At 33.0% G+C, this 72,089-nt stretch overlaps 2 protein-coding genes, 2 long non-coding RNA genes and 1 other non-coding gene across 5 annotated transcripts; 2 read left to right on the top strand and 3 right to left on the bottom strand.

The window, feature by feature from the left end:
• The first annotated feature begins 41,688 nt into the window (after positions 1-41,688).
• On the top strand, positions 41,689-42,733 carry LOC128295611 (uncharacterized). The gene is made up of 2 exons (XR_008286154.1): positions 41,689-42,230; positions 42,558-42,733. It is a non-coding gene; the product is annotated as an uncharacterized LOC128295611 (long non-coding RNA).
• Positions 42,734-44,293: 1,560 nt separating this feature from the next.
• On the bottom strand, positions 44,294-46,228 carry LOC108459022 (uncharacterized). Its single transcript, XR_008286002.1, has 3 exons — positions 45,594-46,228; positions 45,151-45,511; positions 44,294-44,682 (listed from the first exon to the last, which is right to left on the bottom strand). It is a non-coding gene; the product is annotated as an uncharacterized LOC108459022 (long non-coding RNA).
• Positions 46,229-49,175: 2,947 nt separating this feature from the next.
• Positions 49,176-49,725, bottom strand: LOC128279286 (uncharacterized). The gene is made up of 2 exons (XM_053031199.1): positions 49,316-49,725; positions 49,176-49,207 (listed from the first exon to the last, which is right to left on the bottom strand). Exons 1-2 carry the CDS (start codon positions 49,642-49,644, stop codon positions 49,189-49,191), a joined length of 348 nt encoding a protein of 115 aa, XP_052887159.1. The 5' UTR covers positions 49,645-49,725; the 3' UTR covers positions 49,176-49,188.
• Positions 49,726-52,247: 2,522 nt separating this feature from the next.
• Positions 52,248-58,350, top strand: LOC128295426 (ATP-dependent rRNA helicase rrp3-like). Its single transcript, XM_053030996.1, has 7 exons — positions 52,248-52,643; positions 52,936-53,046; positions 54,313-54,411; positions 55,615-55,689; positions 56,064-56,153; positions 56,258-56,326; positions 58,291-58,350. Exons 1-7 carry the CDS (start codon positions 52,248-52,250, stop codon positions 58,348-58,350), a joined length of 900 nt encoding a protein of 299 aa, XP_052886956.1.
• A 10,298-nt stretch (positions 58,351-68,648) lies between these two features.
• LOC128295658 (small nucleolar RNA R71) lies at positions 68,649-68,754 on the bottom strand. Its single transcript, XR_008286218.1, has one exon. It is a non-coding gene; the product is annotated as a small nucleolar RNA R71 (small nucleolar RNA).
• Positions 68,755-72,089: the final 3,335 nt, after the last annotated feature.

Here is a 72,089-nt window from a genome sequence, read left to right as displayed (position 1 = left end):
TTTTTTAATATGAAACATCATTCAGTGTGCAATGTTATTGAAAGATGTTTTGGGTTATTAAAACTTAGATGGGGAATACTTAGGAGTCCATCATTCTATCCTATAAGGGTGCACAATAGAATCATTATTGCATATCATTTGCTCCATAATTTTATTTGAACCTATATGAGTCTTGATCCTATTAAAGCGGAGTTGTGAGAAGGATTGCCTAGTAATGTGATAGATGGCAATGAATCGAATATCGTATATATTCATCCATCGGATACATTGGTTACTTAGAGGATGAAACTAGTCAATCAAATGTTCTATGAGTCGCAAGAATCTAGAAATTAGTTAGGTTTATTAAAACATAATAGAAGGTTAATTTGTTTATGTTATTTCATGTATCTAGTTTACTGTGACACCCCTAATTTGACCCTAGTCGGAAAGTGGTTTCGGGACCACAAAATCGAGTCATAAAAATAATTAATTGTTATATTCTATGCTTATTATTTGTGAATAAGTATGTGTAAAAATTTCATGTTTTAATTTTGTCATTTGGATGTGAAATTAGCTAAAAAGGACATATTTGAGAAACTTTAAAAATATGATAGGCAAATGTCCAAGTGATTAAAATGTTAAATTACTAAAGTTGTGGACTTGCATGTCAAATGGCCCACTTTTAACATTAGTGGATGGTAATGATGTTATGATTTTGGCATTATGTGTATATTATATTTAGTAAATAATATTTAATAGTTTATAATTTGAAAACATGAATTAAATAAAAAAGAATGGTGATAAAAACAAAGAAACTTTTCTCTTTGTTTTCTCTTATTGCCGTAACTAAGCAAGAAAGAAAGGAAAGAACACCAAAGGCACTGGTCACTTGGTGTTGGGAATTAAGGTGAGATTTCATGTATTTTATTTTTAATTTTTTGCAAAATGTTTTTTAGTTTTGAAGCTGACAACATGACCCATATGTTAATTTTTGTGAATTTATTTCATAAAGCATTCGGTCATGGCTTCAAGGATTAGATTGTGGATGTTTTGATGATAAGTGTTTATGGATGAGGATAGCTAATTAAATTTGCTATGAGGGGCAAGTTTGAGTAAAATTTCATTTGGTTATTAAAGTGTAAAGTAAGGTTGTGCCAAGTTCTTGGAAATTATATTTTAAATGTTAGATTGTAATTATACGGATGCCGAATGAGGAATTGAATGGGGAGTTGAACTAAATTATTGTTTATTAAAATATTGATGCATTCAGCCGTGAATTTGCAATATGTTATAAATTGAGTGTTAATTGCCTTGATGAATAAAAAGGTGGTTAAATGAGTGCATGTGGTTTTAGGAATTTTGTTAAGTGAGGTTATAGGTGATTAAAATGAGCAAATTGTATGCAGCAATTAAAGTGAAGTATGAAACTTGTGCTTAATTGTGGAATGCTATAATTAAATTGCTAATATATGTTTATATACTTGCCGAATTTGAATTAAGGTGAAAGACAAGGTAAAGAATGAGTTTGAGTTGAAAATTTATAATTGTAATTAAATTGATAGCATATATTTATATATTAGCCGAATATGTGCTAAAATGAGAAATGAAATGAAGGATTAAGTTTGAATATTTATTTTAGTGGTCTCAAGTATTGAAGCAAGCCCATGGCAGAATCTAGTTAATGGAAAAAGATGACATTCGGCCAAGGAAGTTTTGTGATAGTATTTTTTTGGCTAAGGATGCTCTGTATGTTATGCATGATGTGTTTAATGTCTTGATGAACAAGTAGTCATTAAATGAGGCTAAGCTTGTGAAATTATGAGTTTGGATGTATATATATATATGCATTCGGCAATGTGTAAAATATTGATTGTTTTAAATGGTTTGTAGTTAAGTGGAAATGGAAGCTTGATAATAAAATAAAAAAAATTCTGTTAAGGATGAGTAAGAGGTATGTGCATTCGGCCATTAAACATGTGCTTAATTGTTGATGAATGGTTGTAAAGAAAATACATATAGGTCAAACATAGCCTTGGATAAGAAGATTTTTATGTATTGAATTTGTAACATGGTTATGCCGATTGTGAACATGTGATAAAGAATTATTCAAATGGTTGTTTAAATAATATTCGGTTTATTAGTATATGTATAATTAGTTAAAGTGTAAACTTTGCATGTGTATTAAAGGTTTTTATGTGATATTCGGCCTTGGGAAATCTAAGCTTAAAAAGGTTTGAATGTTAATTGGGTTGTCTCTTTAATGGCCGAATGTGCTAAAAGCTAATGCATGATTTAGTTTAATCGATGTAATGATACAAATTATGATATTTACTTGTGGTTTTGAAGTATAGAAAATTTGTTAAGTTGATTAAGTGGTTGCCGAATGTGAAATTTAGGTAAGGAAATGTGTACAAATAATATTTGTATGGATAATTGGTTTAAAGGGGTTGGCATTATACATTGTTGATATGGTGTTATTAATGTAAAGCACTTTAGTATAGACGTATATACATATGGTCACTTAGAACGTATTGAGATGGCCGAATAAGGCTAACGATGAGTATGCTTTGATTTTCTATAATACTTAGTAATTTGTTTAAGGTGATTAAAGATGTGTACGATTATTTTATATTGAGCTAAAAGTAGTTATATGGCCTATTAAATTTCTTTTGGTATTCAGCCATAAGCAAGCACAATGGGATTTTAATAAGTTAAATTTGTTTTAGATTAAGCTCAAGAGCTTAAAGAGCCTAATTCGGATAGGGGAAAAGCTAAACTAACCAAATAGCCGATCCGTAGTCGTTCGACGACATTCGAGGTAAGTCTCTAAGTAATTAAACCTATTTTGAGTTTTGATTAATGGATACTATTATAGAAATGGCTAAATTGAAAAATATGATGTGGCCATGATATGTTCTAAGGCCGAATGGAAAATTTTACGTATTTGAATCAATTTACTAATGTGATTTTGTACCTAAGACGAAATAAAATGACAAGGCGTAATATCTAGCTTAAGATCGAATGGCCAATGTGATGAATGTGAAAGTGTGTATATGTGATAAGGCCGAATGGCCAATGTGATGAATGTGAAAGTGCATACATGTGATAAGGCCGAATGGTTAATGTGATATATGTGTAAGTGAATATGTGATAAGGCCGAATGACCAATTGTGAAAAGTGTGCAATATTAGATATTTAATGAGGCCAAAGTTAGTAAAAATATAAATATATATTAAATGAATTGTGCTGAGATTGTATCCGAGTTAGAGACCCGTTGGCTTCATGCTGGGATTGTATCCGGGTTTAAAGTCCCGCAGGCTTAATGCTGGTGAATTAAGTAAGATTATGATCTTGAATGTTCGCAGTGAGCTACCATCAAGTAAGTACTATACATTTAAGATGTTCAGATACATATTACCTACTCATTTGTAAGTTTACCTCAAAGTGAATCACTAGCATTCAAGAAAAACATATATGTGATTGATTATTTTATTGCGAAAATAAGGATGACCTAATCAGTCTTGGTATGCTTGTATAATGTAGTATATACTAAGCTTTCATGTATGTACTCGTGTACATTCGGCCAACGATTCGGTGAATTATTAGTATTAAAGAACGATACATATGTGGGAATGATTATTATATCTTTGAATAAGGGAATAATCTATTTGGTCAATGGTTGTTAGTATGACAAAGTATTTGATTTAAATTTATCATATGAGCTTTAAGTAAAGAAAAGTATGTGCTGAGATTTATATATGTAATTGTGCATATTCGGCCAAAAAGGCCTTATAAATTGAGAATAAATTGTATTCGGCTAGATGTACAAATGCAAGGGAAGGATTGTATTTTGTCAACCTAAGTATATGTGATAAGGTTTATGTTTGGTTCTTTGCGTACCCATACTGTAATTCAATACATGCCACGTTGAAATACTCGAAAGTTTTGATGCGATTATGAAATAAGGAATTAAGTTTTATATATATATATATATTCATGTATGTGCATGAAACGAGTACGTTTGAGCAAGTGATTATGATTATTGAAAGAGTATATGTTATGCTAAATGAGTAGTGACTCTATGAATCTATTCATGATAGATTATGATATTACTATGTGCTTCTAAATATGGAAACTAAACGTGGTAAAAGTATTATGTTTTGGTTTGATTGATTGAATTAGAAGTAGATATGAGGTTTCTAGATGCGAAAGACTATGTGAATCAAATTTGGAAGAAATAGATAAACTATATATGCGTGCATGAGGTTTGAACTATTTGGCGAATGGTGAGATCTCTTGATATTGTTAAACGGGTTTCGCAAGGTCTAAGACGATGAGGCTTAGTAATGAAACGACGATTAAAGATGTTCAAGACATTAAGTTGGCGGTATGTATCGGTACTGTATGTGATTTTCAATTCGGATTAGATCAAAAGTATACAAAGCGATGCATATGTGAATAAGTGTATGAATGCAAATGTGACCACAGTCTATGTGACTATGATACATTTGGCCAATGTGTTATGCCATAAGAATGTATTCGATTAAACTATAATAGAGGCATTTAGATTGGAGTGTAATTATGAGCTAAGTGTGCCTTGTGAGCATACGAATATTTGACCATTTTGGTCATTATCATGAAATAATTTGTGGTAACTAAATGATGTGGTTATTGAAATTATTGTTCGTTACGAAGCTCTAGATTGACTTCATTGATTAGAAAAATCGAGTGATAAATGATAATTGAATTTGATTCTGCAAAATTATCGTTTTACTTAAGACTTTCTAAGCTTATGTAAGCTTACTCCGTTTGTCTTTTGTCTTTGTTTTATAGATTGTGGACTCTGATTACCAGCTCGGGGATCGTCAGCACTTCATCACACTATCTACTATTATGGAAACCTTGTGATTTGGATTTAGCTTATGGCATGTATAGGATATATTATACTAGAATGATATCATAACTATTGTTTATAAGCCATGCGAATATGGCATCCTTTGGAAGTCTACTTTTATAAGTTATAAGTTTGATCTTTGTTTGTGTTTAGAAATTTAATTAAATGAACAATCTTTATTCACGAAAAAGAAAAAAATGTTAAAAATTTTACTGTTTTGATCTGCTTCCAAATTTTCTGGTAACGCCTCGTCCTATTCCGGTGACGGTTACGAGATAGGGGTGTTACATTTACGAAATTTTGATGTTGTTTGAATTGTCTTTATGAACTGTACTGGACTTATTGAATTACAACTTTAATTTATTTTCTTTTGATTCGTCATGTGTTATAATTTTATAAAATGTCAACCTTCTTATTCATAATATTGAACCTAATTCTAATTTCTGTGTTTTTTTTTTAAGATAGCTATGTTAGACTTTTTACAATCAAGTGCATGTTCCCAAAATTTTGAGGAACCAAAAGGAAATAGGTTCCAAAAGAAGATGCTGCATTGGTTGCCTATATGCTTGACTTATATAATGTTGGAACCTATAACGCATATACGAGATTCAAGGCTGGTTATTTTAATGAGTTGGAACAAATGTTAGAAAAAATTTTACCTCATGCTATGTTGAAGGCTAAACCTAATCTTGAATCAATGATTAGGACATTGAAAAGAGATTGGACAATCGTTTACGACATGCTTAGTGGAAAAGACAATAGCGGCTTTGGTTGGGACGAGCATAGGCAGATGGTTGTTGCTGAAGATGCTATGCAAAACTCATATATAAGTGTAAGAATTATTTTCTATTTTTTATTATTTTGTTTTGATCAAACTTATATATAATGTGGATTCTTTCTTTTTTTTTATAGTTATAAAGCAGCTGTCAATTCAGACATCATAGTTTCCCTTATTATGACCAACTTACTTCCATATGTGCGAAAGATCAAGCCATTAGGAAAGATGCTCAAGTAACTGTAGATATTGTTGAAGAAATAGATGATAATGATGTAGCTACTGCAAATAATCTTGAAGAAGGAAACAATTACCATGGATGCGAAGATAAGGTTTCCTTGAATGAAATGGATGTCTCAACTCTACAACTGCAACCATCAAAGCCAAACCAAGATGGTTTCACATCTTCAAAGAAGAAGAAAAAAATATTTCTAATGGAAGTGAAGAAATTTCTACTTCAATTACTGATGCTGCCATATTTTTGGGGGAAAACATATGGACTGTTGGCCTTGAATTAAGTAGGAGCATTGCCACTGAGAAAGTGATTTAAGAAAGTGCTCAAAAATTATATCCGGCCTTATTTGAAGTAGAATGACCAACTGAGGATAAGCGCTATCGTGCGTTAAGCGAAATCCCAGACCATCCAACGCAGATGCTAATTTTCTTTAGTCTACCTTCTTCTGTGTGATGGGAATGGGTGAAAAGATTTCTTTCTGACTATTAAAAATCATGGTTGTATTTGTGATATTTTGGTAACTTTTTGTATATGTAATATTTGGATGGTAAGATGCCATTAGTAGAATGCCACAGACTGTTATAACTTTTTGATGTTGTAAATTTTAACATATAGATTATGGCATATAAGTTAATGATATCATGTAACTTGTTGTTAATGTTTGAACATTATGTTTGGATGTAAAATATAATTCTCAAGCTATTTATTACTTCTAATCTTTTGTTTTTAGTTTAGAAGATAATTAAATAATTTGCTTCACAAATCATATTTTTGCACATTAAATATGTATTACAGCTTTAAAAATAATAAAGTGGGTTATATATTATTTTTCTAATATTATATATTATGATTTTATTAATTCATATTTTAATAATTATATTTAATAATAATTATGTTAAAATATGATTAAATTATTTATTATTTATTATTAAATTATATTTAATAATAAGCTTATTAAAATTTAATAATAATCATAATCTACCTAAAAATTTCGCTAAGGGTACTTTGGTCATTAAAACAATTTTCTTTATGTTATTACAACATCTATTCTATTCAACCAAACAGCTGAATTATTGATTACAGTTTTATTCCATTATAGCCAACCAAACGTTGTGTAAATAAATAATGTAACAACCCGTTTCTGCCCGGGCCCATAATTAAATAAAACCAGAAACAAAAAATAAATAAACAAAGGAATGTTTATTACAGTCCATTTACAATATATGGCCCACTAACCCGTAGGCCCAAAATCGATACCTAAAACTACCCAGCAGAATTGCTACACCTGCACCTAAAGCATACAAGGCCCAAGAGGCCCAAATTGTTAATGGAAGCGAGAAGGCCTAGGGTTTCGAAACCCTAGGCGCGCAAGCGTACACGCCTCTCCACTTTCCCCGTAACTCTGGCCCCGAGTCACGTCGTTTCATCTCGCGTTGATCCAACTACCCTCCATCAGTGCCGCAAGCCAGTGCGCAGTCAGTGCCTGGTCCATCATCACTATCGTCAAGCCTCCATCACCGCCGGATTTTTTGGCGTTACCTGCAAAAGAAGGAAAGAAACAGCAGCAAACAAACAAAACAAATATGGAAAGAAATAAGAGATTTCTTCCCAAAATGTAATAGAAACAGTGGCTATAAAAGCCTCCTTTGTAACCTGTAAGAGGGACGGTTTTTTTTTTTTGAATACACAAAAAGATTCAATAAAGAAAAAGAGTATTATATACACAAAGTAATCAGCAGTCGTCAGAGAATATAAAGGTGAATACTTTATCTATCTTTTAATATATACTGGTAGTAAAAAAAAAGGGAGACGAACCTTTTCTAATCTGCGTAGGAACGGAAAATTTTCCAGTTTCCGACCGCCACATGTGGCAGCGTTTGAGGTGACGCGTGGGCTCGTGAACGCCTGAGAACGGAGGCTCGACGGAGCTCCGATGCCGGTCCCAGATCCTCTTTCAGAGGATTTCTTTCCTTTTTTTTAGAACCGGATTAAAATGATTTTAAAACTAAAATCGTGGCTTATATAGCCTACAAAAAGCGGTGTCGCTTTTGCTTAATTCAATAAGCATTAAACGGCACCATTTTGGTAAAGGATCCGCGTGTTGACCCGATTATCCGGGGAGGATCCGCGTGTTTTTGGAAAATGGGCAAATTGCCCAATTAATCCTCCCGTGTTTTTAAATTTTTTAATTTCATTTTATTTTTATTTTAATTTGACCCTAATATTTTATATTTGTTTCAATTTAATCCTCATAGTGACTTTAAAATTGTATTTGGAGAAACGGTGTCGTTTTGGGATTAGGGCAAAATTGCCCAGTAAGTCCCTCGGCTTTAGTCCGTGTTCCAATTTATCCCAGTTTTCTTTATTTATTTGTAATTAACCCTAAATTCCTTAATTAAATTTAATTTTAATCTTTATATACCTTTAATTTAATTTATTTAAAGTACTTTATATATATATTGTAATAGCCTAAATTTTCAGTGGTGTAAAACAGGTGATTCGAGATCTCTAAATCCGAAAAATGAGTAGAAAAATATTAATAATTTAGTGAATATAAGTTAAATGTGAAGTTAGGAAAATTTTTGAAATAGCGAATAGTGTACTAGAAATAAATATTAAAAAAAATTAAAATAAAAAATGAGATATCGAGAGTTTGAAATTTTTAAAACGAGCCATAAATATTTTTATAAATATTTATGGAGTGTTAATAAGTTAGTATTAAAGTTTCGTCAAGAAATTTTAAAGTTTCGATGGTTAATTGAATAAAAAGGACTAAATTGTAACAAATGTAAAATTATGAAGAATGATTAAATAGCTTAAATGATAAAAGAAAGAGAGTTTAAAAGGCAAATAGACCCAAGGTCTATTTGGGCTGGACGGCAAGGGGTTTGAAATCAGTAGGAAAATTGATGAATTAAGGGAAAAATTGGAATATTGCAAAATTAACTAAATAAAGCTAGGACTAAATAGGAAATATCTAGATTTCTCTTCATTTCTCTTCAATTCCAGCAGCTAAAAATGCCATAGGAGGGTTCTCTAAGTTGTTATTTCATAATTTTTGCACCAAGTGAGTTAATCCTTGCCTTTTTCTTGTAATTTTTGTGTTTCTAAGACTTTTACAACTAGGTCCTACTATTAAATTCTTTAGTTTTTGATTTCATGGATGAAATTGAAAGTCACCATGGTTGAGTGCTGTAAGTTTATGATGAAATAGAATGAAATTAAAGCATTAATTTGTTTATGAGATGATTCTATTAGGTAATTTCAATAGAAATTGATTTTTAGGACCTAATTGTGAAAATGTTTGGAATTAAAGTATATTTCTGAAATTTTGATCCCTAAGGGTTGTAAACTAGTTAAAGGTGATAGAATAAAGTGTTAATTGAGAAAAATCAGCTCAATTGAGAGGCTAATTGAGTAGGGACGAAATTGTTATTTATTAAAAGCTTAGGGGAAAATGGTAATAAATAGCTTGCACTAAAATAGTTTGGACAGCAGCAGTAGACTAATTTTGAAAAATCACCATAAATTTTAAGAATCGAATTAGAAGATAAAAAAAATATGAAATTAAATCTTATTGAGTCTAGTTTCTCATAGAAGAAACGGTGTAAGCAAAGGATTTGTAAATCATGAGATATAATGAATTTTGTGAGACAAGGTCAGAATGAATTCGAGTTCTCCTGTTCTAACTTTGAAAAATCATAAAAATTTGAATAAAAATAATTAGGGGGTTAAATTTATATGTCCAGAATCCTGAATGAGTCTATTTTCAAAAGAAACAAATGGAAATATTATCCTAATTCTGTATGAAGAGATAATTAATTTTTAGTGAAGAAGGGTTAGAACTGTCAGACAGTAGAATAGGGGTGACTTTAAAGAATAAACTGTAATTATTGGCTAAACCAAAAATTCTGAAAAATTTTATGATAAGAAGATATGTGAGTCTAGTTTCAGTGAAAATTAGCGTATCCTGATTTGGAGTTCTGTAGCTCAAGATAAAAATAATTTAGTGACTATGACATGGATGGATAGCATTGAATATACATAGGTAAATAGTAAAATTGCAGATAATGTTACTTGTAAGCTGGTTATAAACATTAAGAATGTGAAATAGAATGAATGTGAAGTCAATACTGATAAGTGAAAATTTTATATTATAGATCAAATTTGATATTATAGATCAAGAAATTGAGGATAAACGAGGAAAAGAGAAAATTCTGGAATAGTTCAAGAAATCTCTACAACTACTGCAAATTGTTCCGGGTAAGTTCGTACGGTTAAATTATTAAATTTCAATGTTATTTTATGAATGGTGATTAATATTTATGTATGTTAATTTTTGAAAATAATTAAATCATGTACAAAAGTTACGAAATTGAACTGAGTATTTTGAGGAACGAACGCAGAAATGAGTACGATCGTTCGGTGAAAGAGATGAATTGATGTAGAATTACCCAAGTAAACCGAGATTCAGATTTGTTGCGAACTCGTGTTTGCTTTTTGTTTAGCTCTTACGAGCCTGTTAACTCATATGAGTTTCGTTAACCCTTTTGGGGTTTTAGTTCACTCGATGAGCTTGATTAGCCTTCTAAGCCCGCTAGCACTTATGTGCTTCAGTTAGCCTTCGGGTTTCAGATCACGATGTACTCAAATCCGTAAGTCGTTCCTTAAATTGACAAGTCAGTAAGTCGTAATTGTAACGTGTGGAAAAAGAAATGTAAATAATGTTATCATTATTTTTGAGCTCAATTAAGTAAATTATTTTTAAAATGAGATTATAATTTACAGGATGAAAGTAACTTACTTGAAATGTCCATATGATTTGAATTTTTGAAACTAATATTGGTAAGGTTTATGGTTTAAGCCGACGAACTTACTAAGCTATAGTTAGCTTACCTGTAATGTTTATTGCTCTTTTTAGATTAACGAGAGGGTCAGAGGATCGGATCATCATGCTCAAGTCACACTATCTCGATTTTCCGGTAGATTTTGTTATAAATACTTTAAATGGTTTATATGGCATGTATAGGAACTGATGTGACTATGTTTTGTATCAACTCATGAATATATTAGTTAAGTTAATATAAGTTGATATATGATATGAATGGAAATTAATTAATTAAATACTACTTGAAAGTATGAATGGATATAATGTTAGATAAAATAAGGATTAGTGATATTGTTATAAGACGAATATGATTTGGATGAAGATTATATTTGTTGAGTTGTTGTTGTGTTGAGTTAGTTGCAAATTTGAAATTGCAAGGAAGGTTAGATGTTTCTAAAGGGGTTATATTGAATTTTTTTTAAAAAAATAATTATTATTAAATTATGAAAAATTTTCGAGTACTTGAATAAGTCCTATTCATTTATAATACGTCATTTAGGCCTTGAGGGTTTATAAAAGAGACTTAATTATTTAATTTTAATATATTTGTTGTTTATTCATGAAATTATTTGTAAATTAACCAATATGTTCGGTAACGCCTCGTAATCCTATTCCGGCGACGGCTTGGGATTAGGGGGTGTTACATATATATTTAACAAACATTAGTTATGTATATAATAATTATATTATTCTATTTCTATTATTTGTAACATTATATATATAAATTTTATTATATGTTATATATTTTATTATATTACTTATTTTTTTATATGTAAAATATTTGTTACATTATTATTATTATACATATTTCATATTATATTTCATTATATTTATTTAAGTTTTTCATTACATATATATTAACTATATTATTATCATGCATTATTAAATATTGTATTTTAATTATATATGTATATATTTTTATATTTTAAATACGTATTAAATCTTTTATATATTGTTATATTTTATTAAATGCTAATTTCATAATGTTATTAAGTGTTTGATAGATTTATGTTACTACATTATTATTATTTTTTATATTATTATCACATTTGATTTGTATATGTATTTATATGTCAAATTGTATATCATGCATTGTTTTTTATTAATTATTACTTTGTATGTTCAGTATATTTTGCTTATCCATCTTCAATATATGCTATGTATATCTTAATATGTATGTTGTTATGTAACTAAGATTTGCTATATTTATGTATGTATCTAGTATAGGACCTTTATATTATTGCTATCATATTATTTAAATGCATGTTTTAGCTACCTATTATTGTAATATGCTATCTTACATGTTATAATGTATATATATGATTCTTCATGTGTTAATTAAAAACGAGATTCAAAAGTTTTCAAAAAATAAAAGGCAATGCTTGGTATTTGAAAACTTCGAGAAAGGTAGTGCCCTAACTTACTGGGTTGCGACTTTTCTCGTTGAGTTCGAATAGTCAAGCACCCTTCTAAGTTTTTAAGGCTTTCAAAATACGAGCAACTGTCTTGGAATTTCAAAGCGTTGTGTCCTAACTTACTGGATATGGCGTTTTGTCGTTTTGAGATAAGGATTTTAAAAAAGGGCTAGCTTAGCTTCGAATGTCTTAAAAATATTGCTTCCTAACTTATTGGATGTAATATTTTGATTCATTTGATACAAGTGAACCCTAATTTTCAAAATTAAAATATTCTAAAGAGGATTGCATCTTAAAACTTTCAAATTTCCGATATTAAAGACACTTGATAATAAATTAGGTACCAATTTTTGGGCGTTACGAGGGTGCTAACCCTTCCTCGTATGTAACCGACTTCCGAATCCGTTTTCTCGACTTTCGTAGACCAAAATTAATGTTTTAAAAACAAAACATTTTATAAGGTGATCCAATCACACCTAAAATGATTGGTGGCGCCATTTTCGTTTTTATAAAGTCAATTTCCATTTTCCAAAACCCGGTTTTAAAAATGGTTTCGACAGCTTGGTGACTCCGCTGGGGACTAATAAGAGAGTCAAGCCGTGTAATTGATTATCTCTTGTCTTAATGTCGGAAATTAAAAATTTTAAAATTTAATCCTCTTTGCATTACATGTGCTTGTATTATTGCATATGTTATATATTCTGATACGCATTGCATTTGCATGACCGTTGTGGTCACACCCTTAAGTGGGAGTGAGAAACTACGCCTTCGTGAGGTTTTCGCCTCCGTGCAGGATAGTGGATCAATTCCGAGATACATCCGTATCTATGGTTTCGTGAGATTTTCATCTCGTGTAGCCATAGGGAAATGTGTTCCCCTGAACTGAACTCGATTCAAATGAGCCTATAATGGGTGAGGATCGAGGAATCTGCTGGTTTGGGTACCTTAAACTTTAGAACTAAAACCTCATATAGAAAAACCGTAAGAGCTCAACTTAGTTAGAATTATACTTTAGATATTACCCTCATATATCATTCTTGAGTTTATTAATATTATGTGATACTGACTGTTTCCTTTTTTCATTGCATGTCATTTCGCATTTAAAAGGTATCGATTCACGGTCAGTTTCTAAGTTAGAAAGTTTTATTATGGAGAATGAACTTCTTGATAGAGTGGAGGGCAACGCTAACGTCCATAGATGGTCTGAGCAAACTCAGCTAGGAAAAGGGGATAGCATAATTGTGGGATATATGTCGGAGCTGTCAGACTACACTCGCATTAGTGTCACATAAAATAATTTGCAGGGGCTTAAGGCGATTTGGGATCAGTGGGGCAATGAAACCAAGCAATCATTCTACTGTAAGTACGGAGATTTTCCCTATTTGTTTGATATTCAGGTTGATGAGAACTTGTTTCGAGCTCTCGCTCAGTTTTGGAACCCAGCATACAGTTGTTTTACCTTTGGGGAGGTAGATTTAGTGCCTACTGTAGAGGAGTACACAGCGTTACTTCGGTGTCCTAGATTTCAGTGTGATAGGATTTATTTTCGAGCTGCTTGTGTCTCAACCTTTGGTAAAAAGCTGATGACCATTACGGGGATGAGCGAGCAGTGGATCATGGCTAGAATTAAGGAAAAGGGTGAGAGTAAGTGCATTCTGTAGAGAGCTTTGAAAGATCTGATCCAGACACATCCAGACGAGGCGAAGAGGATAGACATTTTTGCCTTAAGCTTATACGGATTGATGGTTTTCCCCATGGCCTTGGGATATGTGGACGAGGCAACCACGGATCTCTTCCATCGACTTAGCAAACGGGTCACTCCTGTTCCTACGATTTTGGTGGAGACATTCAGGTCCTTGAATGCATGTAGGAGGGCCAGTGAAGGTAGGTTTGTTGGTTGTGCTCAGTTACTTTTTGCTTGGTTCTACAGTAACTTCCGATTGATAAATAGGTTGGTTTGTCGGGTCTTCTTCGAGGATTACTCTCCGTTGAAGGACATATCAGCTTCAACTAGGAAAGTTGATGTTCCTGAAAAAAATTGGATAGCGCTACTTCAGAATCTGCAGTCAAAGGACATAGAGTGGAGGGCTCAATGGATGATTCCTGGTGAGATTCTTTACCGATGCGGCAGTTTTGATTGGGTCCTTCTATTGGGAATTTGGGGTGCCATTGGTTATGCCCCTTTGGTTGTACTGAGGCAACATGGATTGAGACAGTTCGTACAGACAACTTACGGTTTGGTTCAGAGTGAGTTCATGTATAGAGGAGCTGACTACAAGAGGAAGGTCAGTGAGATCTCTAGTGCTTAGAACAAGACTTGTCGATTAAAGGGGGTAGTTATTAGCCTTGCTACGACTTTGGAGTACGTCGAGTGGAGAGGTAGAAGAATTAATGATAACATCCCTAAGCCAAGTATGGAAGGAGCTCGACCGATAGAGGAATATTTGCAAGTGACGCCCCCGGAGTTAGAAATTATGAAGCAAGAGTTCGTGAGAAAGAACTTGGAGTTCGAGAAGAGGATAGAAAAGCTCGAAAAAAAAAAGATGTATCTGAGCCTAGACATCGACGTTCAAAAGATGGAGGTTGAGAAAGAGAGGAAAGAAAAAAGGAAGATCGAGGAGGACCGAGACGATTTAAAAGAGTACTATAAAAGGGCACAAATAACTTTGAAGAGAACATGACTAGGAAAGTTTTCAGATCAGGGGCAGAAAGAGATCCAAGAAGAAAAAGCTAAATCCGAATATTGGGAGAAGAAGTACCAAGAGATGCAATCGCTAAATTTGACCTTAGAAAAAGAAAATCAAGGTTTAAAGACTTAAGTAACTGAGCTCGGGCGATCCCTTCATCTACATCGAAGTCGTGATTCTATGGTTGAGGTAAAGAAATTAAAAGACAAAGTTGAGGAGTTGGAATCAGCATTGTAGGATAGTAAGCTCCTAATCAAGCAGCTTGGGGTACGAGAAGATCATTTGAAGGGAGAGCTTCATCAGTCTAGAGGACAGATCAGAGAAAGGGATCACGTTATTGGAGAAGCCGTAGCCTAGATTCGAGAGGTCGCTGAACACGTGCAAGACTTGGCAGTACGAGCTCATGTATTGAGTTTGATGTATGAGTCATCGTCGAATATAGGACGAGAGTTAGCCCTTTTATTAGATAGAGTTAAAACTTTGGGCATTAGGGCGAAAGCGTATTTGTAAATCCTCTTATATGTAAGATATTCTTTTTCTAAATAAAGTTTTCTAAATAAGGTTGAATCAGAATTGATGTCCTTTTGGCATTCATGCATTTACATCCCATCGCATTTCATCGCATCATTTGCATTCAAAGTTATAGAAAGACCCTAATTAGTTAAAATTACAACAGAAGTAGAAAAAAAAATCTGAAAACCACGCATTAGTACGGAACTCGTACAAAATCTAGGAATATGGATCAAAGGTTTGAACAGCTACAAAAGGACATGCAGGACCAATTGCAAGAGCAATTGGCCAAGATGCAAAGCGACATGAGGGAGCAAATGCTAGAGGCTCAGAGGAATATGATGACTGAGATGGCTTAGTTGGTGAGGGCCACTAATAAGGGAAAAGCCTCTATGACAATCACTGGTGAGGAGGAAGAGGATCATTCTCCAGGTTTTACTCCACCCCACGGGCCTACACAAACCGAGGCACTTCTTAGGAGGCCGTCTGTCACTATAAAGCCTCAACATGGACCGGTTGATGCTGGGATCCACATGAATAACCCAACTGATTCGGGATTCAATTTGGGTGACAACCCTACCAATCCTCTCATTCCTGACTTGGACGTGGCTGAAAAGGAGGATTTGAGAGCCGAAGCTACAAAACAGTTGGAGGAACGTTGTAGATGGTTAGAGGAGAAATTTAAGGCTCTAGAGAGTGCTGATGGGCATCATGGAGTTGATGCCAAAGACTTGAGTTTGGTACCAGACCTGGTGCTTCCCTATAAATTCAAAATGCCGGAGTTTGAAAAGTACAACGGGACTACTTACCCAGAGGCCCACATTACGATGTTCTGTAGGAGGATGACCGGATATGTGAACAATGATCAACTATTAATTTATTGTTTCCAAGATAGCTTAGTGGGAGCAGCAGCCAGATGGTACAATCAGTTGAGCCGGGCCAGAATAAATTCATGGAGGGATCTTGCACAAGCCTTCATGCAACAGTACAATCATGTGACTGACATGACGCCGGATAGGATCACGCTGCAAAACATGGAGAAAAACCCTAATGAGAATTTTAGGCAATATGCTTAAAGATGGAGAGAGGTTGCTATGCAAGTTTAACCACCATTGTTGGAGAAGGAGATCACCATGTTGTTCATCAACACTCTGAAGGCTTCATTCATTATCACATGATTGGAAGCACTACCAAAAGTTTTGCGGACATAGTCATGGCGGGAGAGATGATCGAAAATGCCATAAGAGGTGGAAAAATTGAGGGGGAAACTGCCAAAAGATTGGCCCCAAGGAGAAAAGATAATGAGGTGAACAATACAAGTTGCTTCAACTCGAAGGCAGTCACAGTTGGTCAACCTAAAGTAGCTGCGGTTGGGCAATAGGGTTCTCAAAGACAGGAATCGGGCACAAGGCACGAGAGGATGCAATTCACACCTATTCCTGTGACGTATCGTGAGCTTTATCAAAGCTTATACGATGCACATGCTATTGCTCCTTTCCACTTGAAACCATTACAGCCTCCATATCCTAAATGGTATGATGCAAACGCCAGATACGAGTACCACGCTGGAATATCGGGGCACTCAATTGAAAATTATACCGGATTCAAGAAGGCCGTGGAGAGGTTGATCAAGTTGGGGGTTGTGAAATTTGATAGTACCCCAAACACTGAAAACCCTTTGCCAAATCATGACAATCAAGGAGTGAATGCCATTGGCGAAGCTAGTGAAAGAAGGATGAAGGAAAATGTTGCGATGTGAGGATGCCTATGAAGGTGATTTGGGAGGAGATGATAAAGAGAGGGATGATAACTTCTAGGAGAGAAAGAGAAAAAGCGATGAACTACTGTGAGTTCCATGGAGAAGAGGGTCTCAAAATTGTGAAGAATTCAGAGCCTTGGTGCAATGCTTTATAGATAATAAAGAGCTACAAATTTTTGAAAGTAGCTCTTATAAAATAGAAATAAGTGTGCTGGAAGATAAACAAAAAGAAACTAGCCGGCCAAGGATTATTATCTCTCTGCCAGGGAATAACGAAGTGAGGACACCAGCAGTGCCAAAGGTCATTATCCATAAGCCTACTCCTTTCCCTTACAAGGATAGCAAGAGAGTACCATGAGGTTATGACTGTAGTGTGATAGTGTTGGAGGAAGAAAATATAGCCAGCGCATCCAAAGACATGCAAGTTGAAGGTTCCCACACAAGGAGTGGGAAGCATTATGATACAGGGGGCGTCAGAGAGGGGCCTACAAAAGCAAAAGGTGTTAGTTCGGAGAAGGAGAAAGGGGCTGAAATGCCTGTCAAGGAGCTAGTAATGGAAGAGGAAGCTAAGGAATTTCTAAAGTTTCTTAAGCATAGCGAGTATAGCGTGGTCGAGCAGTTGTGTAAGCAACCGGCTCGCATATCAGTACTGGCTCTACTTTTGAGTTCTGAGGCGCATAGGGAGGCATTGATGAAGGTGCTTAATGAAACATATGTCACCCATGACATATCCGTTAATAAGCTGGACCGATTGGTGAACAACATTAGCGCAGATAATTTCATCTACTTTAATGATGATGAAATCCCACCATGGGGTAGAGGGTCAACTAAGGCCTTGCACATTACCATTCGATGCAAAAGGTACACACTCCCAAGCGTGCTCGTTGATAATGGATCGGCTTTGAATGTTCTACCGTCGTCTACATTAAACAGATTACCCATTGATGATTCTCACATGAAGACATGTCAAAATATGGTAAGAGCCTTCGACAGTACAGAAAGGAAGGTGATGGAAAGAACTGACATTCCCTTGGAAATTGGGCCGAACATGTATGAAGTAGACTTCTTGGTAATGGATATCAAGCTTTCCTACAATTACTTATTAGGTAGGCCATGGATACACTCAGCGGGAGCGGTGCCCTCGTCGTTGCACCAGAAATTAAAATTAGTGACCGATAGACGGTTAATAACCATCAATGCAGAAGAGGACATTATAGCCGCAGTCCCTAGCAAGGCCCCTTACGTCGAGACGAACGAAGAGTCTATTGAGTGCTCCTTCCGCTCTTTAGAATTTGTGAATGCGACTTTCATTTCGGAGAGGAGCGAGCTACCGGTGCCAAGAATAGTAAGAGATACGAGGATGGCTCTACAAATGATGGCGGGAAAGGGAGCCTTACCAGGAAAAGGATTAGGGAAATACCTACAATGAGGGACTCAAATCCTAGAACTTAAAGAGAAGAGAGATTGCTTTGGTCTAGGTTTCAAACCAGATTATAAGTAAAGGAGGAAGGAAATTGAGAAGCGCCAAGAGGGAAGAAAGGCACGCATTAATAAAAGAGAAGTAGAGTGGGAGCCGATGACATTCCCTCCAATATCCCAAACCTTCATATCGAGAGGGTTACTCATAGAAAGAAGTCATCAAGTTAATGCTATACAAGATGAAGAATCAAAGCAAAGAAACCTTGAGGGCATTCGCCCTTACGAATCGCGAAGCTCTCTGAACAATTGGACTGCGGAGGAACTTCCTGTAGTCTTTAGGAAATTTTCAGAGTAATTATCGAAACATTCTTATTACTTTAGAGCCTAGGAGTAATAGAATTACATTTGTGAAATAGGCTTATGATCATCTATTATCTTTTTAATAAAACACAACTTTTATCAATTTAACGAGTATTGTTTCATTTTTATCAACCAATATTTCGTTAAAATTTTGACAATTCTTAATCTTTCATTCATAGTACATAAATAATCATTCTTAAATTCATTCATTCTTTGTATATTCTTTTATACCTCACAGGTCCCTAGATATCAATGACATGAGCATTGATATTACAAATCCTGATTTCTCTCGTAAGTAAAACGTGTGTTTAAAGGAGCCTCAGGATTTTGAAGATGTCCAGGATAGTGATGTGTCTCCAGATCTATTGAGAATGGTAAAACAGGAGGAGAAACAAATTATGCCCCATGAGAAAGAGGCAATAGAGAATGTAGCATTTGAGGAAGGTAAATTGGTGAAAATTGGGACACTTATTACCAAGGACACAAGGCAATGACTGATTGAGTTGTTACGTGAATTCAAGGATATCTTTGCATGGTCCTATCAGGATATGCCAGGGTTGAGTACAGATATTGTAGTGCATCGTCTTCCAATAAAACAGGATTGCAAGCTAGTCCAACAAAAGTTGAGAAGAATGAGGCCAAATATTGTACTGAAAATAAAGGACGAGGTTAAGAAGCAGTTCAATGCAGGATTCTTACAAGAGGTCAAGTACTCTGAATGGGTAGCTAATATTGTACCAGTCCCTAAGAAGGATGGGAAGGTACGAATGTGCGTTGATTACAGAGATCTGAACAAAGCTAGCCCGAAAGATAATTTTCCTTTGCCACAAATCGACACTTTGGTGGACAACACCGCAGGATATTCGTTGTTCTCTTTCATGGATGGTTTCTCGGGGTACAACCAGATAAAGATGCATCCTGAGGACATGGATAAAACTACTTTCATAACTTTGTGGGGCACCTTCTGCTACAAAGTAATGTCGTTTGGATTGAAGAATGCAGGGGTAACATACCAACGAGCCATGGTGAACTTATTCCATGATATGATGTACAAGGAAATTGAGGTGTATGTTGATGATATGATTGCCAAATCTCGATCAGAGGAGGAACATATTGAAGTTTTAAAGAAATTATTCTTGAGATTAAGGAAGTTTTAGTTAAAACTTAATCCGACAAAGTGTACTTTCGGAGCTAGGTCAGGGAAATTACTAGGCTTTGTGGTCAGTGAAAAGGGAATAGAAGTTGACTCAAACAAAGTTAGAGCCATACGAGATTTGCCTCCACCACGCACTCAGAAAAAAATTCGAGGTTTTCTTGGAAGGTTAAATTATATTACTCGGTTTATTTCACAATTAACTGAGAAATGTGACCCTATATTTCGCCTCCTTAGAAAACACAACCAAGGTACTTGGAATGAGGAGTGCCAGAATGCCTTCGATAAAGTCAAGCAATACTTGTTAAACGCTCCAATACTATCTCCACCTAGTCCAGATAAACCATTAATCCTGTACTTGTCAGTGTTTAGTAATTCCATGGAATGTGTGCTTGGTCAATATGACGAGTCGGGAAGAAAGGAGAAGACGATATACTACCTCAGTAAGAAATTTACAGAGTGTGAGATGAGATATTCATCGATTGAAAAATTGTGTTGCGCTTTAATTTGGATGACTAGAAGGCTAAGACAGTACATGCTATATCATACTACTTGGCTTATTTCAAAACTTGACCCTTTGAAGTATATGATGGAGTCAACAGCATTGAATGGAAGAATTGCGAGATGACAAATTCTGCTTTCAGAGTTTGACATAGTCTATGTGAGTCAGAAGGCTATAAAAGGAAGCGCGATAGCGGAATTTTTGGCTAGTAGAGCTCTAGATGATTATGAGCCATTGAATTTCGATTTTCCAAATGAGGAATTGATGTGTGTAGCAACTACAGAGGATTATTCTTGGAGGATGAGCTTTGATAGAGCATCCAATGCAGTGGGAAATAGAATTGGGGCAGTTTTGGTATCCTCGAATGGCGATTATTATCCATTCACGTACAAGTTGTATTTTGATTGCACAAACAATATGGCCGAGTATGAAGTGTGTATCATGGGACTCCGAGCGGCAATAGCGCGAGGAATAAGAACCTTGGAAGTATATGGAGACTCTGCGTCGGTAATTTACCAGCTTAGACGAAAACCAAATGGCAGATGCTCTAGCAACTTTGGCTTCAATGATTAAAGTGAATAAAGAGGAAGAAATGAAACCCATTCAAATCAGTATCTTTGAGGCTCCAGCTCACTGTTGTAATATTGAGGAAGAAGAAAAGAATGATAACCCTTGGTATCAGGATATATTGCAATATGTGAAAGATCGTAAATACCCAGAACAAGCAACTGAAAATGATAAACGAACTTTAAGGAGATTAGCTTGCGATTATGTTTTGAATGGGGACATCTTGTACAAAAGAAGAAAGGACCAAGTACTGTTGAGATGTGTTGATGCCGTGGAAGCTAAGTTAATCTTATAAGAAGTTCACGAGGGTGTTTGTGGGACGCACGCTAATGGTTTCACGATGGCTGGACAAATTATGAGGTTTGGATATTATTGGTCTACTATGGAAGGGGATTGTATCAATTACGCCAAAAAATGCCATAAATGTCAGATTTATGGAGACAACATTCATGTACCACCTTCACCTCTACACGTTATAACTTCTCCACGGCCTTTTTCTATGTGAGGCATGGATGTCATTGGGCCAATATCACCAAAAGCTTCAAATGGACATCGCTTTATTTTCGTGGTCATTGATTACTTCACGAAGTAGGTCGAGGCTGCCCTACGAGGCTGCTTCTTATGCAAATGTTACTAAGTCAGTTGTAAGTCGGTTTTTGAAGAAAGAGATTATTTGTCGGTATGGGATGCCTGAAAGGATCATATCAGACAATGCATTGAACTTGAACAACAAAATGATAGCAGAAGTTTTAGTCAGTTTAAGATTAAGCATCATAATTCCTCTCCATATCACCCAAAGATGAATGGGGCAGTAGAAGCTGCTAACAAAAACATCAAGAAGATAGTGGGGAAAATGACTGAAACCTATAGAGATTGGCATGAGAAGTTACCATTTGCACTCTTAGCTTATCGAACGTCCATCAGAACTTCTACTGGAGTAACCCCTTTCTCGTTGGTATATGGAATGGAGGCAGTGTTACCCATTGAAGTTGAAATACCTTCTCTTCGAGTTTTATCGGAGATAAAGTTGGATGAAGCAGAGTGGATTCAATCGCAATATGACCAGTTGAACTTGATTGAGGAAAAGAGGCTAAGGGCCATTCGTCATGGTCAGATGTATCAGAAGCGAATGATGCGGGCTTATGACAAGAAAGTGCGACCAAGAGAATTCCATGAGGGGGATCTTGTGTTAAAAAAGATTCTTCCCATTCAGAAGGACTTTAGAGGAAAATGGATGCCGAATTGGGAAGGGCCGTATGTCGTAAAAAAGGCCTTCTCTGGGGGTGCATTGATCTTGACAGAAATGGATGGGAAGAGTTTACCCAATCCAGTGAATTCAGACTCAGTCAAAAAGTACTTTGTCTAAAGGGGAGAGGAATTCAGGGTGAAAACCCGCAAAGGGCGCCTTGAGTTTTCGAAAAAAATAAAAAAAATAGAGAGGCTAAGGTGAAAACCCGCAAAGGGCACCTTGTGACCAAAGGGGTTTTTGAGTTGAAAACCCGAAAGGGCAGCTTAAATTTTAAAGAGCACACAGTAATCTTGCTATATCTGATTCAACGAAGAGTGAAGCACGTTGCATATTGGGGCATCAATAAAGTACTTTGGATCTTTTAAACACATGTTGAATTCAAGAAAGACTTCATGGAGCTGGTGTATAGACGTTCAAGCGGCGATATCTAGGGCATCTAACTTTTGTCCTGTTTGCTATCTTTAGATTCTATTTCTTCTCAAAGATAGGCTTTCAGATTAATTTCCCTTGGATTTTTGACAAATTCATTCAAATCTAACTATTCTCAAGATTAATTCATCTTCCATTATTCTTAAAGTATGTTGCATTGAAATAGTGATAGATGAACTAAATAATTTTCACAAATGAAGTTTTGCGCATTATTCTGGAAATTTCTAGATTATACAAGAAACTAAAACAGGACAATTGTTCGAGAAATTCACGTAAGTGAGGGTTGAAAGAACTTGAGGAATTTCTTTCTTCTGGTCTGAAATGATGATTGGACAAATCAAACGATTCGATTCTAAGAAAAGATCATCTTACAGATATTATCAGTGAAGAATGATACAAGCCTACAGGCTGAGCAGGAATAATACTTTGAGAAAAGTAAAGATAAACGAAGGAATGAGTGGTGACGTCTGGAATAGAAGTCATATTCATAACATTTTGCATCACAACATGTCTAATTAGGAGCATTTGACTCACCTTGATTATAGAATACTAATCATCAGGCATGAGCACATATGCATTCTACAGGTTATGTAGATCAAAGATGATGCGTCTTAACCCCTTAAGCAGTAGGGTAACAGACCAAAGCATAGCAGATCTGGCCTTCACGAGTTTACACTGAAGCAGATCCAATATAACAAGATTTGGCTTCTCTATTTTCGACGGAGAGCAAATCGAAGACATAGCAGATCTAACTTTCAGATGTTCTCACATCAAAGCAGATCCAAGATAATAGATCTGGCATCTCCATATTCAAATGGAGAGCAGATACATAGCAGATCTAACCTTCAGATGTTTTTACTGAAGCAGATCCAAAATGATTTGGTGTTCTTGTGTTTACAAGGAGAAAATCGAAGGCATAGCAGATCTGACTTTCAGATATTTTCATATCAAAGCAGATCCAAGATAACAGATCTGGCGTCTCCATATTCGATGGAGAGCAGACACATAGTAGATCTAACCTTCAGATGTTTATACTGAAGCAGATCCAAGATGATTTGGCATCCTTGTGTTTACAAGGAACAAATCGAAGACATAGCAGGTTTGGCTTTCACGTGTTTATGCTGAAGAAAATCTAAGATGGTTTGGCATCTCTGTATTGTCAAGGAACAAATTGAAGAAGCAAATTTGGCATCTCTATATATTATCAGAGGGCGGATCAAAGATAGCAGATTTGACATCCTTGTATTGTCAGGGAGCAAATCAAATATATCAACATGGCATTCCTGAGGTTGCAGGGAGCAGGTTGAAGATAGTAGATATTAATTTCCTGAAGTTACAAGTGAAGCAAATTGAAGCTATTGTATTTATGGTCCAATATTTCTGAAGTTGCCGATAGGTTGAAGACCATTTGAAGAAAAGATCTCAAAGACTGGGCTAGACCGGGCAAAATAGGTCATTTTATAGTCTTTGCTCTATTATCATTACACGACAATGAGCAAAGAGGGGCAGCTGTAATAACCCGTTTTTGCCCGGGCCTATAATTAAATAAAATCAGATACCTAAAACTACCCAGCAGACCCGTTACTCTCAGACCCAAAGCATACAAGGCCTAAGAGGCCCAAATTGTTAATGGAAAGCAGGAAGGCCTAGGGTCTCAGAAACCCTAGGCGCCGCAAGCAGACATGCCTCTCCACTTTCCCCGTAACTCTGGCCCCGAGTCACGTCATTTCATCTCGCGTCGATTCAGCTACCCTCCATCAGTGCCGCAAGCCAGTGATCAGTCAGTGCCTAGTCCGTCATCACCATCGTCAAGCCTCTATCACCGCCGAATTTTTTGGCATTACCCACAAAAGAAGGAAAGAAACAGCAGCAAACAAACAAAACAAATATAGAAAGAAATAAGAGATTTCTTCCCAAAATGTAATAGAAACAGTGGCTATAAAAACCTCCTTTGTAACCTGTAAGAGGGACGGTTTTTTTTTTTTTGAATACACAAAAAGATTCAATAAAGAAAAAGAGTATTTTATACACAAAGTAATCAGCAGTCGTTAGAGAATATAAAGGTGAATACTTTATCTATCTTTTAATATATACTGGTAGTAAAAAAGAAAAGGGAGATGAACCTTTTCTAATCTGCGTGGAAACAAAAAATTTTCCAGTTTCCGACCGCCACATGTGGCGGCGTTCGCGGTGGCACATGGGTGCGTGAACGCCTGAGAACGGAGGCTAGACGGAGCTCCGATGCCGGTTCCAGATCCTCTTTCAGAGGATTTCTTTCCTTTTTTTTAGAACCAGATTAAAATGATTTTAAAACTAAAATCAAGGCTTATATAGCCCTACAAAAACGGTGTCGTTTTGCTTAATTCAATAAGCATTAAAACGGCACCGTTTTGGTAAAGGATCCGCGTGTTGACCCGATTATCCGGGGAGGATCCGCGTGTTTTTGGAAAATGGGCAAATTGCCCAATTAATCCTCCTGTGTTTTTAAATTTTTTTAATTTCATTTTATTTTTATTTTAATTTGACCCTAATCTTTTATATTTGTTTCAATTTAATCCTCATAGTGACTTTAAAATTGTATTTGGAGAAACGGTGTCGTTTTGGGATTAGGGCAAAATTGTCCAGTGAGTCCCTCGGCTTTAGTCCGTGTTCCAATTTGGCCCAGTTTTCTTTATTTATTTGTAATTAACCCTAAATTCCTTAATTAAATTTAATTTTAATCCTTATATACCTTTAATTTAATTTATTTAAAATACTTTATATATATTTTAATAAACATTAGTTATTTATATAATAATTATATTATTCTATTTCTATTATTTGTAACATTATATATATAAATTTTATTATATGTTATATATTTTATTATATTACTTATTTTTTTATATGTAAAATATTTGTTACATTATTATTATTATACATATTTCATATTATATTTCATTATATTTTTTAAGTTTTCATTACATATATATTATCTATATTAATATCATGCATTATTAAATATTGTATTTTAATTATATATGTATATATATTTTATATTTTAAATACGTATTAAATCTTTTATATATTGTTATATTTTATTAAATGCTAGTTTCATAATGTTATTAAGTGTTTGATATATTTATGTTACTACATTATTATTATTTTTATATTATTATCACATTTGATTTGTATATGTATTTATATGTCTAATTCTATATCATGCATCGTTTTTTTATTAATTATTACTTTGTATGTTCAGATATTTTACTTATCCATCTTCAATATATGCTATGTATATCTTAATATGTATGTTGTGATGTAACTAAGATTTGCTATATTTTTGTATGTATCTAGTATAGGACCTTTATATTATTGCTATCATATTATTTAAATGCATGTTTTAGCTACCTATTATTGTAATATGCTATCTTACATGTTATAATGTATATATATGATTCTTCATGGGTTAATTAAAAACGAGATTCAAAAGTTTTCAAAAAATAAATGGCAATGCTTGGTATTTGGAAACTTTGAGAAAGGTAGTGCCCTAACTTACTGGGTTGCGACTTTTCTCGTTGAGTTCGAATAGTCAAGCACCCTTCTAAGTTTTTAAGGTTTTCAAAATACGAGCAACTGTCTTGAAATTTCAAAGCGTTGTGTCTTAACTTACTGGATATGGTGTTTTGTTGTTTTGAGATAAGAATTTTCAAAAAGGGCTAGCTTAGCTTCGAATGTCTTAAAAATATTGCTTCCTAACTTATTGGATGTAATATTTTGATTCATTTGATACAAGTGAACCCTAAATTTCAAAATTAAAATATTCTAAAGAGGATTACATCTTAAAACTTTCAAATTTCCGACATTAAAGACACTTGATAATAAATTAGGTACCAATTTTTGGGCGTTACGAGGGTGCTAACCCTTCCTCGTACGTAACCGACTCCCGAATCCGTTTTCTCAACTTTCGTAGACCAAAATTAATGTTTTAAAAACAAAACATGTTGTAAGGTGATCCAATCGCACCTAAAAAGATTGGTGGCGACTCCTATTTTCGTTTTTATAAAGTCGATTTCCATTTTCCAAAACCCAATTTTAAAAAGGGTTTCGACAAATAACTTTAGAAGTCAATATTGCTTTTGAATTAGTTTTTTGCTTTTTGAGAAATACACTTTTGGAGTTAAATGACATTTTTAACTATTATTTATAATCTAATGTATTTTATGTAATATTTATATTGACTATACATCTATTTTTCTATTGAAATTTATTTCAAATACATAACACTATATTTAAATTTGTAATCTGTTATATTTTTAATAATATTTAAAATATAGATTATATAGTCAAATTAAATTTTACAAATAATTAATATCAATTATTTACAAATATTAAAAATTGTATTTCATATATCGAAATATGAATAATGAGTTATAATAAATTATTTTTATATTTATACAAAATATTATAATATTAACGAATTTGAATATTGTTTAATGCATATTTTTACTACACAACATCATGTTTATCGACATTTTATTTCTCAAAATCACTTTTTGACAGCAATATTGAACACTTAAATATTAAATAATACCTTTCAAAAATATTTTTTCATGACACTTTTCAAATGCAATGAGAAACTAACCCTAGGTCCAATGTTTTTAGAATTGGATCGTTAAAATTGGATCGGTGGCTGAATCAATCAAACAACTAGTTTATTAGTTTGAACAATTTAATTAAAAATTATTAAAAAATAAAAAGCATGTTCAATCGTTAGTTCAATCGTTTCGTACAAATTCCGAATCCAACCACTTTAATACCATTCTCTAACCTAATACCCTAACTAATTCCCTATTCGAGTCCAACATCATTTCCTAATCATATAAAAATATTTGCATTTATAATCTACGCTTCCTAAGTTTATAACAATAATACTTCTCAAATTGATATAATACTAACAAAACAATTATGAGTGAATTAAAATTTTGTTAATTAAATCTTAAATCTTTTTCGACTTATTTTGAGCTAAATATTATGACATCTTGAACGAAATAATTAAAATCCTGAATTTAGAAGCAATTGCTAAAATTTGATGATAATTTTTTTGTTGTTCTTATAATTACTTATATATTTAGATTTTAATTATTTATCATCTTTTAAATATTTTTATAATATTCTGAAAGAATAAATTTGGATAAATATTTAAATTTATTTTGATTTAGCATATTATATCAACATACTTATTCATAGAGTATGTTACGTATCAATTTTTATTACTTTAGTTGGTCACGCCAAGATTTATTATTATTTTATTACCAAAAGTTTAATTGAATCAACTTTTTTTCTTAAACCCTCAATTACTTAATTAATTAATTTATAAAATATTTTTAGTGAAAAGAAAATTAACTTAAAACAAACTAATTACATAGAAGATCTTTGAGCAAGGTTAACACTTGTTTTGACAATAGGTACGATTACTAATACTTCCCTTGGGATTTCTTCAAACACTATAAAGTTTGACCTATATCAAATGTCAGTTTGGCCATACAATATGCCAATTTGTTCAACTCCCTAGGATATGTTATATGGCCCAATGTCCAAACTTTGCTAAAAGTTTTTGAATTCTTCTAATGAGGCTTAAAGTTGAAGCTGTCAAGAAGAAATCTTGAATGAGCACCTCCAAACTATCTGTTTGAATTATTATGTTCTCAAAAATCTTATTTTGGATAAGGGTCAACTCATCAAGTTGTCTAAAGATTTGTTGTAACCCAAATTATTAAGAATAAGGAATGGAGTTGAATTTCTATAAAATGAGTGTCTGATAAGGATTTTAATTATTGCTCCATTCAAATTGATTTTTAAATCCTTATATATATTTTATTTGTGTGGATGAAGACTGCTAATTATATTTGACCGGAAATAATCTAATGAGGAGGCTAAGACCCCATGTTTTAACAGAAGCTATGTCCTTGATCTATGGCTACTGTTTTGGAGGGGGATGAAAGGGAGATGCATAGCGGTAAGTAATAATTATTGAGAAAAGAAGCTTCTTATTATGAGGCTAGGTTTCTATTAATATTATAAAGACCTAAAAGGGTAAGTTTGTGAGTTGAGTTGGATAAGAAAACGACAGAAAGGTAGGGATCACAGCTGATACCAACCAAATCAAAGATGATTCCTTTTTTCCTTTATGGGGTTTGAGTCATCCTGTTAGGGGATACTATTGTCGCCATTAATTTACACTTTCATCGTGCTGAGGCCGCATATCGGCTAACCCCCACTCCTGCTGGTGGGGCCTTCATTATATATGTAATCGCATCAACTCTCTCTGTGTGTATGTTGTTTTCATTATTTGGAAAATGACAATTAGAGTTGTAACTTCAGACAGACTTAATTTCTCATTCTTGTTTCTTCCAACCAAGAGGGACTAAAGTGGTAATTCAGGATATATCTACATTCAGTGCATTGGTGCTCCTCCCTTCCAATTGCTCGACTGCGACACATGGTATTTATAGCGTATATATCTCTCTTCTCAACCATATGATTTGTCACAGATAACAAGTTTGAAATTATTATTTACAATAGAAGTGGTCCTGAAAACCGACTAGTTTTGACAACCTTTTATTTTTTGCAATTTTCCTGCTTTTGGATCTCCTATGTGGGGGAGGCCTAAGCTTAGAGGATCGACCGACGTTTGATTTATGAGATCAAACTCTCTTCTCCCTCCTCCTACTTTTAACAAAATTTGTAATTCACTCCTTACATTTTAAAACTTCAAATTTAAATCATGCTTCTACTTCTTTTCTTTTTTAATTTAAAAATCGTTGTCCAATATAATATCGTTAGTATTTTCTATAAAAAATTTAATATTTTTTTGTAAATAACATATTACATCATGTTAGGATAGCCTAATCTACATATCAAATTGATAAATTTTGAAATATACTAACGATATTAATGATTTAACTAAAACTTTTAAATCAAAAAAGAAAAATAACTTAAATTTTAACTTTCAAAGTATAACAACTAAATCTCAAATTTTGCCATAGTTGAGGGATTGTTTACATATTTTAACCTAATAAATAACAAATATTATTTTAAAAACACTAATCAAATCACAACTCATTGAAAAAGTGGAATTGAAAATTTTCTCCAAACATTTAGATCAAGTTCGAATACTAAAGTCATTGATGCTAAACAGTATTAGTTTTAGAACGTAAAATGAATAAGAATATTACAAGAATATAAGTGGGAGGCTTTTTTTCTTTTTTTTTTACAGTCCAGATTCCTTTTAAAAAAATTGTTAATGTTTACGGTAATATATGAGTTTTGTCGGATAAAAAAGCTATTATAGTCTTATTTGTAAATTTTATGTAAGATAAAAAGAAGGTGGAAGATTTTATTTTAAAATTTAAAATCATATAAAGAAGATAGTAACTAAGATTAATCAAATAAATTCATAAAGGAAAAAGATTAATCAAACAATTTCAAGTTGGTGGATTAACCCAACATTAAAATTCAAAATTTTTAAAGAAATCTAATTTTCTTGAGCATCCAAGAAACAAATTTTTAAAAAAAAGAGAAAGAAATTCTCGACAATCAATGCAATAAACCACAATGTAATATGAACATAAAAGGTAATTGTCTTAAATTTTAGATTCGCTTGGAATCTTAAATAATTTAAATAAACAATTATAATGGGATTACACCATAAATTACGATATCTTGACATTATTCGAAATGTAAAATTTTGTAATAGTTGGAATATTGAGAATCTAAATTCTACAATCTCTATTTAAAATATAACGTTAGATTCAACAAACTAAATCCCATATAAAAATAGTTAAATTATCCATCCCCATTCTTAAATTATATTTAAAAAGAAAGAAAATAGATGATTAGATTGATAGAATTGTGTTAAGATAATATATAAAAGAAAATAAATTGATAGATAGGTGGAGTGTTGGAATTGGCATCATTGATTATTCATTTATGTGGAAAATAAGCACTAAATGAGTAATCTAAAGCCTTAGATGATAGTTTTAGTTGTATCATGAATTTGGTTAGGTTTATGACGTTTTAATTAGGTCTAGGATGGGAACCATGTCCACTTCTAAAATATCTTGTTTTATTCACAAGAAAAGGGTGATGTAAGAAGATTTTTACAATTTCTTTTTTTTTTTTAATTATTCATAACATAATTTTCCAAGTCATTAGATTTACTTTTGCATTCATTTTAATCAATTTTCTGCAGCTCTGGTCATACTATTCAATTTTCTCCATTAATGACTTTTTTTTATTCTTAATTATCGGGAAAAAGTTTAAAAATTAGGACAATTTTCTTAGCAGCAACAATAAACCTTTGAAAATCAACAAAAGCAAATAAAATTCTCTCTATAGGCTAATGCCAATTCAACCTACAAAATTTAATCATTTTTATCCTACATTAGACTATGCTAATAGTCGGCCAATCCTTAGGGAAATGATCAACAGTGTTAGTCTATTGTTTTTTTTTTTTAATTTTATCATTTTTGAAATTTAAATTTTAAATCTCCAACTGTGAAACCTAAATCCTCAACTCCCAAAATTTAAAAGTTGAATCAGAAACACAAAATTTTAAAACTTAAATGAAAACCGAAATTAAAACTCCAAAATTTAAAACTTAAATTTGAAATTTAAATTTAACTTTAAAAATTGAAAAAAAAAAAGAGTTGAGATTAAAATTAAAAGTTGAGATTTGACGGTGTGGAATCATTTACCTTCACAGATCTAATTATCCATGGAATTGGTTGGACATGAACCTTCTGATAACTATGACTTATATTTACTTAAATTTGATTAAAAGGAAGTAAATAATTATTGCAGTGCATGTTGGGTCCAGTCGAAATCCCCTTTCACAATAAAAAAGAAAATATTCAAATTATTCCAAACACGATTAAGTTAACCTAATATACATTAATATAAAAACACATTTATTGCAATTGTAATAACATTACAAAAAATAATAACGTCACATTGTCTATATTTATTTTTTTAATAATTTAATATTACATTAATATTTTTATCCTAAAATTTAAAATAAAATTATTGATATAATGTTTCATACCATCTTTTTTCGACAAGACATAAATTTATGTGATAGTTAGGCAGAGATTTGGGGAAAAGGTAACTTCATGGTGCGTGCAATTGGTTTATAAATTAGAAAGATGGTCCCTTTTTAATAACGGACAAGCAGCTTACTTCTAAAAGGTAAAAGCAAATCTTAAGGATATTCACTAAACCTGTCGTTTCATGTAATAAGATTAACATAGCCACCACCTTCGGTTGTCTCACTAATGTCTTTTCCGTCCACACCTCAATATTAAGAAATTCAATTTAACAAAAGTCCCTCCCCCTTCCCTATGTTTTGCTATCAAACAAAAGGAAAGTAAAATTATTTTTAGTTCTAGGTTTAAATTTTAGAATTTTAATTTTGATTTAAATCGATGTTATTAAATTTATTGATTTAAATTATGTTATTTCTCAAATTTTATATAACAAATATATTATTAAATGTATAATATTATATTAGTATAAAAAATCATGTTATTTTAGTTAATTAATTTAAAATTATTATTTAAGTCATGATTAAAATTTTAGAATTTGAAATGTTTTAAAATATAAAATGTTGAAAATAAAGAAGAAAGAATAAATCCATGAGAAATTATTTAAGTATAGGACTTACAATAATAACTAACAGAACTTGACCTGAAATTAAAAGGTTAGGCAGATAAATGTCGGAAGAATGATGAGCGATGGCAAATGGGACAGCCGCTAAAATATGGGTTTTGAGTGTCTTTCATTGATAAAGGGATAAAAGAAGGGGAAATAGAGTTATAAATTAGGTATGTATGCCACATCCACTTTTTAATGTAACCCAAAATTGTAATTGACAAGACTGAATCAGAAATGTTAGAAACGGACCAATGAATGCCATTTTCAGAACTTCAAGTTCTGAGTTCACTTTTAGGCACATGTTGTTTGAGCTTCATTTATGCGCCGAAATCAAATCTTTTTGTTGTTTTGTAGATTGAGGTAGGCACAAGTTTGGTTGGTTTTTTTTTTAATAATGCAAATCTTTTTTAGATTTATAAGAAGAACATCGATTGTAAACAGGACAATCAAACATTCGACTGAAACGGTATACTATTACCATTTAAAGGCTAATCCAGTTTTTTAAAGACAAAAGTGAAAATCAACAATGGGGGACTACCGAATTGTCCCATAAAATCCGGCCACAACAACAACGAATGATCTTAAAATTTTAATTGGCAGCACCAATTCCCTCACGTGCTAAACCTATACGTAATGCCTTGCCTAACTTCAGCCACAAACTAACCTTGTCCCCAAATCTCAACTCTTTTGTATTAAACTGAAGCAATACACCATGTTGCTTTAATTGTTTCAGCTAGTTTTGTCTTTCTATGTGCCGACTTTAATGCTATTCCTGTCGACTGCTAAAAATCTGGCACAAACCCAAGTTTCTTGGCAACAACTCCATGGATCAGTTTTCAGCAAAGAAAAAAAATAAGATGATTTAATAAATGAATTTTAAATTAGTATAATATATGTATGATTCTTGTAAAATTTAGTGCCTGTTTCATTCTGCTTTACGGGGAAAGCAAAGCAACATGGGCGCTAAATGAATGGTGGTGGGCGGTTGAGAGGGACTTCAATTTTTAAAAAAAAAATTGAAGGAATTGTAAATAGCTTTCAATCTACTTATATTAATTTAGAATACGAAATTGTAAATAGATAAAATATGGGTGTTGGAAAAAAAAATCGGTCATGTTTTATTTAGTTAAAATATTGTTGTTATATAAAGGCAACAAGAGTAGCTTAGGAATCCAATTGTTGGTAAATGTTGAAACAGAATTAAGAAAGGATGCAGTATCACGTTTTCCTTTACGTGGACCGCCTATAATGGAATTTAGGCAGTCCTTTCTATAATCTCACTCTCATCCTTAGCTATTCCAACAACCACAAGTACTCCAACTTTGAGATTTTTGGATTAATGCCGCCCTCTTCTTCTTTTTCTTCTTCGATTCACTGCAACAAAAATGGTTTTAAGCTGTTTTAATATCAAATTTTGTTTTCCTTTCTTCCTTTAAACAATACTTTTTTTTTTTTTTTTGCTTCTTGTTCTAACCAATGAGTTTTTTTTTTTAAATGCAATATTTATATATACATATATTTCTATTGACAATTGTTTTTAAAAAATTGACCCTCAACTTGTTAGAAAGAGTCTAATTTGACTATTATCATTTAAAAAAGATACTAATTAAAACATTAAAATTTTAAACATAGCTATTTACATGTCAATTCATTTACACTTCATACTAATTTGCTAATTTTTATGAAACATATATATAATTTTAGATATTTTATAATTTTTAATTTATTTATTGATATGCTATGTAAATATGAAAAACGAGTGAAATGTATTATTAAAAATTAATGTGTTTGTCAATATTTTCATTTTAATGTCTTACTAAACAATGATGTTATGAGAAGACAGAAAGTGAAATGTTGGCTGTTTTAGATATTTAAAAATATAGGACAAATTTATTTACATGGGTTATCAATAAAATTTTAAGCAACTTAGTATGTTGCTTAATACATTAAGAAATTGTGGCGTATTAAATGTTTTAAGTGTGGGTTGAAGTCATTTATGTGGTAGTGTAGTGTACTTGAGAAGAAAGTGAGAATGGGTAGAGGTGCATGACATTTGGCTAATCTATCAAATCAATCCTTCATCATATACTTTTAGATTCATTAGTTTCATGATTAAGCAATTTGGAAAACACGACGTTCACACATGCATTAACTTCACCATTCACCAACTCAACTTTATAATTTTAATTCACCACAGTTTTTTACCTTCAATTAACCTCTAAATCTACACTTCACTTGCTTGCTGTCAAGAAACCCTAACTCCCCACACCTGTCTACATATATATTTATATATATATATATATATATTTACATTTAATTAGTCTATATTTTAATTTTTAATTAAGGTAGTCACTATAGTACTGGTGGACATATTATTTTTCTATTGATACTAGTATGCGTACTTGTACTAATTTATTTTGATATACTTTTTGATTTATAGCTATTTTTAGAACATTTGATATGTGTATATAAAAGGTATTTACAAATATTATATAATGAGATTAAATAAATCTCAAATATAAAATACTCATAAAAATAAAACTTTGATTGAAGTAGTAAAGAAAAATAAATAAAATGTTGGTGCCATTAGTTCAAATCTCACAAAAAAAATACTCATCAATTATATAAAATATTCTTTAATAATACAATCATTCATTAAACAAATTCAAAATAAACAAGAAAAAATATTTTATAAATTAAATAATAAGATTATTCCATTTTATACATATAATAATTCATAATTTAACAAATGTCAAAATATATTTTTAGTACTGATCAATACATCATATTCTGATCAATACAGACAAAATCAAGTAATACGTGTTAATATGATCGATACCAACAAAAATTTACATCAGAAAAAAACCCATGCATGTTTAACCTAGTTAGGAAAGCTTAAACAGAAAGGAAAGAAATTTGAAAAAATATTAATATTAGGGAATATATATAAAAAGTGGTAAAGACAGATTGAAAAAGAGTGAAGTGATTGATAGGATATAGAGACCTAGACCCACTTTATAGCATTGGACATCCATCACTAGTAATTATACATTAACCATATCAAAAGTTCCTGCTCGTGAATTGAATTCGTTCATCTCTTTTTTTTACCTTTACAAAAATGCTTTCAGGGCTTTTTTATTAAACTAATCCAAAAAAATAAATTAATTATTAAAATAATTTATCTTTTTAATTAAATATAAAAATAACCAATTTTTTAGGGTAAAAAGTGATGGAGCCATATGATATAGTACCACCACAGTGCCACGTCAGCAAGGGGTGTTAAAAAATTATTTTTTGGTGGAGCCATGTTGAATGATGCCACCAGTATAAAATATCATGAAAATATTTAAAGTTCTAAAAAAACGAAAGACTTAAAAATAAATTTACCGTTTTCTGGTAAAGCCATTCTAAATGGCGCCACCACATTTTTGCCTAACACGTTTTCTTTTTCTTTTATTTTCATATTTCTTTTGTTTTTTTCTTTTATTTTCATATTTTTTTTACTTTTTGATTTTTTTCTTATTTCATTTTGTTTATTTTGTTTTATTTTTATTATTAACTTTAAAAATTTGTAATGTATATTTAAAATGTTTTATAATACTTTTTAAAATTTTAATTATTATTTTTAAAATATTTTTTAACTTTAGATATATATTTGTGAAATTAATTTTTATATATTTTAAAATATATTTTTCAAATTAATTTTTAAAATTTTAAATATTAATTTTAAATATTAACCATATTTTTAATAATATAAAATCATTTAAACTTTTAAAATTTGTAAATACAATTTCTTTACTTTCTTTTTAAATATTTTAACTTTTTTTAATTTTTGAAAAGTTTGGGGACCTTAATAATAATTTTTCATTTTGGTGGAGCCATTTCAAATGGCGCCACCAGTTTCTGTCACTTTTTTTACTTTTTATTAAATTTTGTCTTTTTCTTAATTTTTTATTAAAAGTAAAAAAAAGGGTGGCAGGCTCCATCCACCAGAAATGAAAATTATTATTAAGGTCTCCCAACTTTTCAAAATTAAAAAGTTTAAAATTTAAAAGAAATTAAAGAAATTGTATTTACAAATTTTAAAAGTTTAAATGATTTTATATTATTAAAATATGGTTAATATTTAAAATTAATATTTAAAATTTTAAAAATTAATTTGAAAATACATTTTAGAATATATAAAAATTAATTTCACAAATATATATCTAAAGTTAAAAAATATTTTTAAAATAATAATTAAAATTTTAAAAAGTATTATAAAACATTTTAAATATACATTACAAATTTTTAAAGTTAATAATAAAAATAAAACAAAATAAACAAAATGAAATAAGAAAAAATCAAAAAGTAAAAAAATAAAAAGACAATTTATTAAGGAACAAAATAAAAAGTAAAAAAAAGAATATGAAAATAAAAGGAAAAAATAAAAGAAATATGAAAATAAAAGAAAAGAAAACGTGTCAGGCAAAAAGGTGATGGCGTCATTTAGAATGGCTCCATCCGAAAATAGTAAATTTATTTTTAAGTCCTCCTTTTTTTCAGAACTTTAAGTATTTTTCTGATATTTTATACTGGTGGCGCCATGTTGATTTCCCTGGTATTTTATATTGGTGGCGCAATTTAACATGACTCCACCAAAAAATAATTTTTTAACACCCCTTGCTGACGTGGCACTGTGGTGGCGCCATATCATATGGCTCCACCACTTTTTACTGTAGAAAACGAGTTATTTTTGTATTTAATTAAAAAGGTGAATTATTTAAATAATTAATTTATTTTTTTGAGTTAGTCTAATAAAAAAGCCATGCTTTCAGCCTCCAACCGTAAGGATAATTTCAAATTATGCGGACTGTTTTGTCGGAAAGTTGGATGAGATGTAATGTATTTTACTGTATGGTACAATCAAAAGTTTTGTCCATTTACAATCATGTTTTACCTTTTAACTGTGTACGTAATTTTGGCTTAAATTGCATGAAAAAACAACAAAGAAATCCTTTCTTTTGTTTGTTTTTGTCCCTTTTCGTAGGAAACAGAGAAGGTACATGTATGTATACCAAATAGGGCAAACAAAATTGGAATCCAAATTGCAGCTGAGACAGGACCCGATGTTTCAGATCGTCAATACAAACTTCTGTTGTATTAAGCACAAAATGTTTATTCATGATTCACAACAGCTGTTAAATGTTTATTAAGCACAAAATGTTTATTCATGATTTCTTCTCATATTTTGGTGTCAATATCAATCATGGTCTTTGGCGCTGTTTTTGAATTTATGCAACTGATTTCATCAATAAGGATTTAGAAATTTTTTTAGGGGCTGAAATTATAATTAAATTAGTAAAAATATAATTTTACCATTTTAATATCCATATCTTTATAATTATTAAATAATTAAATTAATTTTTATTATTTTTAATAAGATTAAAATATAATTTTATTTTTACTAAATTTAAATTTTTATAAAATTTAAAAGTATCTAAATGAAAATTTCCATTTTGGGGCCTGCCAGCCCCGGGTACGCCCCTGCTAGCCGACATGAAAGTTTTCATCTAAGGAAGCTGGAAGATTCATGTTCCAAAAATAGTTTTCTTTTCCACAAGGAATTTGTTGCCCCTGAACTGACGTTGATGGCCCCAATAAGCTGCACATTATGGATACTGATTCTGTGCTATTCAAAAGTTGGGCTGTATGACAGGCTCAAAACTGCTAAGCAAGTGATATGGATTTTTTTAATTAAGGTTTGATCCCAATACTCTTTTAAAATATAAAATTTAGTCAGGTACTTTTTAATTCTAAAACATTGAGTCCATGTATTTTTTTTATTTAAAAATCTTGTCCCTGAGCTAATTCCCGTCCAATTTTTCTGTTAGTTGTTGACGTGGATCTCTAAAAAGGGTAAAATAGTTTTTTTAGCCCATAATATTTTTAATTTTTGTTAATTTGACCCTTATTCTTTATAATTACATAATAAGTCTACAGAGATTTTTAAAAGCATTTTTTTTCATTTTTTCCATAGCAATCCTAAAATTATTAAAATAAAAACTCTTTAAAATTTTAAAAATAAAAATAAAGAATTTAATTACTAGAGTCCTTTATTCTTCGGTTTTTGCTTTCAATTTGAAACACAAAATAGGAACAATTTTGCCATTTCTTGTACTAAAAGTAATTAAAATCCAACTTTAAAAACATAAAGAAACTAAGACGCAACTACATTGGTAATGTGCTTAATCGACGTATCTTTATTATTTATTTTAATTAATTTTGGATATAAATTCTACTTAATTTGGCACTTGATTGATCATTTTCTATATAAGTACAGCTATTGCTTGATGTGTTGGGAAATGAACGGATAAATGAATTGCATGAAAATTTTGGCACAAGAGCTTAAGTTGATGCACAAAAGGAAGAGCCTAAGATTATTATTATATTTCTATTATTTCCATTAACACTTATTTTTTACTAAATTATCAAATTCAGGGGTTTAGGATTAGTTAGGGTTTTAGGTTTTTAGGGTTAGGGTTTATGATTTTAAATTGATTAAAATTTTAACTTAATAATTGTAATAATTGAATTTGATATTTAAAATATTCGTATTTACACCAATCGTATATTATTTTTGATTAAATATCGAAACTTGGAGAATTGAAAAATAATTTTGACGAGATGGGTTCTGAAAAATATCCTGAGAATCCCGGGATATTTGAAACGTTTCTGAAAAAAATGCTCCGGATAGTGTAGGAACCCGGGCCATACAATGCCGTCATGTCCACATCGAAAGGACTATGCAAACTAGAAAACAAATATCAATTCCATTATAATATGTAAACGAGTGGTTTTGTGAAATAATAATAAATATCATCATGTTGTGAAATCATAACAAATTACAACATTAATTTTGTGAAATGATAACAAATATCAACTACCATTTTCTTAGATACAATGTTAATTTTGTAAAATGATAATAAAGATCATCGATACAATATAAAATTAATCTGTGCATATGTCGGTTAGAATCGGTGCCACATCGGGGTGATCAACGGTTACGCGCTGGATTCCTTCTTAATTTAGCTTCCGGGTAGGGTTGTGGTTGTAGAGATTGTGGTCTCGGTTGCTCCTCTTCTGTGTAAAAGGTTTGAAAAGGGGGAGGCGTTACAACCACCATTTTCCTTTTTAGGTTTTAGTTATTATTATATATAGTTTTAATTAAGGTGAGGTGTTTTACAGTGTAGCCTCCTTAATTTGGCCTAAACATTATATTCGAATTCAGAAGATTATATTGACCACCAAAATGACCCATTAAGCTATCGGAGTTTTTAGAACAATCATTTTAAAAACATTTGTTTATCTTAGAAGAAAATTTAATATATTTTCAAAAAAACTCATGAATTAATAAAATTGATTAAGTTTAACATTTTTCTTGTAACAATGGTTACTTTTGAAAACTTAGTTAATTTTTAAATTATTTATTCTTTCAAAATTTATTTATAATTTGGCAAAGAAAATTAATATTCAATTTAGTTTTAATTAAGTTAAATCGAATTGTTTAATGCATAACCAAATTTAATTCCATGTTCAATATCCTAAATTCAAATTAAAAATCATGCATGCTAATTAAACCCTAAACATAAGTCCCATGCCACAATATCAATAAAACAATACAGTTCCGAAATAATAGGAATTATGAAAATAAGACTAATAATACTTCTATATAAATAAAACGTTTCTAAGCCCTTTGTATGTCATGTCCGCATCCTAACCTAGTCGGTTATCTGTAGAAATAGAAATAAAATGGGAGTGAGCTATGAAGCTTAGTGTGAGTTCCATCACAAGAAAAACAGTGCAGAATAATAAACCAAGCACACATAATAACAATTTTCAGTATAATGGCATTCGTATAATATAGCAGATATTAACAGTTCATTCGAGCATGCTTATGAGTGCCAATGCAATGCAATTTCAATTTAACAAAAAAGATCGTACTCCACTGTTACACTCCACAGTAAGAGTTCCCTAGAACTCTTTTAATTCGGACACTCCAGTTTGTGGATGAACCATCAGTATTTGCAGGTCAATACGCTGCCAATAGGTTGTGAATGCACAACTTGTTTGCAGATAAAAGCTTCCAGTAAGTTTGTGGATAAATCACCAGTGTTTGCAGAGTATTAAACTGTCACTACTTCTTCCTTGCAATCGTCCCACCCCATGCAATGCAGTATTACATGCTAGTAATAGTATAGTACAAAAAAAGTGAACATGCTTAACATGTATTTGGTTCAACAGTAGCAGTAGACATGCTTAACCTGTATTCAGTTCAATAGTAACAATAGGCATATTTAACATGTATTCGGTTTTCAACTAGTAACATAGTGGTAAGAATAACAGTATCAGCTTACTAGAAAGACAGTGATAGTAAACACGAAATATTCACATATAATCATGATACAGTGGCAATTCAATCATCAAATCATAGATGCTAGCATGTTCATAATATCAAAGACACAATTGAGTAAATAAAATTTCTAAAAACAGTATGAGGTTTATACAGGACTAATCTAAAATTTAACCTTTATTCTTTAAAAGTACATAACAAGTCTATAAAAAAATTAAAGAATATATATTTTTCAAATTTTCCATAAAATCCTAAAAAATTAAATATATAATTTTAAAAATTCAAAATTACGAAAAAATAAAAAATACTTTAAAATTAATAAAACAAAAACAAAAACAAGGAATGTAATTATTAGAATCCTTTGTCTTTCGGTTTATGCTTTCAATTTGAAGCACAAAATAGGAATAATTTGCCATATTCTTGTACTAAAATCCAAACTTAAAAACCTAAAGAAACTAATACATAACCACGTTAATAATGTGATTAATCCACATATTTTTATTATTTATTTTAAGTGTTAAATAAGAAATTAGTGCTCGAACTTATTCACTTCTTCCAGATTAGTACTTATAATTTTTTTTTGTCCAGATTAGCACTTGAACAATTTTTCTTTCAACTAAATTGATACCCAAACCTAACACCGTTAAATTCAAGAGAGGTGAGAAAATAAAATTGTGACATGTGGCATCAATACATCATGATGATGTCATAATCTAAAAAATTATTTTTTTTCTTTTTAACTGTTTTCCCCTTTTTTTTTTTGCCATTTTCTCTTTGTCTAAAAAAATTAATTTCCTTTTTTTTTTGCTTGTTTTTTCTGCCATTTCTTCTTCTTCTTTCTTTATCCTCCCTCAACTGGTTTTGCTGCCTCTGTCGCCAATGGTGGTTGGCCTCCTTTTCGGACTGGAAATGGCACAGGAGTGTAGCTCTCCGTTTACTCATTCAATTGCTCAAATTAGATTTCTCAAAAAACTTTTCAAAAGTCATAAAAGTGTCTTTAAACTTTCAAACTTCTCTAGCTTGATCTAAAGATCCGACCATCCAATCATAGTGTAACTTTGACAACAACTTCCTTTTGATATGACAAACCTCTTCACTATTCAGCACTCCCAAATAGTTTCCAAAAATCTCCACATAGATTTTTATTTTGGCTTTTGATTCTCTCTCTTTTTTTTTTTTTTTTCTATTCTCAAAAATATTCTGCAAAGAAAACATTTTGGTCTTTAAAAACCATTAAGAAGAAAATGTTATTCTGGTAATTGATATTCTAGTTTTCTTGGTCCGTTTTCGCGTGATTTGGGTCCATGCAATGGATTTTCCAGTGGTGAGTCTTTGTTTAAATACAAAGTTTCCATGTGATTATGATGTTGAAATCCAGAAACTAAAATTTTTGTTTAAAAATATTTTTCTTTTTTCTTTCTTTCATTTAATACAAAGTTCCAGCCTTATATTATTAGTGAGGATTTAGTTTGGTTTGGTTTGTTCATAAGCATTTGCAGTTCCTACTCTTATTTTGAATATGAGTGGTTTTTATTTCTAGTCTAAATTCATCGCATTGATGTCTAACATCTTCCAACCTTTCTCCTATCTTCCTTTGTTCATCTCTTATGCATCTTTAATCTTCCTTTATCTGTCTTATGTCTTGTTTCAGGATGATTGAGGAAGGTGAAGAGAAACCTGGGCGAAAGGAAGAAGAAGTAATAGCTTGTGAGGGAATCGAGCATTGGGCTTAAAATCACTCGATTTTTCAATTTGTATCAGATGATATTCAAACCCAGAAATAAGTTTTGAAATGTCTAAAAATCAAACCCAAATATTTGTTTTGAATACTATGTATTTTGGTGCAATTTTGGATTTGGAGTTAAAAATTGTTAGGATCGAAAGAAAAACATAAAAAAGAAATTAAAAAGCCCGGAAATCAGAATGGGATTATGTTGGATGATGAGGAAGAAGAAAGAATGCAAAGAATAAAAGAAAAAAGGAGATGGGAAACGGGGAAAAAAGAAGGATAGAAGAAAAAAAAATGGAAATACTTTTTAAAAGAAGAAACGGTAGAAAAAACAGAAAAAAGAAAATTAATTTTTTTAGAAAAATAGAAAAGGACAGAAAAATAGGGGGAGAAAAGTCGAAAAGATTTTTAAAAAAATTTTAGATTATGATATCATCGTAACGACATTATGCTTGGGTACTGTTTTAGTTAACCGAAAAAAAGTTTGTGTATTAATTTAAGATAAAAAAGATTATAAGTACTAATTTAAGAGAAGTAAATAAATTTAAATATTAAATTTATATTTAACTTTATTTTAATTAATTTTGTATATGAGTTATACCTAATTTAACACTTAATTAATTATTTTTATGTAGGTACAATTATTGCTCGATGTGTCGAGAAGTAAGTGGATATGTGGATTGTAAAAAATTTGACACAAGAACTTAACTTGATGCACAAAACGAAAATCTTAAGATTATTATTATTATTATTATTATTATTATTATTATTATTATTATTATTATTAATAAGACCTATTTTCTTTTAAGTTTGTCTCTTTTTATTTTATGGATTTATTAATTAGGGTTATTAATATTATTAGGGTTAAATTTAAAATTGATACCTATATTTGTCAATTTTTTCAAAATTAGTACTCATGATTTTTTGTCCTAGATTAATACTTGAAATTTTTTCCATCCACTGTATTGGTACCTAAGATTAATGACATTAATTTTTGATGACATGGCAACACTGGCCAATTGCATGCCACCACGTGGCATCCTCTTATGCCTCTTTTTTCTTTTCCTTTCTCTTCCCTTTTTCTTTTCATTTCTTATATTTCTTTTCTTTTTCTAGGCCTGCATTCTTCCTCCGAAAAAATCTTCCTCTCGTCAGAATGCTTGTCTTCACCCAGGTGAAACCAGATTACCCTATGCCTCATTTGCATCTGATCTCTGAGAAGAGAAAACAAAATCAGCGACAACTCGGAACCTGATATAGAGAAGAGCCGCAACCAAAAGAAGCGCGAGGCTTGTTGTGTCGTCCGCTGGGGCATGGACCTTGCTTCCTTCACAACCCCTCAAATCAAACGTATCATCAGGTGTAGTGCATGGAAAGTGTGACAACTATGAACAGTGGTACCATGGAAAGTGTGTGAAGATAGCACCGACGAAGGAAAAGATTAGTGAGATTCTTCAATGGCGATATATATATAGATATTTATGGTTATTGAGCTTTCGGAAACAAACGTCAATGATTGCGGACCAAACTAGAAAAGATGCTACTGTGCCTACTCTTCCGGATTTTGAAATAAGTTGTTATGTTTGGTTGAGATTTTAATTTTATTTTCTCCCACTTGATATTTACATGTAAAATGTTGTGAATAAATACAAAAATAGTGGTTTAGAAATAGAAGGCTATACAACAAATTAAGAAAGTGTTCGTTTCAACACTGCAAGAGATGGGCACCTAAAGGAAAAAAAAAAAAAATTGTTCTTTTCATTATATTGGTTTGTTAACAGAACATGCATTTTGCGATTTCTAAGACTTTAATCGTATGCAATATGACATGCATAAGAAAATGAACTTAATTATGGTACAAAATAATGGTATTACCAATCAGTTTAATCAAAACTCTCTTCTGTAATCAATTGCTTGGCGACGGTACGAGGAAACCGAGCGAGGGTCTTTCTGGCACTCCTTACTGCTGCTTCTATTTTTTTCCTTATCTTCTTCACTCATATTTGTTCTTAACTCTACAAACAAGTTTACGCAATTCCTGTCAAACCTACAAAACTTGATTAATATCAATAGGGCAAGATATCAAGCAATAGTGGCAGTGGTACTTGGCTATATCAACTATCAATGATGTAGTACGCTTATGGCTTTGCATGCTGGTCTAATGAGCACTACAACATATTAAATCTTCTTTATAATGCCCGGGGTTTAAATCCCTCTATTTTCGAGTCCATTGAGATGCTCTAAGTTGTGTATCTAGTGGACTGCGTACCAATAGCAGTTTAACAACTTCATGGATAAATTAAATCTGTTACTTATCCAAAATAACATAAAAGAAAATAAAAAGCGAACAACAATCCGACTTTTGAGCAATGCAACATTTAACTTGTTCATGCAAGGCAGTGAAGCAATTTGAAGGAGAAGAATTTAGATGAATTTGCTTACCTAACTAGCCTCGAGACTCCAATGGTACATATTGATCAAAGCAACTGAGAAACAATTTAATCAGCTTGCTTACCTGACGATCAAAATTGACACTGCTAACTGAAAATACTTCATTAGTATTCAATGTCCTTGCTGATCAACCCATCAAACAATCTATTAGCAGTGTTAACAAACTCCTATGACTGCTGCATGTAAAAAAAATAGCACAATAGTAAGAGAATATACATACAGGTGTAATCAGTTTAAGCCTACAATAAGTCTTCAAATCAAAACTTGAATTACACTATATTCAAATTGGTCGTCATCTTCATCATCTTCTTCAATGATTTGTGTCTTTGAACCAACTAAAGCCTATAATGTTTTCTGGTCATCTACTTTTGTAGCCTGGATCAAAGCTTCCATCAATTCAGGTTCTACTTCTCTCAGCAGTTTCCCTAACACAAAATATAGTATAAATCATTCGCCACAATCCATAAAGGAACGTAAATCAATCGGCTTCCAATATACGTTTTTTACCAATATAATTGAACTGCCTTCGTTTTCCCTCTCGAACATCAGGCCCTAGTCTTTGCAACCAAAACACAAACACCTTATCTACAATAACATATTTTACAGTGAAATACGAAGAAGCTTCAGAATTATAAAACTTGCACTTCCTTAAGTACCTTAACTAGCATTAAAGCATCGAAAACATCTTGTTCGAGAGAAAAACCGTAAAAGAAATTAAAACAAACAAAGATGTTAGCTTTCAGTATTGTACCATTTGATTTGAAAAGTTTTAAAATGTTTTTTAATACATATATGTTTGTAGGTTGCACTACACTTGAGGATACGTTTGATTTGAGGGGTTGAGAAGGAAGCAAGGTCCATGCCCTAACGAGCAACGCGACAAGCCTCGCGCTTCTTCTGGTTGCGGATCTTCTTTACACCGGGTTCTGAGTTGTCGCTGATTTCATTTTCTCAGAGATCAGATGGAGATGAGGCATTGGGTAATCTAGTTCTGGGTGGAGACGAGCGTTCCGACGGGAGGAAGAAAGAAAGAAGAAAGATGCAGGCCTAGAAAAAGAAAAAGAAAAAGGAAAGGAAAAGGAAAATAAAAAAGAAAAAAAGTTAACGTATCAATTTAGGACAAAAAAATAAATACCAATTTTATAGTTAAACCATATTTTTATATATATATATATATGCGTAAAAGGGTTGAGAAGGGAGGCATTACAGCCACCCTTTTCTTTTTAGGTTTTAGTTATTATATTTATAGTTTTAATCAATGTGAGGTATTTTACAGTCACTAAAAACATCAACCCTTTTAATTTAATAAAATTTCGTTGCGTTATTTTTTTATTGTTTTTAATTTATGAGTAAAGTTTTCGTGTCTTTTTAATTAAAATTTTAAAGTTATTGAATTTTTATAATTTAGTTCTTAAACCTTATTTAATTAATTTATAGGCGAAATAGTTACACAATATCTGTAAATATTCTTATTTTATATTTACGGATTTATTTTATGAAAATGAAATTCCAAAAATCGTATTTTTCAATACCATTAAAAATCGGTCGTTACATATTTTTCCAAAATTAATGGGTATAGAATCTTGATATTTTTATAAAAAATTGATTTTTTTGTATAATCACAACTATTCTCATTCGTTTTATGATTTGAGTATAGTCTTGCTCGGCTGAAGTGGTATTTAGGTAACACCCTCCCAATAATATCAACTTCAAGATTCGAATTTAGCCCAAATACTCAGAAAAAAAACTAATTTCATTGATAAAACTTGTGTTTCCTTAATAAAATTTAACGATAAGAAGTTACAAAGATGTAGGAAGAACATAAAATTTAATACTAAATAAAAAATTAAGCTTAAAAAGATTCATTAAAATTCATTACCTTTTGACTATACACTAAAAAAAAAAATGGACAACGAATGAAATTTTTCTACTTTAATTTGATTGTTTAAATGATTTTTCATATAAATCTCATGTGTTGGCTTGATAATTAAAGTGTTTACAACTCCAAGTGTGATCTAATGACAAACTTTACAGGAATACTTAACACAAGAGAGGAAGATAACCAAACTCAATTCTCTATTATTAACTTCAACAATTATGCCTTTATATAGGCTTATAGAGAAATCAAATCGTGAAAGTAAGATTCTCCACTAGCAGAATAATAAAAACAGAATAATCCCATAAAGATTAAACAAACTTATTTGACTAACAGACTTGCTAAAAAATAGGAGTTAATAAACTGACCATAACACTTAAAAAAAATGTGGTGGGATTAATTTTCCATCATAATTTAAGTTTGAATCAAATTATTGTTAAGGTTTTGCTCTTATTTTATAATTCAAAAAAAAAAAATCTCCATATGCATAATACTATAACTTACAAAACAAAATTAACATTTAAAATTTATAACTTTTAAAAATTATTTAAGACAAATAATAATAAAATTATATAACTTCCAAAACAATTTAAAACAAAAAAATTAATATAATATAATTAAAATTTAATACATACGATTGACAAATTTTTTCATTATAACAAAATTTCAAAAATAACAATAAAAAACAAAATTAATTAAAAAGAGTGAACAAATAAGAAAAAAAACTTGAAAAGAACCCAACAATTTCAAAATAGTTTTTATATAGACCATATTGTGTAGTCTCTAATTAGAGACACGATTTATGAGAAATAAAATGATTTAAGACACAAAATTACAACATCAATGAAAAATGAAAAATGAAAAATGAAAATTGAAAAAACACTTACATAAAATCAATAAATTTAATAGTTATTTGTTTGTGAAGATAAAATTTGATTTGACACTCATCATTACAAAAATATTTCTTAGGAGGAAAAATATGTTTCATTTGCATTTCATAATTGATTAATAATTAGTGTAAATGAAGAACAGATAGATAACAAGAAATTGAAAAATTAAATTAAAAATTAAAAGTAACATGAATCAACGACGAATAGAAAGAGATCGCAATAGTGATGACCAATCATCCATCAATTATAAGAAGTTATGATGTATTTTATATTTATATTTAATCCCTTTTCCTTAATTTTGCACATCATAAAAATCGTAAAATTTATCACTTCAATTTCTGTGGGATCTATTTTATTCTTTATACTGTAAATTTAATTTAAATTTGGTGATTTCACCCATCTTATCTACTCATAACACAACTATCATTGATTTCTAAACTACCAAACCTAATAATTCTTTCAATTTCTTGAACACCAAACCTAATATATATTAGTTATCATTTGTGTTCTAAGTCTTGTTTATCCATAATTTTTTTTTGAATTTTTATGTATTTTTAAAGAGCAATGGTCAAATTGACAAAAAATTATAAATGTTGAGAGTTATTAAAGTTATTTTTCCTTTCCTTTGTAATTGCCACATTAGAGACTAATTGAAAAAATGGACGAAAGTTCGGTTAGGGACCAAGAATTTTAAATCAAAAAAAAATATAGGAACTCAATGTCTCAAAATTAAAATGGAATTAAATTTTAGATTTCAAAAAGTACATAGACTATTGACATTTTAAACCTTTATTTATTTATTCATAAGATAAATATACATTTTAAAACTTGAATTTAGCTTCAAAGTTCAAATTGATACTTAACATTATTATTGGTTCAATTAGATATCTATAACTTGGCCTCAAGATTCAATTTGATACTTAAATTTTTTTTTTAGTCAAATTAGGTACTTGAATTTTAGTTGAGGTAATTGATTTAGATAGCAACTTAAACATTGGCTAATTTTATGTTTAATGAGATTGAGCTTTTTCATATTTTATTTGGAATGTATTTAAACGTGCTACATCATTTATGATTTATAAAAGAAAAAACACATGCAACTTTAAAAATAATTAAAATATGTGCGTAAATATATAAAAAAAAAATGTAATAAAGTGAATTTGGGGGCCAACTGACCGTGAATGGAGCAAGGGAATTATCTTCATCCAATCAAAAAAACAATATATATTAAGAGTACCAGCAGCTACAAATACAAAAAAGAACCGCCAATTTCCTCGGCGCTTAACCATCAAAATTTTCTTGTTTTCGCTCTTCCTCTCTGTACAAATGTCGTCGTCTACATTCTTCTGCCATGCCTGTGCATAAACTAAGCACATTAATAACTGGACATATATTACCTGCTTCTCTTTTCTTTAATGTAAAAACGTAACGTACAAAAAAAGAAACACTGCCAAATCTCTCACCTGAAATCCTTGTGTGGTGTTTGTCGTCTCATGAGCTTTACGTTGTCGTTGTTGGTATCCCGTTTTCTAGCATGGAGCCTGGGAACATTGCAGGTCTTGCCCTTATCCTTACCTGCTTCAAGATCCTTAATATTGACTTTGTTGTTGTCGGTGGCATCCAAGTTTAAGCCATCATCTCCTTCGTTGCATATGGAGCTTAGTGAAAGCGCCACAATCATGAGATTCAAATCAGTAAGAAATGTGTCATTGGGCTGCCGCAAGTCATCAGCCTCATCAATGGCCACCGTCGTCTCCTCCTCCTCATCACCTAATACGTACTTTGTTTCCATGTTGTTGCTTCTAAAACCTGTACCCACAGCATCTTAATAATGACATATTTCCATCTCCTAATTAAATCATCCCTCATTTTTGACAAATCGTTTAAAGCCTGTAATGCTTAACAGAATGATTTACCTCCTTGATCGACTAAAATCAGGGATGGAAGACAATACATATGTGTATATATATGTTTGTAAGGGATGGCTGTGATGCACCACAAGAAGCTAGAGAACCAAGATTTTTAACCCCGCAAATTAGTAACAGCTCAGACTTTATTTTATTGGACAAACATGGGGGAGAGGTTAGTTAAAAATTATTTATACTAATCATCATTGGGAAGAAATGAAATCTAATTAATTGGGTCTAAGCTCGCCAAAACTTAGGCCCGACCCATTACTCCATTGCTATGCTGGCCGCCAGCGTCTACAATGTGGCCATTAAGAACTGCTCAATCCTTTGGAGATGGAAGTTTAAGGAGTCTCATGGTAGCAATAGGAAAATACAGACATGGGATGCCGAAACTTGTTGAGGGTTCTTACAATTCACTGAACAACCAAAAGTGGGCAATGTGCTGTCGACTTTTCTCAAGTTGAACCAACAAAGTTTGGCCAGTACGTTGAAGTAATGACTGCTCTGCCAAGCTTTGGAGCACTAACATGGTATGCTTAAAGAATTTCCAAATAGTTTTTGCTAAATTTGTCTCATCTTTCATGAACTAAGGTCTAAGCATGATTGTTCAGCACAGAGGCTATGTATAGTGTACGGATGGTTAAGCATATTAGCACAAGTTCATTAGGATTGACCGTAATTCCTTTGTTTCGTATTCAGATAGAAGCCATGTTTGATCTAGGAAAGCAATTCATCAATCATCAATGAAAACCAAATGAAGTTTTCTTTTTCTGTTTCTAAGCAAATCGAACCTGACGAAGAAAGACTAGGGGAGTTGGGAATCTAAGGCATGACCAAAGGCTCTTCTAGCTCTTGGACTCATTACTAGTAGTTGGCTCACTACAGGAAAACAGGGCTTTAGCGGCGTTTTTAGCGGCGTTTTACCAAAAAACGCCACAAAAATTATAAAACATAGAGCAATAGTGGCGTTTTACCAAAAACGCCGCTAAAAACAGAGCAATAGCGGCGTTTTACCAAAAACGCTGCTAAAAACCGGAGCAATAGCGGCGCTTTTGGTAAAACGCCGTTAAAACCCGGGGCATTAGCGGCGCTTTTGGTAAAACGCTGCTAAAAACCAGGGCATTAGCGGCGCTTTTGGTAAAACGCCGCTAAAAACCGGAGCATTAGCGGCGCTTTCGATAAAACGCCGCTAAAAGTCATATAACCCCTACAAACCTAAACCCCCAAAAAAATCATAAACACTAATCTATAATCTTTAAAACACTAAACTCTTAAATCTTAAAAAAACTTAACCCCTAAACTATAACCCCTAAAATACTAAACCCTAAAAAACATCACATGGATGTTGATGTACATCATATGTTAAATATTTTCTTATATAATTATAAAAGAGATAGTATTAATTTTAAAATATTGAATTAATTATCATTATAGTTTAAGGTTTATGATTTAGGGCATATGGTTAAGGGTTTAAGGTTTACGAGTTACTATTTTAAGTTTTATGGATTATGGGTTTAGGGATTATGGTTTAAGGGTTAGGGGTCTAGGATTAAGAGTTTATATTTTAGGATTTAGGATTTAGGGTCTAGAGATTAAAGATTAAGAGTTTAGGGTTTAGTTAATTAATGTTTTTAATTTATATGATAAATATTTTCTTATATAATTGTAAAAAGATAATATTAATTTAAAATATTGAATCAATTAATCATTATAGTTTAGGGTTTACGATTTAGGGTATATGATTGAGGGTTTAAGGTTTATGAGTTACTATTTTAAGGTTTATGTATTATGGTTTAAGGGTTTGGGGTTTAAAATTTAAGGGTTAGGGGTTAGGGGTTATGGGTTAATGGTTAATGGTTTATATTTTAGGATTTTAGAGTTTAGGGATTAATGGTTTAAATTAATTTGTGTTTTTAATTTATATATTAAATAATTTCTTATATGATTGTAAAAGAGATAATTTTAATTTTAATATATTAAAATTATGATTATAGTTTAAATTATTTAAGAGATAATAGATAAACTTTATATATATATTAAATGATTTAGGATTTAAGGTTTACTTGATATTTGTTAAATGATAAAATTTTATACAACCAATTAATACTTTTATTTTAAAAATATTTAATCTAAACTATTTGATATATTTAAATATTAGATTTAAAAAACATTGATAAATAAATAACAATATTGATAACAAATAAAAATGAAATATAAAAATAAAAATAAAATATAAAATAGTGATTAGTGGCGTTTTCATGAAAAACGCTGCAAAATATATACAATAGCGGCGTTTTTTTTATAAAAACGCCACAAAAAAATGCAATAAAAAAAGTGGCGCCCTTTTATCCACAAATTCCCCCTGAAACGTCGAATTTCCCCCTTAAAATCGGTATCCTCAAAACCCTTTAGGTGTTTCTCTATACCGCTTTTGCTACTTTCCAATTTTACCAGGTAGATCCGCATTTGAATTCATCAAACAACCATGGAAGCTCTCCTCTCTCAATTCACTTTCCTCTCAGATCAAGCTTTACAAGGCAACAAGAATTTCGATCCATCCGCCATGGAAGACCTAATGAAGCTTTTCGAGATCGAATCTTACAAAGCATGGGCAGCTTTGGAGCTAGTGGAAGAAAAACAAGTGAAAGGAGCTGAAATAACCATGCCGATATTGAGTTTCGATCAGATGGGATTAAAAGACGATCTCCTCTGTGGAATCTACAATTACGGCTTTGAAAAGCCGTCGACTATTCAACAGAGAGCCGTTATGCCGATAATCAATGGCCGCGATGTGATTGCTCAAGCCCAATCTGGTACCGAAAAAACTTCGATGATTGCTCTCACTGTTTGTCAAGTGGTCGACACCGCTAGCAGAGAATATGTTTTTTATTTCAATTCTTTGACCTGTTTTAAAAATAGTTGTTTTTGACAGATTTAAATGTGTTCTGATATCGATTTCATGTGATTTTTTGCAAAAGCCCTAATTTTTAGATACCTCGTAGCTAAAACCTTAAATTTGAGATGTTTCTTATTCGAAGAGTAAAAAATAATGCTATTGAAAGATGGTAAATTAGGGAAGGTGTTTGAGGCTTGAATTTTGTTTAGGATTAATCTATAATTTATTTAATTTATTTTGAAGTATGAATTGTGAATATGCTAAGTAGTGTTGTCAGGTTGAGGAACGAGCTATTCCGATCAAGGAGGTGTTTGATGCTGAAGAAGTCTTTCGCAGGAACAACTATGGTTGTGAAGTCTGTTGCAAGTATAACCTACCAGGGCAAAAGGTAAGGATAATAATATCTTAGAATTCCTTTATTTGCTCAAATCATCAAAAGGATGATTGGCTACAAATGTTTCAATTAAATACAATTTCATCTTGATGCGGGGTTGGAGATTACAGTTATCGTTTTAGTTGCTACTTCCATATCGCTTTTTCTTATCGATCATATTAATGTAGGATCGAATACAAGCCGGGAGCGTAAACACTTGGCTCGAAATTGCATGCAACACTAATGATGACTCAAACTGGTCTCGATCGAGGACAAGCTGGGATGGACCATGCTCATCGATTGACCTCCTCTTTATGATGCAATATCTACATTTCGCGTTGGAAGTTACCATTTTCGTTGCGGTTTTCTTTAGTTTCAATCAAAGGAAATGTTTACTTTCAGCGCCTGTGAAAGCCAAAGAATAATAATAGCTTAAAATTTCCATTGATACAATCCAATCTTAAAGCTTTAATTTGACAGAGGCCCTTTTATTTAGACCCCATTTGAGGAAAATATTTTAAGCCAAGCACAAATACACGAGATAGAGAATGAAGACATGGTTGAAACAGTATAACAATTTGAACCATCACGAAATGACTTTAAAATTAACAAATTTCTTCTTAAAAGCATAAGGAATCAAAAGTGATGTTGTGATGTTTTTGTTGACTTGTTGCTATTATCTTGTAACATTGTTTCTGGGTGAAGCCGGAAATTGTTTTAAGGGCCAAAAGTGAAAAGGGGGGCAAAGTATAATTTTGCATTATCTGAAGTTGAAGAAAGCAAACAATTGCAACACAATGTGCATGGAGAGGAAGAGTAGCTCGAAAGAAGCTGCGGAAGCTTAATATGGTATGTCTTGCTCGTCTGCTGAACTTTTTATAGAAATTTGTTGTCTTCTATATTTTAGAACCTTGAAAATGGTTGGCGGTGGCATACTTGTCTTCGTGGCCTCTTCTCTGCTTAAATTTGAAATCGAGCATTAAGAAGTTGCACTTTGCTAAGATATTTTTGGGAGGTTCTTCAAATTTGAGTTTTGAGTTTTATTTTGGGTACAAGTTAAAGCCTATTCAAGATATCCATGCTCGCGAAATCTTATCTAAAATTTACTAAATCTTTTACATAAATATTTTTTTGTGTGTGTGGGTTGGGGGGTTACTTATTTTTCTCTATATGCAGACCTTGTTTTCTGAAACAATGTAGTACTTCTAAGACCTTTAAGTATGATAATATTTTGTTTTATGAATGCATCCCTTAGATTTTCTGTTATTATTTTGTTTACAGGCTGTTAGAGAGACGGGAGCTCTGCAAGTTGCAAAGAACAAACTGGAAAACCAAGTTGAGAAACTGACATGGAGATTACAACTGGAGAAACGGATGAGGGTAAGCATGTATTATTATTATTCTGTGTTTGTTCTTGGCTTCTATCAAAACATAGTGTTTTTTGTTTGATGTGTCATGTTATGGAGAGAGGGCCCTTATTTTTGTATGATTTTTGTCTTGTTATTTTAATTAAACAAAATTATTAATTATACAAAAGATACAAATAATGAGACACTGACATCATTTATCAAGGTCAAAATTAATTTTGGAGTAAACTTTTGAGTTGCGTATTTTTGTGAGAGATAAAATGTAATTTTATATTTATGATAGCTTATATTTTTATAATTTTTAAAAGATTATATTAAAATTTTATTATTTTGGGAGCAAAATTTATTTTGAGCATGTATTAATTTATAATTTTCTAAAATATATAAGAGTTAATGTGATATTTTTCTATTATTTATGAGATTTTATATAAAAATATATTTAAAAATAAAAAATATTAATAGTATAGATTACAAATATTATGATTTTTAAAAAAATTTATATAATGATTTCTTTTGTAATCTTATCAAACTGACCAAACAGTTCTGTATCATATTCATCACTAATAAATTGAGGATACCAATTACATCCTGACTGAATTGGCCAAATCTGCACAAAATCTGGTGAAGAGGGAAAACTGGAGTTGTTCCCATCGAATTGGTTGGTGCTGATAACCTTATTTTATTTTAATTATTATTTGTTTACTAGTATACAAAATAAGTGAAGAAAGGTTGAAACAAGCTTTGGATGCAGAATCAAAAATAGTTCAGCTGAAGACTGTTATGCATGTGTTTGTTTGTGCCCTTCGAGAAAAGATTAATATAAATTCTTTCAAGAAACTACCGAATCAGGATAGCATTTTTTGCATGCATATTCTTTGAAGCTGTGTTTATTCATTTCTTCCACTCTTTTGTCTTTTTCCTAGTTAAAATCGTTTCTTTGTTGGCGTCTTGAAGAAAAGATTTGGACATTTAATCTGAAAACCAAGTTTTGAGGCAAACAAACCCTATTAAATTGTATTATCTCTCTGTTCTTTGGTAGATTGCCCATTTATTTAAACATAATATTTAAATTCTAAATTTAAATTCATCAATTTTATATTTAGTTTTAAAGCTAAAGTTTTAATAGAAAATTTAATTTAATTTTATAGGTTTTAAGTTTTTACTCGATTAATTGAGATGGTTCTAATTGTTTTATTTACTTTAATGTTAATTGCAGTCTAAAGAATGCTTGAGAAAGGAAAGGAGAGAGTGTCTAATTACGCATTCAAGCGGTGAGACAAAATTGTTAGAGGTGAGTGAAATGGTGGAATAGGTTAATGAAGAGCCTTTTTTCGTGAGCTTAATTTTGGCTTGATGGTGATTTTCTTTTTCTTAGTGAATTTCGTTAATTCTTTGCTCAAAGACAGTCACTTTCGGATGAATAGTGTTTAATGAATGAAAGTAGTCACTTAGATGTAACAATAGAAGTGCGTGAATTCTCGTTGAGTGGAAAGATCCGGTTGTTGTTTTATATGTTTCCTTCTAGCTACCTAGGCATTGAGATTGCATGTTTTTGACGTATGAATTGACATGGAATTATGTGATAAGAATTAACAATAAGTTCTTATAAAGATAGTTCTATAATTCCTAGAGCATTCTATTGATTCTTGTTTGTTCTTTATCTAGAAAGTGCAACATGAGTTGTTGGTCACATATGCAAATCGGCTACTTGAAAAGGAGCATTCAGGATCTGAGGCCTTGCTTAGAGATGACAAGGTATTGTTCAATCTTTTCCTTTTCTAGCAATGCTTACTCTTCTTGCTATTAGCTCCAACAAATGTATCGTTAGATATTAACTTGGCCTTCTTTACACTCTGTAGGTGGAGGATCTTTCTAGGATGTACAGGCTTTATTGTAAAATACCTCGAGGCTTGGAGCACATTGCTAATGTATTCAAGCAGTCTGAATATTTTGTTTTCTCTTACGCAAACCAATTGATCTTCTTTCTCATGTCCCTAAAAACTAAACCTAAAGTACTTCCTTGTTGCGACATATTATCTTTGAAGGTACGACCTTGGTTCAACAAGAGAAGATCTTGTGAGTAACTATGTTAATTTTGTTGTTGTCCTTCTACACCCTATTTTGTAATCGTCTACTTGCATATTTGCATATACTTAATAATAATCTCTGTCAACTAATTATTCTAATTTTTATTTAATTGTTTTGTTTCAACATTTTATTTTTATTTGAGTTGAAAGAAGAAAAACACAAATTGCAATTTTGACTTAGTTAATCAATTTAAATAATCAATGTTGATATTTCACATGGGAATTAAGTCCTTATTTCATTTAAAGAACTTCATTATAATGTCTTATTTTATTGATATCTTTATATTTAATCTAATTTTTATTATTTATTTTAGTTTTGATTCTAAATTTTTATTTTTATTTTAATATTTAAGATAACTTGAGTTCTAACTTTTGGATTTTAATTGTGTTATTAATTTATTATTTTAAATTTTAAATTTAAATTCATTAATTTTTGTATTTAGTTTTAAAGTTAAAATTTTAATAGAAAATTTAATTTGATAATGAATTTTAAATTTTTTATATTTTCATGATTATTATAATATTTTGTAATATATTTTTTTGAATTTCATGACTTTTAGCAGCGTTTTTTAGAAAAGCGCCGCTAAAGGTCGTGATCTTTAGCGACGTTTGTAGTAAAAGCGCCGCTAAAGGTCATGATCTTTAGCGGCGTTTGTAGGAAAAGCGCCGCTATAGATCTTGATCTTTAGCGGCGTTTTTTCAAATAAACGCCGCAAACTTTAGTGGCGCCATCTATAGAGGCGTTTTTTGCGGTGCTTGTAAAAGCGCCTAATAGTTTTAGCGGCGCTTTTAAGCGCCGCTAAAGACCTTAAAAAACGCCGCTAAAAGTCAATTTTGCTGCAGTGGCTTTTTGAATTCATTCTTAAACTGCGCCCAGAATCTGTCATTGGAGGAGGTCCTGATGATCTTCCTTTTGGCGTCATTGAAAAAAGAAAACATATATTATGAATTGCTCCAATGTTTAAATTTTGAAATGAAAGATGGAACAATATTTGATGTTGTGCCTTGCTATTTCATATAGGAAGACTAAGATCTAGGGATTTCATAAAGGACCTTCCCTCTGTTAAAGGGTCATCAATATCCCCATTTCCATCGCCACTAACTAAAGCTATTTCACTTCCCGATTTAGAAGTGTCATTAAGACTAGCTCGTGTTTTCATTTTTTTTCCAACACTCTAACCAAACATTTGAAAATAGATTTGTGAAGTTTCCCATGTTAGAGTATATCATCATTAGTAAAGATTTTGTTAGGCTGTTAGTATTGTTAGTGAGCTGTTCACAAGTTGTTAGTCGTAGTTATCCCTTTGTAAATTATATATAAATACACTTGATAAACTGTATCAAAATAGATAATAATAAATCAATTTTCTCAATTCATTTCAGTCATTTCCTTTTCTGTTGAATTCTTTGCATATACTTACATGGTATCTTTCGCCTAAATCCTGGAGACTTACTCGTGCTGCGCTTTCATGGCTAACTTGATTGATTCTGTTTTTGCAAACAATGGTAATCCGTCCAATGTACTGTCAAATTCTCGATTAGTTCAATGCTTCCCTCAACATGATATTGTCAAATAGATGAAGGTAACTTTGTACAATGGTAACAATATATAAAATTGATTGTTGAAGCTTATGAGTTAACAAGGTTTATTGAAGGTACCTTACCTGCTCCACCATGGTTTATTCCATCTCCTGAGGGTCCTCTGGTTCCAAATCTAGAGGCATCATTGTTCCATCAGCAAGATAAGTTGCTTGCGTTCTGGTTTTTGTCCATAATAAGTGGTGCTCTTCTCTCTTGTTTTACAGATTCAAAGTCTTCATATGATGTCTGGGTACCGTAAACTGCCTGTTCACCGCTTTGACTGAAGCCAAATTATCTTGCATTAAACATGAGTTGCTTTCAATTAAAAAAGGTAATATGTCAATTAAAGGATATGTGGCTAAGATTCAGAATACTTGTGCCTTGATCGAAGCATTTGGATCTCGAATCTCGGAGGTTGAGAAGGTGCAGATTGTTCATGTGGGCTTAACACTAAAGTACAATGCCGTTCTCACCCGTTCGTCGTTCTCGTCCGAACCTCTTCCCATGCAAAGACTTGTGGATATTCTGTTGGAATATGAGAGTCGACAGACTTGTGTGGCACAGGAGGTGTCGTTTTATACAAATCTGATAAAGGCCGCTCCAACGCCGATAGTGGTGGAACTCGCGCGTGGTGGTCGCTTCTCTACTGGTGACCGTGGGAGGGGATTTTGCTCTTAGATCCAGTGCCAAATTTGTGGTCAGTTTGGGCACTTGGCACAACGTTGTTATTATCGATTCAATAAGTACTACGACAACCCCACTGCGCCGATGGTGGCTTGGGCTTCGACTGCGTGGGCTCTGATTACAAGTGGCGGAAGAGGTCGTACGATGTTTTTGGTTCAAGTACTACGAGTCGATGCGAGGATGCTGCCAATGGTGGTTTCTCCTTCCCTCCAAAGGTTCTAGGTCCATTCGGGCCATTGTCGATGATGGCTCCACCAGGTTTCAGTCATGGCCGATGGTGGGAGGGTATACCACCAGATGTGGTTGTGTTACATATGACAAATTTTAGGGTTTCACATAACCTTTTTGATGTTATGGATATTGGGTCACATGGTGTGGGCCTTACTAGGCCAATTGTTACAAGCCAGAGTTTTGGGCCACATGGTGGCATTGCTAGGTCGAATGGTGTAGGCCACGTTTTTAGGCCACATGATACTAGTCAAAGACTTGGGCTGAGTGCTAATTTTGTTAGCTTTAGGGGCCCACCTAGTCATGAACAAGGTATTGGGCTCTTAGATGTCAACGATGTGGGTATTCATAGGCCAAATGGCGGACTGTATGGTGGATCGAGTGTTCCGTGATTAACAAAGCTTAGAGCGTGTGTTCTTCTTGGGCCAACTTCTAGAGTTAGGGCCTTAGATCTGACTTTTTTTTTATTCCCTACCATGTGTTGGGTTGCCACGGGTTTCTAATGTGCCTACGTCGGATTTCTCGAACACCGCTAAGTTTAATGTGAATACGACCTAGTATGGGTCCAATTTTGATAATGTTGATTCTTCTATTCCTATAACCATAGGGACTTCATCGTGGTATCCTAATTCGGGAGCTCCGCATCATGTTTGCAAGGAGGCCTCTGCTTTGAATGATTCTACACCATACTCAGATACATCTCCTCTTTTCATAGGTGATAGGACACCTTGTAAAAATTACGCGTGTCGAACATTCTACCTAGCCTACAAAAAATAAGTTGCTCTATCTGTCTAATATTTTGTGTACGTCGAATATATGAAAAAATTTGTTATTTGTTTCCTAGTTTTCTAAAGAAAACAATGTCTTCTTTTTGAATTTCACTCGTTTCACTGTGTTATTAAGGACATCTACACTTAGGAAATTTTGTTACGGGCCACACTCATGATGGGCTCTATCATTTCTCACTGGTTGCTTCTAATGGTGTTTTCCTTCTGTTCATAACACTGGACTTCAAACTAGCTCCGCCAGTTGTGACATTTTTTCACTATGGCACCGTCGACTTGGTCATCCTTCCGCCTGTATTGTTAAATCAGTTTTAGATAAATGTCAAATTGTTTCGAATAAAGTTTGTCTTAATAATATTTTTACTGCTGTTCAAAAAGGAAAGTCTCATAAGTTTCCTTTTTCAAACTCTACTACTAAATATACTAATCCTTTTGACTTGGTTGTCTTCGACTTATGGGGATATGCATCTTTTGTTTGTAGAAGTAATTGGTATTATGTCTTGTTTGTTGATATGTTTAGTTGTTTTACTTGGCTATTTTTCATTCGGCGTAAGTCTTAAGCCATTGATTGTTTTATTCAATTTCAGAAGTTGGTTAAAACTTAGTTTGGGAAAGATATCAAACAATTTCAAAGTAATTAGGGTGGTGAGTTTCGAGCTTTCACGGTAATTCTGGCTAAACATGGTATTATTCATAGGCTCTCGTGCCCATATATGTTAGAACAGAATGTTGTGGCTGAATAGAAACACAGACATATTGTTGAAATGGGTCTTACTCTTTTGGCTCAAGCGAATCTACCTATGGAATTTTGAGGTTATGCTTTCACTTGTGTTGTACATTTAATAAATCGACTACCTACTTTGGTCTTGAAAGGTTAGTTTCTTTATAAGATTCTTCATAGTAAGGACCGAACGTATGATCATTTGCGAGTGTTTGGGTGTTGTTGTTTCCCATATCTGCAGCTGTTTCATAATCACAAGCTAGAATTTCATTCTCAGTCATGCACGTTTTTATGATATAGTCCTCAATATAAAGGTTATCAATGTCTTACACCGGATGGTAGGATTATTGTTTTTGGACACGTGTTTGATGAATGTCAATTTTTGTACCTTGAGAATTTTGTGGTTCCTTCCTAGTCTGGTGGGTGTGTCTCCACATATGTTCCTATTGTGCAGTCTCTATCTGATAGACCTGCTGAATTATCAAGTCCCAAATCTTTGTTCCGTAACTTGTTTATTAACACTGATTCTTATACCACAACGGAACCGGTAGACTCAAAGATTGAATTGGGTGTTGTTAGTTATGATCAAGACACTCTGTCTACTACACCGGAGGATTCAAGTCATGTTGCTCCGACTGTTACCACTCCAACTACTTCTTCTATCCCTCCATTTATGGGTAATACACATTACATGGTTACACGGTCCAAAGTGAAAGTTTTTAAACCAAAGCATTGTTTGTTGAAGTTGTTGATCATGGGCCACGCACGATTGTTGAAGTATTTGCTAGTGAGGAGTAGCTGTTGTGTACAAGCTGAGTATGATCACTTGAGAACTAGTTCCCTTGCTGCTTAGCAGAAAGACGATTGGTTTTAAATGGCTTTCCAAAGTGAAGAAGAATCCTGATGGTACTGTAGCTCGTCGTAAGGCTCGATTAGTGGAAAAAGGGCTGTTATCATGTACCAGTGTGTGATTTTAAAGAAATGTTCAGTCTAATGGTTAAATCTGCTACTAGTCAGACTATTTTGTCTGTTGGTGCCTCCAAAAATTGGCAGGTTGATGTTAACAATACTTTTCTGAATGGTGTTCTTACTAAAGAGGAGTACATGCACCAACCTCCAAGGTAAGTTCAATGTGGTGTGAATGGAGAGCCTTTGGTGTGCCGATTGACGAAAGCCTTGTATAGGCCACGCCAAGCTCCACGAGCATGATTTGATAATTTGAAACAGTTTCTTGTCTCCTTAGGTTTTCTTTTATCAAAATCTAATGCTTTTCTGTTTGTTCGGGTTACAAATGACTTGAATATGTATGTGCTTGGTTTATGTGGATGATATTATCATTACCAAAAATGCACCTAAAAGTATTAATGATTTTGTTCGATAGTTGCACGTTGAGTTTTCTCTTAAATACATGCGAGATCTTTATTATTTTTTGGGCATTGAAATTATTCGATCGTCAACTGGGAGCCTTTATCTCTATGAACGTAAGTATATTCTAGATCTTCTTGACAAAATTTTGTTAGCAAATGCCAAGGGTATCCATATGTCACAGACTTAGGTTTTTCCCATACGATCCATGCGGCCTGAGACAGTTCTTTTACTCTAAAAATGCCTAAGTCAGCCTAACTCGCAACAATTAATGATTCAACAGAATTCCTCTAAGGCACCCACGAAGAACAATGGAAGAACGAAATAGAATGAACTCAAAAGATGAACAAAAGCCACAGAAAAGCAAGAACACTTGAGAGAAAAGTTTGAGTGAATGCTTTTAAAATTCTATTAATAACTGAATGAATTACAATGAGGGGAGATGACTCTATTTATAGTTGAGCCTCTCAAAATCAATGGTACAGATCAAAATACATCAATAGCTAAGAATTAAAAGCTATCAAGAAATCAAATCTCTAAGATTACAGAATCATATCTTCTAAAGATTACATTTAATATCTAGGATTACATATATTTGAAGATCACATTCAATATTTGTCAAGTTTTGTAGATGGGCTTTCAATCTCTTCGAGCAACGGGCCAGTCCGATTGGGCCAAATGACCTTATTTGAACACGATAGATTGCACAAGTTCGTCATGGTTGTGGGCTCTCATACGTAACCCATGGCATTCTCCTCCACTTGTTCTAGTGATGCCTTCGTCACGTCCTTCTCATGGAACAGGTCTATCTTTCCTTGGAACTGTCACAATGCTTTGGCAGTTCCCAACTCGCTTCACTGTCAGGAAGTCCCTTCCATCGAACTAAGTATTCATGCCACGGCCGATTGTACTTTTGTTTGATCACACGGTTTGCCTCGATGCTTTCAACTTCACAATCGTAGGAGACCTTTATCCTCATTGGTGCTCGTTCGGATTTGCCTCAGTTTAGATCCTCTTGATCCCCATACAACGACTTAAGCATACTCACGTGAAACATTGAATGGACTTTAAGCTTTGCTAGTAACTCAAGCTTGTAGGCCACCTTGCTTACTCTCTTCACAACTCGAAACTGCCCCTCATACCTTTGCACAAGCCTCTTGTGCAAACCCGTATGTTGAAAAATCAAGTGTAGTTTAGCAAAGACTAAGTCATCCACCTGAAATTGCACATCTCTTCGATTTTGATCAGCCCACTTCTTATTACGCTTACTTTCCTTGTGTAAACAAACTCTAGCCAAGTCATTCTTCTCTTGGCAATCCTTCGCAAATTGATAAGATGCTGGATTTGGTTCTATATAATGGGTCACAATAGCTTTAGGTGTAAATGGTTGTTGGCTCGTTACTATCTCGAACGGACTTTGATTCGTGGCCCCACTTCACTACAAGTTGTATGAAAATTGGCCCATATTCAACAACTTTGGTTAATCCCTTTATGTGGCATACACATAGTGCCGAAGATATGTTTCCAACAACGCATTCACTTGTTCGGTTTGCTCATTGGTTTGTGGATGCATGCTAGTGGAAAAGTTTAAGTCCGAGCCCATTGACTTGAACAGCTCCTCCTAGAACTAGCTTGTGAATCACCCATCTCGATCACTGATGATAGACAGTGGCACTCCCCAATATTTCACCATGTGTCTAAGGAACAAACGAGCTGCCTCCTCAGTAGGGCACTTTTTTGTAGCTGGAATAAATGTTGTATACTTTGAAAACCTGTCTACCATGACAACAATACTTGCAAACCCATCAGACTTAGGCAAACCAACAATAAAATCCATGGATACACTCTCCCATGGTCTTTCCAAAATGAGTAAGGGTTGTAGCAAACCGGCCGAAGTCTTTAACTCTACCTTGTCTTGTTTGCATACTAGACAAGTTTTCACATAAGTCTCCACATCATCACCCATGTGAGGCCAATAGTAACGATCCTCCAAAAGGACCAAAGTATGGTGCATTCCTAGATGGCCTACCCATATCAAGTCATGACACTCCTTCATGACTTTCTCACGCAATTTCCCATAATGAGGCACATAGAGACGTTGCCCATGAGTGTATAGCAACTCCCCATGAAGCTAAAATCTCATCGTTTTCCCCTCATTAGCAAGCTCAATCAAGTTTTTGGCTGTGGGATCATGGGACAGTCCCTCTCGAATACGCTCTAATAATAAACCATCGAGTTGGCTGACGGCTGTAAACTCCATCTTTTGGCTAAGTGCATTAGCCATAGTGTTGACACTCATCGGCTTATACTCCATCGTAAAATCAAACTCAGCTAGGAAAACCTTCTGGCGAGCCTATTTGAGAGACAAGTTTTTTTGGGTTAGAAAATAACTGTTGGCAACATTATCGGTAAAGACCATGAACTTGAAACCTAGTAAATAATACCTCTATGTGCACAAGCAATGCACCATAATGGTTATCTCCTTTTCTTGGATCGTGTACCTCCAGTCCGTCTTGTTAAGCTTTCGACTTTCAAAAGTAATTGGATGTCCATCTTACATCAGTACTCCCTAATGCCATAATCTGATGCATCCATGCGTACCTCATAAGGCCTCGAATAATCCGGTAAAGTAAGTACGAGCTCTCTCGTCATCACTTGCTTTAATTGATTAAAGGCCCTATCACATTGTGGATCCCAATCCCATACTTTACCCTTTTTGTACATGTCCGTTAAGGGTGCGGTAATTTTGGACTAGCCTTCAATGAAATGTTGATAGTAATTCACCAACCCAAGGAAAGATTTCAACTCTGTTACCTTGGTTGGAGGCTCCCATTCAACAATGGCCCGAATCTTGCTCTTATCAATCCGGATCTTGTGACCTCCCACAATTTGGCATAGAAATGACACCTATCATTGGGTAAACGGGCACTTTTCCTTTTTGACAAATAGCTCATTGCTTCCTTCAAATGTTCCACATGCTCCTCGAGTGACTTACTATATACCACAATATCATCAAGGTAAACAACTACGAAACGATCAAGGAAAGGTTGAAGTATATTATTCATTAGGGTGCAAAATGTAGCTGGGGCATTTGTGAGTCCGAAAGGCATCACAAGAAACTCATACGAACCATACCGCGTCACACAAACTATCTTTGGCTCGTCCCCCTTGGTATTCAAACTTGATGGTACCCCGATCTGAAATCTAACTTGGTAAATCATCTCTCACTACTAAGTTGATCAAACAAATCCGCAATAAGGGGAATAGGGTACCTGTTCTTTACAATGATATTGTTTAGAGCCCGATAATCGATGTACATCATCAACGACCCATCGTGTTTCTTTTAAAACAACACTGGCACACCATACGAAGATTTAGATGGCCTAATGAATCCCGTGTCTAAAAGCTCATTCAATTGTTTCCGTAGCTCTTCTAATTCCGGTGGAGACATACAATATGAGACCCTTACTAAAGGCACCATGTTGGACACTAACTTGATCCTGTGGTCCGCCTCCATTTTGGGTGGCAAACTCTTAGGCAACTAGGTGGGTATCACATTTCGAAAAGACTGCAATAATTAGCCTACTTCTTTCAGGATCTCACCAATGAACTTTAGGGGTGTGCAAAATTCGGGTAAAACTGAAAAAATTCGGTTAACCGACCGAATTTGATTAATCTGTAGGTTAACTGAATTAATTCGGTCGGGGGTCGATTAATAATTTTTTGAGTTTTCGATTAACGGTTAATTTGGTTTGAAATCGGTCGGTTAACCGAATTTTTTCGGTTTAACCGAAAAAATTAATAAATAAAAGTATAATGTATAAATAGCCCACTATTCAAACCCAATCCAACATAAACCCAAGTACCCTATCTAATATATATTAACCTAAGTACCCAACCCAACCCAACCCAACCCAACCCAATTACCCCACCCAATCATAAAATTACAAATAATTTAATAAATAAAAATAAAAATCTAAAACTAAAAAGAAAAATAAAAACAAATAATTTTATACAAATAATTGATTAATTGATTAATTGATTAAATTGGGTAATTCGGTTAATTCGATTAATTTGGTTAATTCGGTTAATTTTATACTTATTTTAACCAAAAATTAAAAAAATATATAATTTTCAGTTAATTCAGTTAACCGATCGAATTAACCGAAAAGTTTTTGGTTCGGTTAATTTTTTTGAAAAAATTTCGGTTCGATTAACAGTTAAAAATTTTGAAAGGTCGGTTAATTCGGTTAATGTTATTTCAGGTCGGTTAACCGGTCGATTAACCGATTGAACACCCCTAACGAACTTAACTGTTTCTTCCATGCTTCGCTTTCTTGTCATTCTTACCATACATTGATGGTCCAAATCCGAAATCACTATGTAATTACCAGAAGGAACAATAGACACATTAACCCGGTTAAGGAAACTTAATCCAACCATAAAATCATAGTCATTAAGTATTATTACCTTAATAGATGCCTTACCGGTCCAATTACCAAGTTGGAGATCTACTCCTATCAAACCCCCTTGATTAGAACACTTCCTGAGTTTACCGTTTCGATCCGACCCGACTAATTTTCGATCTTGAGGCCAAATTTATCAAGCCTCTTCGGACATGAACAAATCAGGTGCACCTATGTTAACAAGCGTATTCAATTTTCTACCGGCCACCATGATGTCTACAAATATCAGCCTGATAAACCGTAATTTATACATATTTTTATCTCATGCTTAGCCTATTTATGACTGGTTTCTCCTTAGATTTGGTGAATTCGATGCTCCTAATCTTTTAATTTCATGTTTTATACTTAGGTGAGCATAGGAGAGTAAAAAGAGTAAAAAACGGGCCAAAAAATGGAGAAAATAGACTTACGTGGGAAATTAACACGGCTTGGACTTCCTCACACGTGCATGTCACAAGGCCGTGTCCATTTGGCAAGATTGAAGCATGACTTACACGGGTAGACTACACGCCCGTGCCTATTCAACAGCCTTGATTACGGGATGGAGTAATCGCATATGGGCGTGTCATACGGGCGTGTCCCTGCCGAGCCCAAGTATAGTCCTATTCAGAAAAGGCCAATTTTTAGGGCTCTTAGAAATTCAAAAGCCTATTTAAACACCTGAAGAGGCACTTATGAGGGAGACGCAGAGTAGGAAGCAAGGAATTACTTTAGGAAACCCGATTGATCCATCTCAAAAGCCGGATTCATCATCAAGACTGAAGATCTCCCTTCAAGTTCCTTCAGGAGTTTTGGGTTTTCTTATGTTTTGTTATCTTTATGCTTTTGAGATGTTTTCTTTCATAAGTATGAACTAAACCCCCTAAATACCTAAGGGGAATGAAGCCTAAGACGGATCTTGTTATTATTATCTGAATTGTATGATAAATATTTGACTTTTTCTTAATTATGTGTTCTTAATTCTTATTTTAATATTCCAGGATATTGATTCAAGTTAAGCTCTTATTCCGAGGAGGAATAGACCCTGTCTAAGAGTAAAATTGTCATAATTAAGCGGAGTTGATTGCGCGCTTAGAGATAGGGTGACGAGTTTTTGTCGGATTAGGGTGAAACCTAATAAGGGAATTCATAAACCGAGTTAATGCAATTCTAGGGTGTTAATAGAAAGAGATTTCAATTATTCAACCTAGGGTTAGACATTATTAGTCTAGAGAGAGATAATAATATAACTTAGGGATTTCTACGGATCAAGTCAAATGAATAAATCGTCTGATTCAGAGTCAAATAACAAGTGAAGTCTAGGTGGATTTTTCCTTAGGTATTGTCTTAATCAATAGAATTCTCCCAAAAGTATTTTCCCAAATTTTCTTTCTATGCATTCTTAGTTTAGTAATTAGTTTAGATAACCAAACCTTTTAATTTCTAGGCTAGATAATAAAAAGGAAGTAAATACTAGTACTCGTGGTTCCTTTGGGTTCGACAATCTGGTCTTGTTGAACTATACTACTGTTCGATAGGTACACTTGCCTTAATCGTGATAATAAGTTAGTCTCAAGAACGATTCATTCATAAATCTTTAAAACCTGTCACGAATATCACGTATAAAGTTTTTGGCGCCGTTGCCGGGGAACTAGGATATTAAGAACACTCGATTTTTATTAATTTAGCCATTTTACTTTTATTACAATTTAAATTTTTATTTTCTTTACTAATTCTTCATTTATTTTCTTCTGAAAGGTTTTTCTAGTTTATGACCAGAAGAAACCCGTCAAGACCATTACTGTTCGATAGTAAGATCGATCGCCCAGTTCATAAAAATCGAAGAGAAATAAGGCGAAGCCTAAGATACACAGAGGACGAGCAAGAGGACAATACTTTAACCACAACTGAGGAGATGGCCGAAAACTAGAAAAATCTGATACCTCCTGCGATTGCCACTGATCTAGTAAATCAGAATCATGCTCCACTCACTATGTATGATTATACTAAACCTAATTTAACAGGAACTGAGTCGAGTATAGTTAGGCCTGCTATTACTGCAAATAACTTTGAACTGAAACCTAACACAATTCAAATGATACAACAATTTGTTCAATTTGATGGTTTGTAGGATGAGGATCCAAACGTTTACTTGGCGAATTTTTTGAAACTATGCAATACCTTCAAAATCAATGGCATCTCTAATAATGCCATTCGCCTTCGGTTATTTCTTTTTTCATGAAAGAACAAAGCTAAACAGTAGTTGAACTCGTTACCATGAGGGTCAATTACTACTTGGGAACAGATGACTGAAAAATTTCTATTAAAATATTTTTCACCAGCAAAAATGGCCAAATTACATAATGATATCTCTTTTTTTGTGCAGATGGATTTAAAAACACTTTACGACGTATAGGAGAGATACAATGACCTTTTGAGAAGATGCCCTCACCATGGGTTACCACTCTGGCTACAGGTTCAAACATTCCATAATGGCTTGAATCCTTCGACTAGACAAATGATTGACGCAGCTGCTGGTGGAACCATCAATAAAAGGACACCTGAGGATGCCTATGAATTTATAGAAGAAATGTCACTGAATAATTATCAGTGGCAAGTCATGAGGACAAAACCAACGAAAGCAGCCGGCGTTTTTAAAGTTGATTCGGTCACCATGCTCTCCTATCAGGTAGAATTATTAAATAGAAAAATTGATGGTTTACTTGGTTCCTCACAGGTACACCCAGTAATGCAATGTGAAGCAAATGGAGGTGGATCGAGCAGTTCAGAATACCCACCTTATGGCCACAACATGGAGAGTGAGCAGTTAAATTACATGTGTAATAATCCTCGATCTCAAAACAATCCTTATAGCAATACCTACAATGTAGGTTGGAGGAACCACCCAAATTTTTCATGGGGAGGCCAAGGAAATCAGAGGCTACCACCGCCTCGAGGCTTTCAGCAACCACCGTACCAGCAGGAGAAAAAGCTGAACCTAGAGGAGATGCTAACCAAATTCATCTCAGTATCAGAAACTTGTTTTCAGAATACTAAGACGGCACTAAAAAATCAACAAGCATCAATCCAGGGGCTTGAAACTCAGATTGGCTAGCTCACCAAGTTGATTTCTGAATGACCACAAGGTAGCCTGCCAAGCAACACTGAATCTAACCCAATGGAGCAACTTAACGCGATTATCACTCATGAAAAGGAAGGGTTAGTTGAGCCTGCACCAGAACCAAGGCAAGGCTTTGTGGTAAGTCAAGATAAAGGTGAGGTGGACCACAATGACCAGAACCGGTAAATAAAGAGTACAAACCCCATGTGCCATACCCAAACGCGACAAGAAAAGACCGCACAGAAGAACAATTCGGTAAATTCCTTAAATTATTAAAAAAGTTACATATTAACTTACCATTTATTGAAGCTCTTTCGTAGATGCCAAACATAGTCAAATTTTTAAAGGAGCTTTTAACAAATAAACGAAAATTGGATGAGGAGTCGCATGTGGATTTGAATGCAATTTGCTCAGCCATATTACAGAATAAGTTACCCAAAAAAATTGAAAGATCCAGGGAGTTTTACGATTCCTTATTTAATTGGTAGTTTAGATGTTCATAATGCATTGGCTGACTTAGGGGCAAGCATTAAGGTTATGCCTTATAAAATGTTTAAACAACTAGGTCTTGGGAAACCCAAACAAACTAGGATGAGCATTCAATTGGCTGATAAAACCATTAGATTTCCTAGGGGTATCATTGAAGATGTTCTTGTTAAGATCGATAAATTTATATACCCAGTAGATTTTGTTGTTTTTTACATGGAAGAGGATAGTAACGCACCTTTAATTTTAGGACGACCCTTTTTAGCGACTGCTAGAACCATTATTGATGTTAGTACAGGTGAACTCACACTTCGTGTAGGAGACGAAACAATCACCCTTCAAGCTCGTAATTCGAGTAACACATCAAGAATTGAAGGTGGTTGTATAAATCATTCTACTAGTACTGATCATATGGTGAAACCCTCTATGTAGGAAACAGTTTCGAAGAACATATATGAGCCGTGTTCAGACAACAATAAAGGACCTATCTATGAAGAACAAAGGCTACAAATCGAGGAGCTAGATGAATGACGGACAAAGAAACTGAGAACGCCCGATAAATCGAAACCGAGCTAGGACAAGCTTAATACCTCACCAAATCAACTTAAGGTTGGAGACAAAGTATTTCTAGATACAACAGATCCTCGCATTACCACTTCTAAACCTAATAAAGAAATTCCTCTCACGGTACTCAGTATTTTCCCATATGGTACAGTCGAGGTAATTCTCCCTAAATTCAAAACTTTTAAGGTAAACAATACTCGTCTTAAACCTTATATTGATAAAGTTGATACCAGGGATGATGAGTGTAAACTCCTCGAGCCACCATGATCACACACTAGAGAGGTAAGCACAACTTAAGACTATAAATAAGCGCTTCTCGAGAGGCAATCCGAGCACTAACAATAATGATTTATTTGAATTCTAGTTTTTCACATCTAACCTACTAACTGAGTCTTGAAACACAGGGGTTTTCCCATCTACATGGCCAGGCACACGAGCGTGTCGTAGACCGTGCTCACACTACAAGAGGAGACGGCTGTGTGAAAACAGGACAAAATTCTTTCCCCAACATGGGATACGATAAGTCGCTATGACCGTGGGATAAGGCCGTGGGCGAAACTGCCAAAACAACACGGGCGTGTAACACGCCCGGGCCTTGAAATCGTGGGTGAACCTGTCAATTTAGCACGAGCGTTTGACACGCCTGTGCCATCCACCTGTAGTCGACACTGTCAAAACGAACATGGGCGTGGACCTATGTACACGGGCGTGGGAAAAGCGAACGAAGCAAGATACGGCCGTGCGACACAATAGTATGCACCTAGACGCTCAAGGAACATGGGCGTGGGCCGAATGTCAGAGGCGCCCAAATTTAAAAATCACGAAACACACGGGCAAAAATTAGGGCACACGGGCGTGCCGGCCGTGTGCCCCAAAATCTATATAAACCCTTTACTATTCATCATCTCTCTCCCTAAAAATCCCTAACCCTAGTCGCTGCAACTCCCCACGCCCTACTTGCCACACCCGTGCGCCGCATACAACACTATTTCCGACGCCCCAAGCTCCTTCCTTTTGCGTTTGTTTACTCTTTTCTTTTTATTTTCTTTAAATATGTTGCTTATTTCATGATTTCTCTACTCTATTGAACTATTTTGAATGAATATTCATAGTTAGAATATTAAAATACTCATACTTGTTTTATAAAAATTTTGTCATTTTAGTTACCATATTATGCTATACTCTTTCATTTTTCCTTGTTTCCATGAAATTTAGGCTTACCCACATGCATTCATTCATATTCTCGTTACATTATTCCCATTATCCTATAACTTTATATATTTAGTTGTTTTAGTTTGTATCATCTAGTACGTAAATCTCATGAAATATTCATATTTAGTCTTGATTTTTCAAGCTATTTTTGGGATGTATTAGTTGAACTTCAACTTTTCAATGCAGGTACAATGTCATCCTCACGTGGTAAGAAGACCGCTATTCCCGCCTCGAAGAAAAGGAAATGAGCAGCGTCATCCTCGGGTCCTACCACGGAGATTAGGCACCCGTTCCTCCAGGTTCCCTTGGGACCTCAAGAGGAATTATATCAGATATTATGGGCCCGACCCCTAGGTGTAGGCCGCTGCATTGACTGGGCTGTACTAAAATAGATTCATTTAGCTGACGCGGT

The sequence above is a fragment of the Gossypium arboreum genome, chromosome 7 (genome assembly GCF_025698485.1).
Source record: "Gossypium arboreum isolate Shixiya-1 chromosome 7, ASM2569848v2, whole genome shotgun sequence".
NCBI classification, from domain to species: Eukaryota; Viridiplantae; Streptophyta; class Magnoliopsida; order Malvales; family Malvaceae; genus Gossypium; species Gossypium arboreum.
Note: the sequence above shows the minus strand (reverse complement) of the source record. Positions and strands in the feature narration are given on the sequence as shown.

What these genes read in the sequence shown, in the direction of transcription:
- LOC128279286 (XM_053031199.1), bottom strand. Translation starts at nt 49,644, where the DNA reads ATGGAAACAAAGTACGTATTAGGTGATGAGGAGGAGGAGACGACGGTG.
- LOC128295426 (XM_053030996.1), top strand. Translation starts at nt 52,248, where the DNA reads ATGGAAGCTCTCCTCTCTCAATTCACTTTCCTCTCAGATCAAGCTTTA. An exon ending in ATAACCTACCAGGGCAAAAG is followed by an intron (nt 53,047 to 54,312) that starts GTAAGGATAATA and finishes TTTTGTTTACAG; the next exon opens with GCTGTTAGAGAGACGGGAGC. An exon ending in GTGAGACAAAATTGTTAGAG is followed by an intron (nt 55,690 to 56,063) that starts GTGAGTGAAATG and finishes TTCTTTATCTAG; the next exon opens with AAAGTGCAACATGAGTTGTT.